This window comes from Ornithorhynchus anatinus, chromosome 6, assembly GCF_004115215.2.
Source record: "Ornithorhynchus anatinus isolate Pmale09 chromosome 6, mOrnAna1.pri.v4, whole genome shotgun sequence".
NCBI lineage: Eukaryota > Metazoa > Chordata > Mammalia > Monotremata > Ornithorhynchidae > Ornithorhynchus > Ornithorhynchus anatinus.
The window spans coordinates 26,157,499-26,229,009 of record NC_041733.1 but is presented as its reverse complement, the minus strand read 5'-3'; the positions used below and the strand labels follow the sequence as shown (position 1 = coordinate 26,229,009).

General features: G+C 44.3%; 2 protein-coding genes and 1 long non-coding RNA gene across 8 annotated transcripts; 1 reads left to right on the top strand and 2 right to left on the bottom strand.

Annotated features, from left to right (window-relative positions):
- Positions 1–27,812: 27,812 nt before the first annotated feature.
- On the bottom strand, positions 27,813–43,546 carry ZIC3 (Zic family member 3). Of its 6 annotated transcripts, XM_029067681.1 has the most exons (7): positions 42,419–43,546; positions 40,319–40,482; positions 35,015–39,538; positions 33,900–34,049; positions 30,627–30,701; positions 29,099–29,181; positions 27,813–28,983 (listed from the first exon to the last, which is right to left on the bottom strand). In XM_029067681.1, exons 1-3 carry the CDS (start codon positions 43,515–43,517, stop codon positions 39,356–39,358), a joined length of 1,446 nt encoding a protein of 481 aa, XP_028923514.1. In that variant the 5' UTR covers positions 43,518–43,546; the 3' UTR covers positions 27,813–28,983; positions 29,099–29,181; positions 30,627–30,701; positions 33,900–34,049; positions 35,015–39,355. The 6 variants fall into 6 exon arrangements, 5 of the variants coding, with proteins under 5 accessions (XP_028923514.1, XP_028923513.1, XP_028923515.1 ...); XM_029067680.1 differs by having other exon boundaries at positions 27,813–29,181; XM_029067682.1 differs by lacking the exon at positions 29,099–29,181.
- A 2,190-nt stretch (positions 43,547–45,736) lies between these two features.
- LOC114812805 lies at positions 45,737–46,903 on the bottom strand. Its single transcript, XR_003760432.2, has 2 exons — positions 46,679–46,903; positions 45,737–46,556 (listed from the first exon to the last, which is right to left on the bottom strand). It is a non-coding gene; the product is annotated as an uncharacterized LOC114812805 (long non-coding RNA).
- Positions 46,904–59,297: 12,394 nt separating this feature from the next.
- Positions 59,298–60,158, top strand: LOC120638470 (zinc finger protein ZIC 4-like). Its single transcript, XM_039912449.1, has 2 exons — positions 59,298–59,340; positions 59,824–60,158. The coding sequence occupies exons 1-2, from the start codon at positions 59,298–59,300 to the stop codon at positions 60,129–60,131; spliced, it is 351 nt and encodes a 116-aa protein (XP_039768383.1). The 3' UTR covers positions 60,132–60,158.
- The last annotated feature ends 11,353 nt before the right edge of the window (positions 60,159–71,511 follow it).

Below are 71,511 nucleotides of genomic sequence, written 5' to 3'. Positions count from 1 at the left end.
AAAATGTTTTGCTAAAAATGTGCAGGCTAGAACATGATGTGTTTGGCATTGGTCTTATTGTGACTGCCTAGCATTAGAACCCATGACCTTCTGACTTAAGGGCCCGTGCTCTATCCACTAGGCCATGCTACTTCCCTGAGCCAGAGAACTGACTGTATGGGTTTCTACATCTATTTGCATAGTGTCCTTTGATTTCAAAGAAGCCTGTTAAGTTCATATATGAGTGTATGTTTGACTCAAAAGGCCAATGTGGAATCCATGGTCTCAATCACACTGAGCACCCAAAAAGTTGCCCCTTGTTGAACTGTTTTATTTAGTGTCTGTAGCACTCGGTGCTGATTTCTCTTTCATCTCCTTGTCTCGTTTTTCCAAAGTTTTTGTTTTTGCATGTACACCTGGGGTGACTAAGGAGTCATACAATTCTGAAAATTGAGAATTAATAGTTTAGATTATTAAAGGCAGAGGACCAAATTTTATGGGAAGAGGAGGAAGAAAGCAGGAGAAAAGAGGGGAAGGCAGGGGAAGAGCAAGAATGAAAATCCATTAAGGGACCCAACTCTACAATTGCTTTAAGCACTGGGCAAAAGGGGAACTGCTCCAGGTTTCCCTTCCTGCCCTAATTTTATGGGTGTGACAGCAGCTAACAGGGATAGGACTGCCTTCAAGGAACTCTCTGCAACCATCTTGCTGCAATATCCGCTGCGTGTATATATGCATGATCCCTCACACATCCAAAATAATGGCACATTTTCAGAATAAATGTTTGAATGTTGACATGTGAAGAGTAATTTCTTTATTTGAAGAGGACAATAGCAACAGGACAAGATTAAAAAAAAAAAGACAATACGAGGGCAGCTGTCTCTTGATTTGGGAGGTTCTAACATATAACCACAAGCCTTGAAGTCACCTCATTGTGCCTCTTTCCCTTAAACTTTTTTTTACTTTGCATTGAAGAATAAAATGTCTGAAACGAGCTGCTCAGCAGTAAATAAAATGTTCTTTCTTTGCCTAGTTTTTGACCTACAACAATCAGTGGTATTTATTGATATACCATTGACATAAACAGAACTATTTCTAGGTTAGCAACACTCGGGGTCATTGGCCAGGGTCCCATGTCCCAAGAAGTCACAGCCTTGGGGCACAGGGCAAAGGGGGATGGAGTGGAACAGTTCTAACTGCTTCCACCCCCACCACACTTCCCATCACATTACACGGCACCTTTCCAGGCCGACACCTGCTAGGAGTTTCAGGGTTCCTGAGTCCTGTCATTTGTTCATTCATTTATTCAATTGTATTTACTAAGTCCTTACTGCATACAGAGCACAGTACTAAGCACTTGGGAAAGTACAATACAACAATAAAGAGTGACAATCCCTGCAGATAACAAGCTCACAGTCTAGAGGGGAGTTACACTGTCAGAAGGCAGAGGAACTCACTATAGAATGGGAGGGGAGAAGGGCAAATTTAAGGAAAAAACTTCTACTCTAGAAACCCCTCCCTCACCCCTAACCTCACAGACTGATGGGGCTCCAAACCTTCAGAAAGACAGCCCTGTAAAGAACCCTTTGTATTTATAACTCATTCTCTGCAGTTCATCCGCTGGCACATTAATGTCTCATCTACCTTTTTTGAAACTGACTTTTCCTATACCCTGCTTCTACAGCAGTGCAAAAACCAGGTCGGAGTTATTGCGGTCAGTAAACAAAGTTTGCTGTCAAACTAGTGAGATCCAGCTATACAGGGTTAGGAGTGGACAAGACTAAAGTTGACAACATACGTGATAATTTGATAATGCCGATTAATCAATGAATCATCGTATTTATTGAACACTTACTGTGCGCACAGCACTGTACTACGCGATTGGGAGAGTACAATATAACAGAGTTGGTAGACATGTCTCTGCCCGCAGTGAGTTTACAGTCTGGAGGCAGAGACAGACATTAATATAAATTATGGATATTTACATAAATGCTGTGGGGCTGAGAGAGGAGTGAATAAAGGGAGTAAATCCAAATGCAAGGTGATGCAGGAGGGAGTAGGAGAAGAGGAAATGAGGCCTTAGTCAGAGAAGCCCCCTTGGAGGAGATGTGCCTTCAATAAAGCTTTGAAGGTGAGGAGATTAATTGTCGGATACAGAGGGGGTCATCTGGGATAATGAAAAAAAGTCCATATTACACATAAGCCACCAACTAAACCCCAATTAATTGGCACTCTCTCCCTTTTTCCTTCCCAACTTGTCCTGCTCTCCTCTCCTCCTTTCTACTCTCCCTCTCTCCTGCTCTGGACCTTCGACTCACCCCTGATTCTCACCTAAGGTCCCAGGAGAGTCTTAAACTACCTTTATGTCAAATACAAAGAGTCATCAATCGGTATTTCACTTACTCAACTGGATAAACACAAGAGTGGCCAATTGAATGACACCTCCAGGTCGATTTAGCAATTGCAAATTCATAGAACATTCATAACACACAACCGGCTAGACCTTGTCCCCATTTTTTCCACAGGGTAGATTCACACCAAGAATGGAGAGGGCAAAGGAGAAGTTAAGAAGATTGTAGTAGGGTAGAACACAGGAAGGCAGTGTTTTACTGCAATTTTACTGAAAAACATCAATTTGCCCAGGAGGGAAAAGAAAAAGCTCAACCAAAACTCTACATGACCATTTTGTAAGGCAGAGAAAAGTAATTGAAAATTCACATGCAGCTGTGTGAACTCTCAACAGAATAAGTGATGAAATGTTTTCTTTTTGTAGACCACCAGAGAATAGCAGAGCATAGCATAGTTTCCTGATGTTTAAACTGAACAGACCCAGGACATTTCATTAAAAAAATGGTAAACAAGGACATTTTCACTGGTCCTTGTTATCTAGTGAGGTAAAAAGGAACCGAATGTGATACCTCTTACTGCTTACCCATTTATATACAATCAATCAATTAATCAATGGTATGTTTTGGCCACTTACTGTGTGCAGAGCAGTATACTAAGTGTTTGGGAGAGTACAATACACTCAAGTTAAGAGACATGATCTCTGCTTGCAAGGAGTTTAGAGTCTAAAAGGGGAGACAGATGTTAAAATTAATTACTGATAGGGAAAGTGGCAGAGTACAGGGATATGAACATAAGTGGTGTGGGGGTGGGGTGAGTGTCTGCTTTTGCATCTGTACCCAATTAAAAATCATAGTTTTCGGTAGGCTGTGGTGGTTAGAATTAATCAATTGTATTTATTGAGCATTTACTGTGTGCAGAGCGCTGTACTAAGTGCTTGGGAGAGTACAATATAATAGAGTTGGTAGACACCTTCCCTGCCTACAATGAGCTTACTGTCTAGAAGACGAGTTTACAGTCTAGAGGATTAAAAGATGTGTGTTGCAGCTCACAGCAGTTTCAGGTTCTGCACCCAGCTACATCACTAACAAGATTTTAGGGTTTGGGGTTGTTTTTCCCCAAAGAGAGCTATGAAATAAAACATTACCAGGAGGTCTTCCCCTATCAAGCCATCTCCCCCATCCCTCTTCCTTTCGCATCACTTACACACTTGAAACTGAATCCTTTAAGCACTTGATTTTCACCCCACCCTCAACCCCACAGCATTTATTTATAAATCCATAATTTATTTTAATGTCTGTCTCCCTCCTAGACTGTAAGCTCCTCGCAGGCAGAGAACACATCCACCAACTCTGTTTGTATCATACTCTCCCAAGCACTTAGTACAGTGTTCTGCATACAGTAAGCACTCAATAAATACCATTGATTGATTAATTGATCATTGTGCCACCAAAAGCAATTAGAGCAATCTTTGGATATGTAAATATGTTATAGCTAGAGTTTTCCTGAATGGCTCTGTCTTTAGAACTAATGTAGTTACAGACCTACTTAGAATGTGTTCAGCGTACCGGTGCAGAGATTTTAATCTGATTCCACATATTAACTGTGAATTTTCGGATGTGAATTTAGAGATCTAATTATTCCATATGTTGCATTATAGTGAAAAATTCCTTTCCTCAGAAGTAGGATTTCTACTGAATTTAGTGACCATAATAAATACAGTGAGTTTCTACATTAGTATGCATCATTTCTTACAAAATTTCTATTCTATCAATAGCCAAACATCAACATTCCAATTTAATACATTTTTTTGGTTGTTGGCCCATATCCCACTTTACAAACTGTTTAAATTGTGAGCTGGGATAACAGGGAGCTTTTGCTAATGATGTGTACAGCATGCATGGGAGTACAAGGAATGATCTTAGTCACCTTCTAAAATTTTGTGAAGACTTTAATTCTAACCCAGCCAAATATAAGAGAAAATGAGAGACTGATGGGGTGGGAGGAAAGGGAGAGGGGACAAAGGGACAGAAAAGTTAGAGACAAAGGGAAAGGGGAAGGGGAAGGGCTAGAGAAGAAAAAATAGACTCTTTGTGGGCGATTGCCATTATTTTCTCCTATTTTATTTTTGCTTGCCCTTATTCAATAGAAGCTTCAGTTTGGGGGACAGCTGCCCAGATTCTCATTCAGCAACAGCTTCTGTGCACTAAATGTCACTTCCAAAGACAGGAAACTTTCAGAGGTTTGGTACCAAAAATTGTAATTGATAACCAGAGAAAAATCCCATCAGTTCTGAAGCACACCAATTTTTACAACTCCATACCTTAACATATATGATCGTGTTTTATAGATTTGAGAGATTCCCTGGGATCAGAAAATTTCTATCAGGAAGAAATACAATAGCCTTTACTTAGCAATGGAATAATTTTACTCACTGCTTACATGTTACATTTTCATTATATATATTCAGAAAAAAATAAATACTAGCCAGTGGTGTTTATTTTCTTTTTAAGAATAAGATTAACCAAAATATCCAATCTATCTGTAATGAAAGATGGACACCTTGCAAGCTACATCACAAACTATAGTCAAATCTCCCAAAGGATGACTTGTTTGGGAAATGTGCAAGTCTTTATGAGATAAAAATTAATGGAGCTGGTGTGACCTATATATTCAGAATTATTAATTATACTGATTAAAAGGGCTCTTTTAGTTTCTAACTAAAAGCTCACTATATTTCAAAGAAAAAAATCTGTAATTACTGGAGGATGATGCTTCAGATGATAAAAAATAGAAGCCCAGTGTTTCCTAAAACCAAGTTTATTCTCTGTAGGGCACCTACTTAATGGTATAAAGTTGAAGTTGACTGATGTTATCTACCTGAAGACTAGAACTAATCAACCAAGACTAATGAAAATAATCTTCCAGCCAACACCCTAGTAGTTCATAATTAATCAAGATGTAAAATGAAAGGGAGTGTGAGGATAAAGGAAAGTAAAGTGAGAAGAGGTTGGGGAAGAAGAGAAAGGTAACATACTAATAGTGGAGTGGTCCTAAATGATCTGTCTTGTAAAGTCCAATCGATTGGCAGGGAATTAGAGTGGAAGCTTTAACTGTAAGAATTGTGAGGTAGAGGGGTATATGATCTTAGCAAGACAACTTCAAGTCAAGAATAAGCAGTTCTGGGGGCTCACGGATTATTCAAGTGTTGTAATTCCTGGAAGCAATGACGAAAACCTCTAAATGCTCATGGCTCAGTGGAAAGAGCACTGGCTTTGGAGTCAGAGTTCATGGGTTCGAATCCCGGCTCGGCCACTTGTCAGCTGTGTGACTTTGGGCAAGTCACTTAACTTCTCTGTGCCTCAGTTACCTCATCTGTAAAATGGGGATTAAGACTGTGAGCCCCACGTGGGACAACCTGATTCCCCTGTGTCTACCCCAGCGCTTAGAACAGTGCTCGGCACATAGTAAGCGCTTAACAAATACCAACATTATTAAATGCTCCCCTTAGATCCATTTTTTTTCAAACTCCCAAATTTTACTGTTATCAAAGCTCAAGATAAATAGAGAATGCCTTGAGAACTGCTAACAATGCAGTGTAGTTGAAGCTCACTAGGTTTCCTGGGGCTGAATTAAAATTCCTTTGAAAATATCTGGAGGGAATATAGAAATTCCCATTAAAATATAGGTGTCAACTTTATAATTCCCCTTAAGAGCATATTGCTACTTTTAAATGGACAAAATACTAACTCAAGAGATGCTGAAATTTATAGAGTAGTGCTCTTTATAGTACTTCCAAGTTATGATTTTATATTATTATTAACAATAATGCTAAATTGTTAGACCAGTATTTGCTTCTTCCAAAATTATATTTCCAAAAAGGCCAATATCTTTGGGTTCTTCTGACAATTATTTCCTAAATACAAATATGCATCTTTGGTTTTAAGGCATTTTTCAAGAGAAGCAGTGTTGCCCAATGGATAGAGCACAGGCCTGGAAGTCAGAAGGACCTGTGCTCTGATCCCAGCTCTGCCACTTGTCTGCTGTGTGACCTTGGGCAAGTCACTTAACTTCTCTGTGTCTCAGTTACCTCATTTGTAAAGTGGTGATTAAGACTGTGAGCCCTACATGGGACATGGACTGTGCCCAACCTGATTAGCTTGTGTCTACCCCAGTGCTTAGTACAGTGTCTGGCACATGGCAAGTGCTTAACAGATACCATTAAAGGAAAGTCTCTCAACCTCATTAATAAGTTAGACTTTTGAGGTTGTTTTTTGAGCACTTCGGTAACAAAATACTGTAGCATAAACATGGTCAACACCCCAAAAAATAATTCCAGGGCCTCTCTGCTGGATATTCTCAGGTGAGCAGAATTTGAATTCCAGATGGAAAGTAGGCTGCTTATTACCTGTTAATTCTAATTCAAATAAAGCAGAGCATAGACAGATAAGCATGTAAGGTCCTTGTGGGCAGGGAATGTGTTATTTCATTATTCTGTATTTTCCAAGAGCCTAGAACTGTGCTGTGCATCAAATGAGTGATTCATAACTGCTGCTGCAGCTATCACCACTATAGTAAGATGAGTATCTGAAAGTTTGAATAGGCCAAACCCTGCAAATGGGTCAAGTACTACATGTGCAGTAGCTTATAGGGAGCAGGGAAGGTTCCTTCATCTTCCTGTAGGGAAAGGACGAAGAAAGAGAGGAGTGGTTGCCCATATGAAGCAGGAATGGGGGTGTGGGAAAGGAAGCAAAGAAGCAGTGTCCAACATTAACCCCTCTGTGCAAAAAATACTGCTGCCCGGAAGCAGCATGGTGGATAGAGCACAGGCCTGGGAGTCAGAAGGTCATGGTTTCTAATCCCAGCTCTGTCTCTTGTCCATTGTGTGACCTTGGGCAAGGCACTTCGATTCTCTGTGCCTCAGTTACCTCATCTGTAAAATGGGGATTGAGACTGTGAACCCCTCGTAGGACAGGGGCTGTGTCCGACCCTAGCTGCTTGTACCACCCCAGCATTTATTAAAGTACCTGGCACATAGTAAGCACTTAGCCATTACCACAATAATAATTATTATTATTTGGTGTTCAAATAGTGCCTTAGGCACACTCTCAGGACTATGCCATAAGTGCCAAAATCATCATCATCACCTCAATAATCATGAGAAGAAGCAAGGCCTAGTGGATAGATAGGGCAGGGGCCTGGGAGTCAGAAGCACTTCAGTAGATATTTAGTGTTTATTAATTAATTGTTCGTTCCAAGTTCCATGGAGAGGACAATAGAGTTAGAAAACTTGATCCCTGCCCTCATAGGGCTTACACTCTTGCTGGGGGGGCAGAAATTCAATGGTATTAAATGCTTACTGAGTTCAGAGAACTTAGGAGAGTACAATAGAGTTGGCAGAGATGTTCCCTGCCCACAAGGGGCTTACAATCTAGATCGACACAAAATGGATACATATCTAGATATAACTAGAGATATATGTATATATTATATATAAATAGAGAAACAGCGTGGCTTAGTGGGAAGAGCATGGGCTTGGGAGTCAGAGGTCATGGTTCTAATCCCGGCTCCGCCATTTGTCTGCTGTTTGACTTTGGGCAAGTCACCTAACTTCTCTGTGACTCAGTTACCTCATCTGTAAAATGGGGATTAAGACTGTGAGCCCCATGTGGGTCAACTTGTTAACCTTGTATCTACCCCAGTGCTTAGAACAGTGCTTGACCCATAGTAAGCACTTAACAAATACCATCATTATTAGAGAGGGAAAGTATGTGTAGATTATATCAAATCTATACATTCAGAAGTGCTACAGATAGTTGAGAGCATAAATGTGAAAGGGGGACCAAAATACTGGTTAGGGTTTGGGAAGATATGATCTGTGAAGAAAATAAATTAATCAGGGAAGGACCCCTGGAGGAGATCCCATTTCTGAAGTGATTTGAAGATTGGTAGAGCTGTGACCTGGCAATTATGAAGAGGGAGGGATTTCCAGGTGAGAGGAAGGATGAACAAGGGGTTGGAGGTGGAAGAGAGGAACCCTGGTTTTCTTATTAAAATTGTTTGAACTAGAAAAGATATTGAGTTTTCAATCAATCGATGGCATTTACTGAGTGCCTACTATGGGCAGGGCACTGTGCTAAGCACTTGGGAGAGTACAATACAACAGAATTGGTTGACCAGTTGTTGCTCATAAAGAGCTTACAGTCAAAACTTTTATTGTACAAAACATATACTGAGTTCTTCTAAAAGTCATATAAATAGAAGAGTTTACTAACCATTTCTCATGTTCTAAGGATTTTAAGTATACCATGTCATAATAACTCTATAAGAGTCAAGTTGTAGGTGTAATGTATACCATTTGCTATTGGTATTTTCATGTGTGTTCTATTTCTATATCCTAATATATAAAAATATATAAAAATACAATTTGTGATGGGTCCTGATGAGGAATTCCTAGGTGTGAGCTCTCCCTGCATCCTCACAAGCTGAACTTGTTGAACTAGTGGCTTTGTTTCTTAATGTTTTTCCCTTTAAGCTATCAGTCATGCATGAGCATATCCATATGTCCTATTTAAAGGATACAGCTAGTCAAATGATCAAATTCAAAGATTTTAATCAATGTACAGTCCTGATAAAGTCTAATCATTTAGCTTAAATCAGGTATCCACAAAAGGAACAGTGATATAGGCTATTAGAATGAAGGTGTGAATATGATCCTTTTTTACTCCATGTAGAATGCCACATTTGAGGAATTTTTTTCAAGCTATGCTTCTGTTTACTCTCCAAAAATACCTCTTTAATAGAAACAGCCTGTGTTTTGGAGAGTACTGTCCACCCAGGAAACCTGACACTAAGAAGATCCCAAATTAGATTAAACTTATGAAAGTGTGAGTGCAATTCTTAATAATGCAAACCACGCAACTCAATAACATTCAAGAAGTTCTTGCTGCCTAGGAATACTCTACCCTTGAGAGTTTACAAACTTTTCAGGACTAGTTGGTTTCAATTAGCAAGCAGTCAAAACCTAACTTGAGACCTAAAAACAATCTTTTAAGACCTTTGTTCTGCCTATCACCAGTGCAACATAAATAAAAATCTGATGAAAACTACATTTGTGGCTTTACTACATAAAACACGACACTCTTCTTTCATCTTGAGTTACAAGAAATAAACTCCAAAGAAAGCAAACTTGATTTTTTGCTGGCCAAAGTTTTGCCTCTGCAGCTTTTCCCCTGAGTTTAGCTTTGCTCTTTGTGCATTTGTTTAATGATTATTGGTGGTAGTTTACCAGAAACACAACAGATTTCTTACAAAAACTGAGACAATGTTAGAGAACTCTGATTATTATTATATTTGGCTTGGGGGGGGGAATCAATCAATGGCATTTGAATGCTTACTGTGTAGACAGCATACAACAGAGTTGGTAGACAAGATCACTGCTCATCATCAATGGTCATCTTCAATGGTATTTACTGAGTGCTCACTATATGCAGAGCACTGTACTAAGTGATTGGGAGAGTATAGTACAGCAGAGTTGGTAGACTAGATCACTGCTCATCATCAGTGGCAATCATCAATGGTATTTATTGTTTATTATGTGCAAAGCACTGTACTAAGCACTTGGGAGAGTACAACAGAGTTAGTAGACATGTTTCCAACCCACAGTGAGCTTACCAGTTACAGGGAGAAACAGACATTAATATAAACAATAATATATTAATAGTAATATAATATAAACAGACATTAATATAAGCAAATATAAACAGACATTACTATAATATCAGAAAATACCACTGATTGATTGTATAATAACACTGTGTTCAGAAATGAATTAAGACTATGCAAAGTTAATATACATATTACAGTATGACAGCCTCATTTGCAATGCTTAGTGAGTCAGTCAGCAGTCAATAAGAATTAGAGAATGCCAAGAATACACTTGGAATTATTCTGGAGGTAGAGTTGCTTCTGAAAGTAAGAGTTTAAATATGACCTTCAAATGGCAATAAAATTGAAATTAAAGCTTCAATTAGGACCAGCCTACACCCACCCAGAAGTAAATGTAGGAATCACTTGAAGGTGACCACCATTATCACTAGCTTTTTCTGACAATGGCAAGTGAAAGGACAACGAGTCATCCCTTCTGATGATCTATTGAAAGACCTGAAGGGCTTGTGATCCTTACTTTATGGTTGTCAATCTTTCCAACCCTGGGAGAATTCCCATTTTCTCTGCTTCATTCAACTACTTTGGAAGAAAGATGATAACTTACTAACATAATTGTAAGAAAAGGGAAAAGGAAGAAAGGATATCTTAATTAGACTAAAATGGAGATTTATAAATATTTATTTTATCAGAATAGTAAGTTATGAAGCAATATATGGAAGTGAAAATAACTTTTCTATAACCCTTATTACAACTCATTCAGTTGTGGTTTAATGTGTTTAACTCCTTACTGAATATAACTTTCTACCTATCGGTCATCCATAAAAATAGCATGCAATAAAAGACAATGTCCCTGCTCTCCAGGCGCTTATAATCTAATAGGAAGACAAGGAGATACAGACAATATCCAGACAATAAGAACAATTTTTTTTAAGAATGCTAAAAGTACCTATGCTTTATTTCTCTACTTATAATGTATTATATGTCATGTGTCAAACACTAACTCTCCAAGGAATTTAATTGAGAAATGCCTATCTTTGAAACTTTACATATAAAAGAACTAAAATATACATTTTGGCAACTGGCAGTGATAAGTTGAGTACCACTGGGAACTGGTTATTTCCAATCAACCATGCACCCATGGATGGCTTGTGAACCATGGTTAATTTAATATCCCTACATGCTTATTAGAACTATTCATGCACTTGCTATAATCAACTTGTTTACACATCTACAAGTAATGACTTTCTGGTTATTATTTTAATTAAGAAGCCCTTCATTCAGTATGATTCTGTTGACTAATGTTATTGCTTCCAGTGGGGCAAACCGGTACTTATCACAGTTACGGAAATAGCAAGTCATCCTCTTGCCCCAGGTGCCTAAAAACAACCACAGGGGGATCCTTAGGTGGGCTGTGGCAGTTCCCCAGTGCCACAGTAGCCAGCAGCCAGGCTTGGAGAAAATCCAGAATTTACATTTACAATTCTAGAAACTGCATTAAGGGCTTTAGCAGAAGCCCAATTTGCTGGTCTGTAAAGAGAGGCCTTGCAGTCTGGTAAATCTGCAAAACAAAGCGCAGCTATCTCCTTACCAGGTATTTTTATATTATTTTAAAGCATCAACTCACAGTCCTTTCAACATCCTTCACAATGAAGGCAGCTACAAAGTACAAAACGAGTTAAATACTACTTGCAAGAAAAGATTGTCTAACTTTGGAAGGTGAAGTGGTTCACTACCTTCTAGGGTAGATTAGATCAAAAGAGTAGGTCTTGTAATACACCCACATGTGAATCAGAAAAATTCTTCGCTCAGGGATCTCAAAATTTGAATCCAAGCAAGAGTTGATTGGAAGTAATCATATCCAGTTTTATGAGTTTCTTTTGTTCCCATCCTCAAAGTCAAAGTTTAGCTCCTTATTGGCAGATCTCAGAAGGGGAATAATAAAAGTGACAGGGAAAATGGTTGAAGAGGCACCCAAAAATTCCTAATATTTTCCAGCCCAGGCAATGTGATTAAAAATACAATTGTAACAAAGGAAAAGCTAGGAAAAGGAAAGTATAGATATTGCTTATTAGTGTTTGTTTCTTAGTTTGTGCTGCTCATTATAGCATTTGAATGGTTCCAGAGAGACTTTGAATTTAACCCTCATCAGAGAGAACAATAACAATAATGATTGTATTTTTTTAAGTGCTTACTATGTGCCAGGCACTGTATTAAGCACTAGGGTGGATACAAACAAATAGGTCACAGTCTCCGTTCCACATGGGGCTCACCTTCTCAATCCCCATTTTACAGATGAGTGAACCTAGGCCCAGAAAAGTGAAGTGACTTCCCCAAGGTCATTTAGCAGACAAGTGGAGGAGCTGAGATTAGAACCCATGACTTTCTGACTCCCAGGACTGTGCTCTATCCATTATGCCACACTGCATCTCTAAACTAAACAATTAAATGTTATAACAATTAAACAATTAAACTATCAATTGTTACTGAAAATTTTGCCTTAAGAGTTTCTTAGAATGATATAAAATCAACTAAGCTGTTACACTGGAAAATAACAGTTTGAGAAATGGGCTCAAAACAGAAAATTGTCTGAAAATTAATTCTATATTCCAGGAGGAATACAGAAAACCCCAGTGTTTATGGAAAGGAGAAAGCAGATCTTAACAAGCTGTATAATTCAGTACATAAAAAACTCCAAAATCAGATAAAAAGTAAATCAGCATTTTCAATGCAAAAAAATGCATTAAGCTAGGAAAAATGCTAACTGGAACTGGAGCCTATTACATTTTGGCAGTAATTACACCACCAGATGTCTCAAGAAACACTTGACTTACCTGTGAGAAGATATAAATTCGCCGAATGTTGCCGGCCATTCCATGAAAATTAACTGGTATTCACAGGGCCAAAAACTCTAAAAATACATTTCACAGCACCTATTGAGTGCAAGTACACTAAGCTAAGCACTTGGGAAAGGACAACAGAATGCAAAACACGTTTCCTGCCCACAAGGACCGTACAACTCTAACTGGGGAGCAGACAAGATTTACAATGTTTTTAGAATAAATGGAATGGAGAGAGAGGAGAGAGAGAGAGTTTTCTGAGGATGGATGTAAATGAATATCTAAGTGCTGAGGGTGTCTGCGGTTAAAATTTGTGTGTCTGCCTTCCTGGATAGACTGTGAGCTCCTTGAGGGTAAGGATTGTCTTTCCAACTCTTTTGTACTTTGTAAAATGCTTAGTAAAGTGGCTGCACTCAATAGGTACTCAGTAAATGCTCCAGGTGGTTTGAACTGGGTGTTGGGATTAGTCTGGATAAGGTTTTGTTTTTGCTTTTATGGTGTTTGTAAAGCACGTTGCTGTGTGCCAGACACAGCTTAACTGTCTGCAGAGCTGGGATAGAAAAGAAGATAATGAGGCTGGACACAGTCCCTGTCCACATGGGGCTCACAGTCTTAATCCCCATTTTAAAGTAAGCACTCGATAAAACACAACTGATTGATTATTCCCCATTTTAACAGAATGAGGTAACTGAGGTCCAGATAAATTAAATGACTTGCTTAAGGTCACAGCAGAGAAGTGGCAGAGCCAGGATTAGAACAAAGTCCTTTTGACTCCCATGCTCTATCCACTTGTCCACGCTGCTTTCTCACAAGCCTTGTTAGAGAAGGTGGAATTTTCAGAGGACTTTGAAGGTAGGGAGTTCTGAGGTCTGGTGTGTTTTGTGGGAAAGGGAGTTCCCAGCCAGGTGGGACATTGTGAGCCAGGGATCAGAGAAAAGGAAAGTTGAGAGTGGAGTATACTTAGGAGGTAGCCTTGGGAGAAGCATAGTACACAGCTGGGGATGAAAGGGTGAGGAAGGCCAATATGTACTACTAATAATAGTAATAATAATGATGATGACGATGGCATTTGTGTTAAGCACTTACTACGTGCCAAGCAGTGGACTAATTGTGGGGGAAAGTCAGATGATCCGGCTGGACAGAGTCCCTGACCCACACAGGGCTCAGAGTCTATATGGAGGGGAGAATGGATATTGAATCCCCATTTTACAGATGAGGAAACTGAGGTACCAAAGAAGTTAAGGGACTTGCCCAAGGTCATACAACAGGCCAGTGGCAGAGCTGGATTGAGACTCAGGTTCTCTGACTCCCAGGACCATACTCTTTGCACTAGACCATGCTGCTTCTATGTAAGGCAAAAAGAAACTGATGGAGTGCTTTGAAGCCAAAGTAAGGAGCTTTTCTTTGTTGCAGAAGGAAGGGAGTAAACACTCGGGGCTTTGAGGAGAGAGGAGACAGGTGCTGGGCTAGCCTCTTGCCTGGAACAATTTTGTCTTTTTACCACATCAAACTTTCTCCGACATAAATTTGTAAAGTTACTACTCAGAAAAAGTGTTTATGGATTTAGTTTGCACTGTCTTGAGCACCTAGTCAGTTTTGCAATGAAAATTACATAAGTTTAAAGCAAAATATGATGAAGACAAGGTTTGCTAATTACTCTAAATTCATAGATCAATCATTATTTATTGAGCAATCACTGTGTGAAGGGGACTGTACAAAGCACTTGACCGAGTAAAATACAATGGCATTGGTAGACAAGTTCCCTGCCCATAAGGAGGTTCTTTTATTTTTAAAAAAGGTATTTTCCAGGCACTGTACTAAGCACTGGGGTAGACACAAGCTAGTCAGGATGGACACAGTTCACATCCCACATGGACCCCACAGTCTTAATCCCCATTTTACAGTTGAGGTAGAGGCCCAGAGAAGGGGAGTGACTTGCCCAAAGTTACAGAGCAGACAAGTGGTAGAGCTGGGATTAGGACCTAATCCCCCTAACCATCCACTAGGCCACAGGCTCTATCCACTAAGTCACGCTGCTTCTATAGTTTACAGTCTAGAAGGAAACAGACATTTATATAAATTATAGATAGGTACATAAATTGTGTGGGAATGAGGGTGGCGGTTGAATATCAAGTGCTCAAAGGGTGCAGACAGTTGATAGTTTGCAGGAGCAATTTATTATTGTTTGCTCAGTATTACAAATCAAACTGTATATATGTTTTCTTAGTACATATAACCTTCCTATAATAATTCAGAATAGTTCAGAGTGGTTTTGATATTCACATTTTGTAAAAAATCGACAAATTCTAACAGCACTCGGCAGGTAAATGAAGATTATTCACCCCATTTTACAGCATAGGAAATTGAAATGGGAAGTTGAAACTAGCTCCGAACATTTACAGGTTAAAAGCAGTTTCTCTTAATTTGTAACAATCATGCTGTTACATATGAGAGCACAGAAGTTCATTTGGAGAGTCTCTTGCCAGAGTATTGTTAATTCTATGACTCTGCTCATCAATTTACACAGCTCTTTCCGGGGTCTAAATCACTATGATAGTAAGTTAAATATTTAGGGGGAGCACATAACTCTTCTAATCACTTAATAAATTGCATTAACAGACTACTGCAGTGAACGGGTGATACCCTAATGACCTGAGTCTCCCTAAGTGACTATTTACTACCAGAGAGGGACTTATCACTAGACTCTAGGGTGAATAGTGTCCTATGTGACATATTAATTGAGTTTTAATTAAAACATATTTTCCTTGAACATAATTATACTGGGGAACTGACATTTTGGAGTGGCAATTAACCTCCATTTTTGAAGTTAACCAAATAAAGTACAAGTAAAATATAAAAGTTTATTAAAAATGCGGTCTATTGCTTGCCCTTTACAATTGATATGCATCCGTCTTTTCATATGGTAATAGATTTTTTTGTCATGCTTTTTTTCTTGAAGCTGGAGGCCTAACAGCTGTGTTGATAATAGTGAGAACAGGAATGGCTCTTCAAACTATCTCCTCCCAACCACTTATTTCATTTTTAGCCTAGGGCTTGGCTCTCTTGATATTGATAATTGACATTTATTGAGCACCACCTTTTTGGATTTTTCCCCCAACTTTCCCTATGAAAAAAGATTCCAAACCAATCTCATAAAAACCTTACACAATGACTAAGAAGCTGGAAAAATGTTCACAAAATCTGCTTGGGTCTGTCTTGGCTTAATAGTATATTTGGCCAGCTAACATATAATGATGCCTGCTTCTAGAACTTGTTGTTACAATTCCGTGAGGCTGGGGCTTAAAAATTGGCTGAACATTTAGCAAAATTTGATAGCCACTGTTTTGGGCCCCTCTTTCCCCAATGCCAGCCCTTCTGGACACCTGTCTCTTTTCAGCCTTTCCAGTACTCTCTTGGTTCTTTGATGGCTCCTTCTTAATCTTTGCCTTCAACCTTCCCCTCAGTCAGTCAACAGTATTTTAGAGCTCCTGCTATTAGTAATAATAATTTTGGCAATTTTTAATTGCTTATTAATTGCTAGACCACAGTCCCCTTTCCCACACAGGGCTCAGTCTTAATCCCCATTTTACAGATGAAGTGTAACTGAGATACAGAGAAGCTAAGTGACTTTCTTACTTACTCTGCAGGCAACGCGACGTAGATGGAATTAGAACTCCGGTCCTTCTGATCCCGGGACCATGCTCTATCCTGAGCCATGCTACTGTGTGCTAGGGTACTGTACTGAGTATTTGGAAGACTAACTTGGGAGAATGCAATAGAATTAGAAGACACAGTCCCTTCCACCAAGCGAGTTTACAATATAGTGGAGTAGGTAGCATAATAATTTCATACAGGATAAAGATGAAACCCGGAAAGATGAATATATGAATATTTATAATGTTCGGTATTTGTTAAGCGCTTTACTATGTGCAGAGCACTGTTCTAAAAGCGCTGGGGGTAGACACAGGGGGATCAGGTTGTCCCACGTGGGGCTCACAGTCTTCATCCTCATTTTACAGATGAGGTAACTGAGGCACAGAGAAGTTAAGTGACTTGCCCACAGTCACACAGCTGACAGGTGGCAGAGCTGGGATTCAAAACTCATGAAGCTCTGACTCCAAAGCCCAGGCTCTTCCACTGAGCCACGCATTTCTAGTGCTTAACTACAAACATATTTAAGTTGAAATGGTATAGGAATACCATGGGTGGTCGTATTGCATAAGGACACAAAAGGAGGGAGCAGTTTAGAAAAATTAATCAGGGAAAGCTTCCTGAGGAAGTGGGCTTTCAGAAGGGGTTGGACTTGAGGAGAATGGCAGTTGAGAAACCACTGTGCTCCAGTGGAAAGAACATGGGCCTGGGAGTTAGAGAAGCTGGATTCTAATGCCTAAGTTCTACAACCTTGGGGCAAGCCACTTAACTCCTCTGAGTTCCAATTTCTTCAATTGGTATTTATTGAGTGCTTACTGTATGCAAATACTGTACTAAGCAATTTGGAAGAGTGCAATATAACAGAGTTAGTAAACACATTCTCTGTCCACGATGGAGCTTTATAGTTTGTAAAATGAGGATTCAATACCCGTACTCTCCTCAATCAGTTCCCACATGGGGATCAAAGTTTATCTTGCATCTACCCCAGCACTTAATACAGTGCTTGGGCTCACAATAAATGTTTAATAATTACTGTTATTGTTATGCATTATTTATTATTTATCCAGCAGAGTTGAAAGAGGAGGCGAAGTTCCAGTAGGAGGAAGAGTTATGAACAAGGGTTGGAGATGGGAGAGTTGAAAACCAGATACAATAAGACGGTAAGCTTGAGAGACATGAAGAATGCAAGCTGGAGTGAAGCGAAAGAAAAGAGTGAATACGGGAGAGGGAAAGTGCTGATGGAGGGATTCAAAGTATTCTACTAAAGCCACAGTGGATTGTGAAACCATTGGAGGTTTTGAGGAGTTTGGAAACACGTACAGAATGATGTTTTTTAAAAAATGATCTTGCTCGCAGAGTGAAATATGGACTGAAGAGGAGGCTAGAGGTAAGGAGTACAAGTGAGAAAGCTAATGGAATGGCCTATTAAAAATAAAAACTACCTGGACCGGCAAGGTGGTTGTTTAAATGGAGAGAAAGAAGAGATTTTGTTGGTGTCACGCTACTCTTCTCACTTTACACTCATCTTTTGGCGTCATCTACCCACATGCTTCAGGTAATACTGCTTCAGAAATCATTTCTAAGTTTACCTCAACAGCCTTACCCGACTGCATTATTGCAACAGCCTCCTTACTGGTCTCCTTGCCTCAAGCCTCTCTTTCCTTAGTCTATTCCCATCTTTAAAGGTCCTTAAATTAATCAATCAGTAGTATTTACTGAGTGACTACTGGTGTGCAGAGCACTATACTGTCATCAGAAAAAGTCAATAGAATTATGAATACAATTCTGCCCTCAAGAAAATTACAAGAAATCACTTTAAAAGCCATCTCCTTCAAGAAATTTTCTTTAAGCCCACTTTTCTGATGTGTCATCCCATCAGCCACCTTGGCACTCAGGTATGTTATGTGCTATCTCTCATTTTATCACCTTTTATTGGTTTACTCATCATCCATTATATGTAATAATTATGGTATTTGTTAAACATGCCAAGTACTGTTCTAAGCACTAGGATAGATACAAGTTTATCAGGTTGGATACTGTTCCTGCCCAACATGGAGGTCACACTCTAAATCCCCATTATACAGATGAGGTAACTGAAGCCCAGAGAAGTTAAGTAACTTGCCCAAGGTCACACTGCAGACATGAGGCAGAGCCAGAATTAGAGCCCAGGCCCTTATGACTCCCAGGCCTGTGCTCTATCCACTAAGTCACACTGTCCACGTTGTGTATTCCACTAGGCTTAAAGCTCCTTAAGGGTATGGACTCTGGCCTTTTATTTATTTTTGAATATTCTCAAGCAACTAGTACAGTTCTCTGCACAGAGTAAGTACTCAATAAATGTCCCTGTTGACGACGATTATAGAGTTTGGGTTTTTTTAAATTGGTGTTTGCTAAGCACCTTACAAGGTGCCAAGCACTGGGTTATAATCGCTGGGGTAGATATGAGAAAATGAGGTTGTCCCATGTGGGGCTCATAAATCTTAATACCATTTTAAAGATGAGGTAACTGAGGCACAGAGAAGTTAAGTGGCTTCGCTCGAATGTCACACAGCTGAGGAGTGGCCAGGGCCAGGATTAGAACCCATGACCTCTGACTCCCAAACCCGTTCTCTTCTCCACTTAAGCACGCTTGAGTGAGAGAAGGCAAGATGAGGAAAACTTGGATCTCTCATGTGTATGGTTGTACTGCCAAGTATGGGCAACAAGGAGACTACAAAAAAATTACTCAAAGAATGCACTTTGCCGTTGTATAAATACGACCAGTGGGTCCATGGGGAAGAACTACTCATTTTCAAGGAACAGTGAATTAATTATAAAAGAATTAACTCTACAGATCTAAGCATTCAGTTCCTGCAGTAAGCATTATGGCAGGGCAAAAAATTAGCAGCTCTGTTAAATTCATCCCCTAGCGTTTCTTTAAATGCTGCTTTGCTGTAGTCCAGGCTTCCTTCTCAGTAGCAGATTATCTAGCTTTGAGCAAAGCCATTTTTCAGATAATTTATAATTATGAACATGTTGACATACATCCAGAAGTGTCTATAACATAGATAATTACATGTTTGAGAGTATTACTGAAGCTAGTTATTAGTGGTGCAAATCATTTGTTGGATGACAAGGGTAATTTTTCTGGACAAAAGAATGGAGTTTAAAAACTTTTATTCTGTATCTTTCATTGAATTGCCTATGAGACTTCAGAAATTCATTTTTGCTCTCCTATGTCATAACCAATTAATGACTTTTAAAGATCCATATAAATTGTGGATATCTGATGAAGTTTAATAGATTCTGCTATTAGCATAGGCTCTGGCAGAGGAGTACCATACACTTTTTTAAATGTAGTGTCCATGCACAGTTTTCAACACTCATATTTTATTAGGTGGCAAAAAAAATTGCTTTAAAAGAGAAAGAAAAGCTTCAATCCCCAGAAACCTTTCTGGAAATTTCTCTCTTGTAATTCATTTTGCGTTTTCCATCTACTAGTAGATGTTCTCATTCTATAGAACGTATTTAAGTGGAAACTTTCCATTTTTATGTCATCTGTGATAATTCTACAACATCAGCATTGATGATGCCTAAAAATACCCACTCTCCTTAAGGTATGTAGTTCAACCAAAGACTAGTTTAATAGAGGAAGGCCAGAGTCACTATGCTGTTTTCATAGACCTTGGTTTCTATCAGTAAAACTGGATGCCTTAAGTACATCAAGTCCTGAGATTACTCCATGATAATATAATCTATTGTGTCCAAGTCTATCAACTCTGTTGTACTCTCCCAAGCGTTTAATACATGGGGTCTGCACAGAGAAAGCACTCAATAAATACTATTGACTGATTGGAGTATCCTTTGATTTCATCCCCATTTTCAATAATATCTCAGAAAACAGGGCCAGTTTCTGCATACAGCTGACACAGCAATACAGCAGGGGGATGGTGTTTGATTAGGTACAGTATAGTAGTATGGTTACGGACTGCTGTCTCTTGTTCAACACCACTCGCTCCCTCCTACCTTGCCTCTCCCACCCCAGCTGGAAAAGCCTGCTCTCCATTACTTTCCATCACTGCCCAACCACCAAACCACCACTCTCTGTTAGACTGTAAGCCCGTCAAACGGCAGGGACTGTCTCTATCTGTTGCCGACTTGTTCATTCCAAGCGCTTAGTACAGTGCTCTGCACATAGTAAGCGCTCAATAAATAAATACTATTGAATACTAAAATGATTTTTTTTACTCTACACCTGTCAGTTATTTTACGTTTGTGCTTTGTGGTTCCTGGGTTCATTATATTATAGAATTTATAGAATTGTGTGAATTCACTATTTATTTTTACAATTCCAGGGATTTTTTTGATTTATGAGGAATTAAGTTGTCCTAACAGCATACTCCTGCTCCCTGTCCCCCTTTTTCCTCAATGGTAAGGACACTTCCTTAGGTAAAAAATAGTCCCATCAGTACCAGAAAGAGCAGAGTTTGCCCTAGAAGGGTCCCCGAGCATTAAATTTCCCTAAACTCACCACCACTTTAAATGGGTCCCATACCCCTTCCTTGATTGACCATACCTACTTCCAGAAGAGAATTAATTCCAGTACTGGTGATGTCCAATATCCTACACATATACCAAACTGGCACACGTTCCTGCACACAAACTGTTTCTTCTTACCTCGTGACACGCTGCATCCAAACAGGCTATTCCCTAGCAGCATTCCAGTGAAAACATCCATTAAAGCAGAACTGAGTATTTTTAATATATCGTGACCACAGTCAAACAAAAGTTTACAGAACCTACAGGCTTGTAGCATAACAAATATGAAATTATTAGAAGTAAAGACCTAGATTTTGTACTTTTTCTCTCATTTTGCAGGCCAACTTCAAAAAAACTGAGAAGCTATATTCAACTCCTCAGTCCCCAATTTAGAATAATGATGATGGTATTTGTTAAGTGTTTATTATGTGCCAGGCATTGTACTAAGCACTGGTAATCAGACCACCAGTACAGTTCTGCTAAAACAAACGTTTACACTACTCACTGTGCTCAGACAACCGTGAAAAATTAGGAATCATTCTTCCAAGAATGCCTGTCTGGCAACAACAACATGTTGTTGTCTGTAACGCAACAGCGGACATGGTGGTATGGAACATTTATGCATCAAACAGCTTGGCTCAGTGGAAAGAGCCCGGGCTTGGGAGTCAGGGGTCATGCGTTTGAATCCCAGCTATGTCATTTGGCAGCTGTGTGACTGTGGGTAAGTCACTTAACTGCTCTGTGCCTCAATTATCTCGTGTAAAATGGGGATTAACTGTGAGCCTCACGTGGGACAACCTGATTACCCTGTATCTATCCCAGCACTTAGAACAGTGCTCTGCACATAGTAAGCACTTGACAAATACCAACATTAATATTATTATTATTACAAAGAATTCAGTGAAAATTTTCTTGAAACCAAGGATCTTCAGGTACACATCACCTAGGTTACGGCAAAACTATCACCTAATGGTAGCTCAGGTGAAACTACCCCAGTGACGAGACAAACCCTGATACAAATTATCTAGATCATTCAAGCCAATCAATCAAAGGTATTTATTGAGCTCTTACTGTGTAGGGCGTGTACTAAGGACTCAGGAGAGTAATCCAGAGAAAAATGCTTTGGCCTCAACTGTGAAAGCATTATTGGTCTAACTCAATCAGCCAACAGTATTTACTGAGCACCAACTCTGTGAGGAACACTGTACTAAGCACTAAGGAGAGTAAAAGGAACTTAAAATCTAGCAAGGTAAACACACAAAATAAATGACTGATAAAGGAATCAAAGAATGGGAAGATGAATATGCATATGAATATCTGCTCAATTACCCATTTCACTTTTCTGGACTCTGGATTAGGCTTCAGAAGAGTGTTGACACCAGTTTAATCTTTAAAAAATCTGCCTAAGTACATGAGGTTTTAAACTGTGCTTAACTGCCAATAAGTTTAGATATCCAGAGGTCGAAACAAATGTTTTTAGCCAGCGCATAATTTATTAGCAGTTTACTGCCTAAAAATCATTTCCAGATTCTGAGATCAGTTTAGGAATAAAATAATTTATTAGCCCCGTTTCAGCTCCTACTCTTGGTTAACTCAAGTTAATCCACTCAATCAACATCTGTATCCTACTAGACTATAAACTCCTTAGGGCAGGGATCATGCTATCTATTGTACTCTTTCAGTCACTTAGTACACTGCTCTGTACACAGCAGGACATCAATAAATACGAATGATTGATGAGAATGTCCCTTTTAGGGCCAAATCTGCCAGGAACAACTGTAACCTAATTACCACTCTATTATTAGCAGAAGTTATTTTGTTGTGTTGTACTCTCCCAAGCGCTCAGTACAGTGCTCTGAACACAGTAAGCGCTCAATAAATACGACTGATTGATCCACTGTGAAGGCAAGCTTGATGTTTCTGGAACCAGGTACCTTTACTTCCTAAGAGCCCAGCCAAAATGATAGTCAGCTGACCTGCCTGACAGATATGGTTTCTGGCTTTTTGGTCCCATCTGTCTTTCCTGGGTTCAGTTCCTAGCATCCCAAGGCTGGAAGTGGAGGGGGAGCCAAGCTGATTTCAATCAGGCTGACTCCCAGGAAGCTAAGGGAACAAACATTAGGCCACATCTTACGCTGAAAAACTCTTTTCACCTCTTCAACCTAATGCTTATCGGTTTACCCATGCTGCGTTATAACAAACTCTGTAGAGGCCTGGCTAATGAGAGTGAAATTGATAAGGCCACTAAGAAGCCTAGATTCCACAAAAATGTATCAACCTGATGTTCAATTTGCCCCATTCAGATGTATTTAAATTGAAATGTAGAGGGACTAGAAGAGAGTCGGTACATTTTTTGTGAACAAGACAGAAGGCCCGGGAAACACAACCTCACCTGAAACCCAAAAAGGAGCGAAAGCAACTAGTTCCCTCTGATTCTGGCCCCTGAGTTCTGACTCAAATTCTGGCCACAGCACTCATTCAGTTCTCCAGGGATGTTGCAAGAATCCAACTTCACATAAGACCTCACTTGCCCTGCAACTTCCCCTTCTGGCTTCCCAGTGCTGAAATATCCCTGGGCCACATGCAAGAATGTGGATGTCCAGAGGCCTCCCCAGGCTCCCAGTGCCCTTGTATTTTTTCTTTCCACAGATTTCCAGCTGACAGGTGAGCTCTGCTGCCTATTTCCCTGATTGTTGGATCACAACCAACCCTGTACGATTGGCTATGCTTCTCCAACCAACTACCTTCTGATCCTTTCCATATACCCCACCCTGGGATTGGCTTTCTTCCACGTGGTGATTTCAGGAGGCTGCAGAAGTGGACGTTTGTTCTGCTGACTCTGGTAGTGGTTTTTCAACTTTAAACGAAGAATTGTTCCACTTTGGCTGAATAACAGCCTTTTTCCCCCCTTCAGAAAGCACCTCAAAGCCAACTCCTCCAGACTACTTTCTGGGGCCTTTTGGACTCCTCTCTTCTTCAGGATCTTTCTTCAAGCATTTTAATAAATTCATTCACGCTTCTTGAAAATTGACACAAGACTTAACTCCCAAATCTTAGCCATTTGGAGAGACTGTAACTTTTTCTTCATCTGTTTTGGCATTTTGCAATGCTGTATTGGGAGTGCCATAGTTCAAAGACATCTTCGGCTGAACAATTCCTCTGAATGAGAGAAATCATTGCCCCCATCTGTAATTTACTTTAATGTCACCTCCTCCTGTAGAATCTAAATTCCTCGTAGGTAGGGATAGTGTTGATCAACTCAACTGGGTTAAACTTAAGACAGTGCTTAGTGCTTAAGACAGTGCTCTGCACACGGTAAGTTCTCAATAAATATCACTGACTGATTGAATACTCATTGGCATATATAATAACAAATAATAAATATAGACCGATTTTACATATAATTATATATGCTATGGAAATTTGTTCTTTTGTAAACGTACGATGCTGGACATTGTTCCTTAAGCTAGAAGAAAGATGGTTTGGAGCACTTATTTCTTGTTATTAAAAGCTCTCTACACCATGGAAATTTGGCATTTACCTAGTTAATTATATAAAGGAACTCAGTCATGAGATAATTCAAATTGAAATGCTGATCTAAAGCTTCGGACTATCCGGCTTGGCTGACATATTAATGTATATTAACCGGAGATTTGCCAGATATCCCCATCACTCAATGTCAAATAAGACCTACAGTAAATCAAATTACTTCAGATAATATTCAAATTAAAAATAATAGACATTTAGAGAGCTCAAAAATCAGAGGGATACCCTTATAATACCATGTGAAAAACAAAATAGGCGAAAATGTCTTACTGAAAACCTGTCGCACGCCTGACAAAAAGTAAGAAATGGTACATTGAGAATTCACTTTGAAACCAATATAGAAATATAAATGTCCATACCTGATCCTTTTATGTGGAGGCTTCCCTCCGTGGACTCCATTCCCTGTGACGAACAAATACAGTCCTACGTCATGACAATTTACTCCAGCAGAACAGAGCAATAGTCTGGAGTGACGTAGCCTAGTGATGACAGTAGGAAGAGGGAGACGTAGGCATGTGCCCTCGTGAAGATTTTACCACTTGGCACAGTTGCTGCTCCACAACTCAAACCGTTCTTCCACTCTACTGGAAGAGGTACAGAAAGGGCCCCCTACACAGTTTCCAAGGGCTCTCGACAGGAGAGAAGGTGCAATATTGTCACTTCTTTCACGTTTCAATCCATTGGATTTCTTTCCTTTTCATTCGAGGAACAACGTGGCCTCGTGAGAAGCAGCTAGGTTTACTGGAAAGAGCACAGGCCTGGGAGTCAGAGGACCTGGGTTTTAATCCCAGCTCTGTCATTTATCTGTTGCGTGATCTTGGGGCAAGTCACCTAACTTCTCTGTGGCTCAGTTAACTCATGGGGGATTAAGATTGTGAGCTCCACGTGGGACATAGGCTGTGTCCAACCTGATTATCTTGTATCTATCCCTGAGCTTAGAACAGTGCCTGGAACATAGTAAGCACTTCAGAAATACCACTTTGGAGGTTACTATGTGAACTCTGTAAACTAAATACAGAACTGGCATATGACCAGGTGATGTGATGATGAGGGGTGACAAAAGGGGCTGAATATGAGCTAGAAGAGGCAGATCTCTATGCTGTGACAAGGAAATATACTTTCCTGACTTTTAACCAAATTAACAGAGGACCTGGTTCTGAGGCTTTGATTATGGGAGGTGGAAGGGGTAGGAAGGAGATATGAAATATTTAAATCAACTATATTAGTCACTAAGAGAAAGTTTCTGGGACCTGCTTACTCTTATGATACACATCAAAGAGGTATAGACTTTGAATAAACACTGGTGGAATGTAAAAAATTAATAAAGGGCAAGCAGTTTCCTTAAATATAACCAAAGCTCCAAATTCTCCCACTTTGGGTAGTTTAAAAAAAAAAAAAAGACATTTCATAAGTGTTGGTTAAATGGTTGCATGACTCTGGGAATAAGCTGAATGAAGAAATCTGATGTATTAAATGTTGAACTCTAATGTATCTAAATAAAGTAATCTGAGTCTATAGAAACTTAGTCATTAAATTAAGTGAATTCAAAGCATGGCCTAGCTGAAGGAGCCTGGGCTTAGGAATCAGAGGTCCACCACTTGTCTGCTGTGTGACCTTGAGGAAGTCACTCAACTTTACTGTGCCTCAGTTACCTCATCTGTAAAATGGGGATTAAAATCTACTCTCTCCAATTTACACTGTGAGCCCCATGGGGGACAGGAACTGTGCCTAATCTGATTATCTTGTATCTACCCAGGCACTTAATACAATGCTTGGCGCATAGTAAGCACTTAATACCAACATAATAATAATAACTAATATCTTATTAAGTGAAGAATAATGATGATGGTATTTACGCTAAGTGCTAGAAAGACATAAAATCATCAGATTGGACACAGTCTCTGTCCCACGTATCCAAAAGGAAGGGAGACCGGGTATTATGACCCCATTTTACAGATGAGTAAACCAAGGCACAAATAAGTTCAGAGATTTGCCCAAGTTCACTCAGCTGGCAAGTGGCAGAGCGGGGACTAGAACACAGGTCCTTTCATTCCCAGCCACGCTCTTTCCATTAAGCCACACTGACTCCAGAGATTTTTCCAACAGAGCACTTTACCTGAATAGACACTGCAGTGGCAGGCATATAGGCGTCAGGCTTGGCCCCGGCATGGGAGCTCAGTCTGGGTCACAGGTCAGGCCCAGAACACGAGGCAGCAAAAAGGCTGATCAGGCTCATTCCAGAGCCGCACCGGGGGCATCATCATGCATTCACGCGCTACCAAGCCTACATGCCCTTGTTGGGGCTGTTGAAGGTAGCAGCAGAGGAGCTCTGCAAGCGCAAGTCAGAAGTCAAGCTGAACCCAACCAAAAGAAAAACAAGGGTAAGCCATCATTCGCTGATTAGGCTCCACCAAAGCCAAGCCATGGGAAATCAGTCCACTCTAAGTCATGTAGGCTCCATGTCAAGAGCGCCCAAGGAACTTAATGTCATGAAACATCATCATGTCCTCTCTTCAGGGAGTCATCTAGAAAATGATCAGGCACGCCCTTAGCAAATGACAATGCTAAAGCCTTCAATTGAAAGAAAACCCATAAATTCACATATACCTCTCAAAATAAAACTCAAGTGGCCTTGAAAAACAGGAATGGGACAAATGGGCTATTAGGAGCCTTCGTCTAAAGAGTATAGCCTCTGGTCAAGGCAAAGACGCAAGATTCTACTTTGATGCTGTCCTCAAAGGGAATAAATCTATGTCATCAGAAAGAATAAGGGGCATAAAACATCGCACCTGTGAGGTCAATGCTACTTTGAATTTAAAGACCAATGTTCCAAGTGAAATGATGATGACAAGAGCTCTCCCAATTCCATTATATCCGAATACAGTAGGTATTCACACAAGCAACCTTACCTTTTAGGTGCGGAAGCAATTCACTGAATGGTTTCCCTCAGCTATAGGACTTGTTAAACCATGAGATTTCTGAGTAACATAAAAGGCAGAGCTTCAGACATCACACAGGTTTTGGCACAGAGTACTGGAGCTAACTACACTATCGACTACGTAGCTATCTTAGATCTAGACCAATATGCTGGTGTGTAAGTATAAACATATGAACAGACATGTGGGTACATCCATGTCTAAAACTTGAGGCCCATTAAAGCGAAATCGTGGACATACTTAGGTTACGCTATCAGAACACCTCCCTCCAGGGCAGATAACACATTGCCTCCATTTAAAGAAACAGTATAAATTAAAACCAAATACACAATTACCTTTCAAAAAAAGATTTAATTTTCCAATACTAATTTGTAATGCATGTGAAAATGCATAATACCTTTAAAGGAAACAGCATTAAAAAAACAATATTAGGACAATGTATGGCATTAATTATGTAATGTGAACAGTTCTGCATTTTAAACAATTCAATTAGAAAAAAAATTAAAATAATTCTGACTTCACCTAAAAATGTTACCATGATTTCTTCCGCTTTAGAAATAGAAAAGTGATTATTATATTTGGCCCTGATTTTCAAGTACTATATTTCAACTATTCACTTATCCCAAATGATTACACTGTTAATAGCAGCATTTGGACTTCAATTCAGTACTCAAATAGCAGTATTATGTAATTAGTCAATATGCAATTACATGGAATCTAATGGAGCCAGATGCATGCAATCCAGGCGCATGCAAACTGAAGATTGAGATCCTTCTATTTTATGCACATAAGAAAATTATGCAGTTAAGCAAAATGCTCTAAATAGTCCATCGTATTAACATTTTTATTTTTATGTTTAAAATGTTCTACACCACTGGGATTTTTCATGTCATGCTCCAAATAGCTCTCCCCAACTACAAATACAAAATCCTCCTAGCACTGTAGAATTTCTACAAAGTTTAAGTAACTTTAGGTTTTTCCCAGAATTTTGGCACATACCAGAAAAATAAAGATTTCCTAAACTCTCCCCCCGACCTATTTCTGTAGTTGCCCCTCTCTTTTGCCATAGCACTGTCTCTTAATAGGAAGCACGTTTTGGTAATAAACCCTGGCCAGAATGGGATTTCTGGTCCTCAATAGTATGCAACGGAAGCTTCATTTCACATCTCTTGAGAGACTGGGCAGGCACCAAAATCACTGCTGACTCAAACGATCAAGGAATGTATCCCTGCTGCACCAGATGCTGTACTAGAAGGAAAGACAAAAGCTGAAGTACATAATGAATGTGAAAGATTTCTTTATCCAACATGTCATTTGTTTGAAGGACGGAGTTGTTGGCATCAGACGGGGAACATCAGCTTGTTAGCAAAGGAAGCGTGATGACTGCTCTGAACTGGCAACTGATGAGTCAATTGAAATCACTGATGTTACTCAAATGTGCATCTTCATTTAATATGCCAATGGTCAGAAGTTACAGCCCCAGCAGAGAGAGGTAAAGTTCACTGAATGCAGGAGAGAAACACGTGCAGGTCAGTTTCCTTACAAAAAATGACACCCCATCCAGGATGGGTGGAGAAAAATCATTCTCAAAAAAGACTTCATCAAGTAAATTCAGACCAGGCATCATCTTCAGTAACTTATCCATCAAATAATTCAGTGCACTGAATTAAGATCAAGTTATGGAGATGCATCTATACAACCTTAAAAAAAACAACATTGAAAATTGACATCAGTTTCTTATATTGTTTACTCTGAAGCATTCTGAAGAGGTAGTTGTCAACTGCAATTATTTTCTTATCCATCATGAAACTGTTGATGACTTGAAAATTAAAGGAGGGAGAAATTCAAGGAAATGAAGGTTTTAAACTTCGTTTTCTTAAATTCGTCTGGTGGGAAAATGACAGTGTAAGAATTTTCAGGAAGACCTCAATATATTTAATTAGTTTTTAATTAGCTGCAAACTAAATTCAGGAACATTAACTTTATTGGCATTAATATTGGTTTAAGATTACATGTTGAAAGAATGTTTGAAAACATTTTTCCTTAGTTTTGTTTTACAAAACACCTAAACACATTCCTGGATGAAATAATTGAGAAAAGATGAAACAAGCTAGATTCCGAAAAGCTGTTACCATGAACTTTGACCCAAAGAAACTGGTTATTGTAGTGGATATTTTCAGTCCAAGGTAAAATATCTGTTTTTATGATTTCTCTCAATTCATTCCAAGAGAAATAGTATCGACAGTGAGAGTTCAGGACTTTTTCTAAGGAACAGATTTTATAAATATTTGTAAAGATTTGTAAAGGCTTTCTTGTGTCTTAGAATAACATTCATTCCTTAGGCAGAATAAACAATGGAGATATTTTGCACATGGTGCAAAATTTATTCTCAAAATAAACTACTATTATCAAGTCATTCTTTAAGGGGGCATCTACTGGCTCAGTCCAATTTCTGCCCCGTGGAATTTTCACTGTGGAAGGAAGTTGTGAGAACATGTCCCTGCGCTTGAATTTCCGCTATGGTGGTATTTGTAGTGTACATAATAGTTCAAACTTGTGATTTTTATTTTGAAGCAGGTGTCTACATGGTCATACTCTTACTAGTAAAAGGATAAGTTAGACGATTAACAATCACAAGATTTTCAGCAGATGGCACTGAACCAGGAAGTTTCAGTTATGAGAAATTTATGTTGAGAACAGTATTTGCTACAACAATGCTGGGAATAAAAATAGCAAATACTATATAAGAAAGGCAGTTCCAAAAATCCCAGTCCCTTTTGTCAGAACAAATCCAAGGGACTGTACCTTGCTAAACTCTCACTAAAAGCAGGCTGAGTATGGGTTAAATCTGCACTAAATTATCTCATCTGGAACTACGCTAAATCATTATCGATCCATACTGCAGAAATAATATTTTATCTAATCCTATTAGGGAGATTTCAAAACACTGTGAAGGACTCCCATAATATCTTTCATTCAGCTTCAACATAAATGAAAGAATAATGGTGTTTAACTTATGACAGAATCTTGCTTGGAATCATTTTTTATAACTTCAATAGCATCATACAGTAAAATAGAATGCTACTTAAGTTAATTTAGAATGGCAACTTGAATAATGTAAAACTCCATAAAATTTCATCCATACTTGCACTGTCCAGGCTATATTTTTCATGCTGTAAAATACTGTTCTTGGGTCTTAGGATACTCCATCAAAAGGTTCCTGGTGTGTTAAAAAAAAAAGTCTATTTTAACTAAATTTTAAAATACGAATACAGCAGTAATGTTTGCAGACTTCATATTGTAAAATAACTATTGACAAAAGCAGCTTTGAAACTAGTCATTTGGTAACATTTTCATTTGGGATGCTTAAATATTCATTAATACTATGATCATAAAAATTCAGGCTTAATCTAATGATCACATTTATGAAATACTATTCTTACATATATTTTTGAGCATATTTATGAGACCGTATTAATTGATCCAGTAGTTCTAACTAAAAATTTTGGGGAAAAGTTGAAACGGAGGAAAATTATAAAAAGTAAAGCACTATTTTCAGCTGAACTGAAGTTTCAACTGAGTGGCACTAAACTTTGTAGGTAACACTATTAACTAATATTTTTAAATAGTACTTGACTGGCATTCTGAAGGAATCTACTTATTGGTCTAAACCAGTAAAAACTTTTGGAAATACATCACAGGACAAATCAGAAAAGATTGAAGTTGCCCATATGAAGTTGCCTATTATGGGCAGGGAACATTTCTGCTACTTTCTCTTGTATTGTACTCTCCCCCGTACTTAGAACAGTGTTCTGCACATTATAAACGCTCAATGAATACCACTGTTTGACACTGCAAAGTTAAGTCTTTAATAAGCCTGAACATTATTCCAATGAGCAAAATAAGTGTTTAACCTACATTTGAACTGCAAGATGAGCCCTTTAGTTAGTAGACCACTCACACTTTAAAGAAAAATAAATAGATGTCCCAAAAACCCCCAACAAATAACCACAAAATCTGGTTAAAGATTTAAGTTTTCAATCTTATACATGCACGGGCCTGCAAGTCAGAAGGACTTGGGTTCTAATCCCGGCTCCATTACTTGTCTGCTATGTGACCTAGGGCAAGTCATTTCACTTCTCTGTGCCTCAATTACCTCATCTGTAAAATGGGGATTAAGGCTGTGAGCCCCCTGTGGGACAGGGACTGTGTCCAACCCAATTATCTTATACCGACCCCATTTCTTACCACACTGCTTGACACATAGTAAGTGCTTAACAAATACCATTAGTATTACATGAAAGAATGCTGTAAATTACCCTCATATTAGATTATACACATTAAAAAGCAGGAAGGGCAAATATATTTCTCAACAGCATTTTGCAGTACTTTGTACAGTCTAAAAACTTTTAGATAAAAGACTCCAAATTTTCCAAATCAAGAACCTAAACTTCAGACCCCTCCCCATTCGATGTTGTATCTAAAAGTTCACTTCATTACCATGGGTTCGAATCCCGACTCTGCCACTTGTCAGCTGTGTGACTGTGGGCAAGTCACTTAACTTCTCTGGGCCTCAGTTACCTCATCTGTAAAATGGGGATTAAGACTGTGAGCCTCACGAGGGACAACCTGCTTGCCCTGTATCGACCCCAGCACTTAGAACAGTGCTCTGCACATAGTAAGTGCTTAATAAATACCAACATGATTATTATTACTCTTGGACTCTGCTCTTTTCCCTTCCATGTCATTCACCTCTTCCTTCCTCTTTCCCACTATTGCTTCTCCTATTACTCTTTACCAATCCCATTCCATCTTGGAATCTCTAATCCAGATAAACTTTATCTTTTAAAAAATTATCTTGTGCAATTAACAAAACACTGAGAGCACAGGTCTGAGAGTCAAGGGACCTGGGTCTTAATACTTGGCTCTCTCACTTAACTGCGGTGCTACCTTGGGCAAGTCACTTTACTTCTCTGTCCCTCAGTTTCCTCATCTGCCAAATGAGGTTTTAATACCTGCCTCTGTTGCTAAGAGTACAAATGAGCACGATGAAATTCATTGCATAGGGCAAGGATTGTCTCTATCTGTTGCCGAATTGTATATTTCAAGCGCTTAGTACAGTGCTCTGCACATAGTAAGCGCTCAATAAATTCTATTGAATGAATTGCAGCAAAAGTGTATATATCTCATTGGATCCGCTAATAACATTTAAACTAAGGCCTTCAGCTTATAGTTAACTAAGATCTTGAAGTCTTTGAGCTTCACCAGTAGCAATCATTTTAAAAGGAAAACGAACCTCAGGGGGAAGAATACTATATTTAATAATCTACAGTCGAGCTGCCCTTGGGTTCAAAGATTGCACAGTCAAATAACCTAGATTTTCAAAGCTGTCCTGAATACCACCCATTACTTTTTTTCCCAAAGTGTGAATATTCCTGTCTCCCTGTCTCTATGAATCCAGAGATTGGGTTCCATGAGAAAAGCAATGTGCGGGCTTTTCTTTGGCATTCATTCTGTCTCCTCCCGTTGAAATCAGCGGGAGTTTTGTCTTAGCAAGTGACCTCGAACTGTCCCAAGTACCTTGGGTACAGCTTTTGGTAATGTATTTTTAACTTCATTTCAAAATGGTTTGTGACTACTTAGAATCTGATCAAACGCCAATTGCTTCTTATGAAATCAAGGAATAGTTTAGGTTTGGAACTTAAAAGCATTAAACAGGTGGTCAACATTATTTTTAAAATAATCACTTGAATCCTATTTCTACCCCACGTATACTACCAAAAATTCAACCCCGGGGAAAATTTAGGCCTCAGGCAGTTTGACAAAAATACAGTAACAGAAAATTAAAATTCCACATCCATGTTGCCTCCTGAGGTTTGGGTATGATCCTTTACTACGGACTCTAAGGGCCCATTAGAAAGGATGGGGAGGTTAGAATGGGAGGAGACAAGAAGAGGATCAAAAAGAACACTACTATCAAAATATTTTTAAGTCACTAACATGCTCCAGTCGTCTTTCTTACGGGAGTCATAAACACATGGAAACAAAACAGAGCACACATTCTACTCCTTTTAAAAGAGGATGATAAAATTTCACTCATGCACACCGGTGTAATTTTTTCAGCAGTCTGAATGTCAAAAGCATGTGATCGGTCCTTCAACAAACCCTTGGTTTTCTGTGGACTGCAACACTGTAGACAATTTCGATTTTTTTTTTCCCCCACTGCAAACAAAAACTAATTGGTCTTGCAGTTCCACAGACTCTGGTTGATCATCAAAAAGGGACAGGCAAAGGAGTCCAAGTTGAACTTCAAAAGTGAGGCCCGTTATTTTTGATTTGAGGTCGGAAGCGATTAAGGTTTTGTAAAGGTAACACTTTTCAATTTTAAAAAAAAAGTTACCCCAAAAAGTGAACTTACAGTCTTTCTGCTGAGGAAACAAGGAAGCTTTTAGATCCAACCATTAACATGAGCTCTTCTTTCACGCTGCGGTTCTAAGGCATTTTAAGCTCAGCCTGAATGAAAGTTGTCGCGATCATGGCTTCCCTCCCTTTCTTGGAAGACCACCAGCTGTTAAAGGCACAAAAAAGCTAAGACAATGCCATTTTCATGGGCTTACACCTAAATTGGTTAGATAAAACGGCCAATGCAAATGAAATACCGGGAGGGAAAGGGGTTCCTGTGGGCGTCGCGGGAGAGGGTGTTTTGTGCGGTCCTTGGGGGGGCGGATTTTCTGGGTTCGGGCATTGTACTATTTGGGGGAGAAGTCTTCCCTCGAAAATCAGGATTCCCAGATGAAGCAAAATCGCCCCTTTAGAATTAACTAAGATCTTTGAGCTCCCACCGGGATCAACCACTTTACAAGGAGGCTTCCCCTTGAGAAGGGCTCGTCTTCAACCGATGCCCCTTCCACCCTGCATCGACCCCGGCGCTCAGTACAGTGCCTGGAACGGAATAAGCGCTTAAGAACTATTTAAAAAAAAAAAAAAAGATACGGCTGAGAAGGTCCCTGCGGAATCAACGGTGGCCCTGAGGGGAGGCCTCGGCCAGCGGGGCCCCACCATCGGGCAGGGAGAGGCCTCGGTCGAGCCTCCAGTCTCTAAGGGGGAAGACGTCTCCGTCCGCCTCAACGGCGGCTCCGGGAAAGACGGCTGGGAGGTGGAAGGAGACGTGAGGCGGGAGTCGGGAGGGAAGAGGAGACGTTAGGCCGGACTCCGCAGGGGTTCCCTCAGCCGCCGCCATGTTGCTGCTCCAGAGCCGCCCCCCCCCCCGCCACTTCAACGGCGGTTGGTGCGCGCGCGCGCGCTCGCGCCGGAGGAAGGGCCTCGCGCGGGAGAAAGGGCTAGTGCGCCTGCGCCCGCGGGCGGGGCGGCGGGATGGCGGGGGGGGGGGGGCGGTTGAGGGAGGACCGGCGGGGCGGCGGAGGGGAAGGAAGGCGCGGCCCAGCCCTCGGGTGTCCGCCCCGGGCCGTCCCCGGGGCCCTCGGGGCGGCCCTCACACGTGCGCGCTAAAATCACAGATCCAAGTCGTCTCACCAGAACTCTCTTTTGGACAGGGTCGGGGGGCCGCTGGCCCGGAACGCGGCGGCCGTCCGTCCGTCCGTCCGGCGGTGAGACTCTGGACCTCGACGCCCCGGACCGGCCCGGAGGCGGGGACGAAGCCTCGGCTGCTGACAGACTTTGGTTTTCAATATCATTTGGGGGAGGGGGGCAAACCGGTGATTGTTTCCCGTCCCGCTTGGGCCGCATTAGGGTTTCCTCGCGGCCGCCTCCTGTCCAGTCCCTGAGGGGAGGCCTGAGGGGAGCCCGAGGGCCGCAGGACTCGCCTCAAAAAATGGCCCTCAGACACGAGCGGCCTTTTCTCAGAAAAGGGCTGCGGCTCGGTCGAATTTCGGCCGGCCTCCCCCCCTTCCTTCCTTCCCTGCCTCTGCCCGGGCTCTCAACCCCTGAGGGAGAAGAGGCACCTGAAGTATAAAGGACGAGGGGCACCCGAATGCCACCATCGACTTGCCTGGCTGCTTTTGGGGGGCGCTTCCTCGACGAATATTTGAGAAGGGGTCTTTTAAAAATCGGAAGAGAAAAAAGGGGATGGGGAAGGGAGGGGGCAAATTTCTTGGCTCAGAAAGCCCTCTGGATCAACAAAAATCAAGGTTTTCTAAAACGATTCCACCCTTCCTCCTTCGTTCTCCCTCACGAGGACAACAAAATCCGTGGGAAAAATGGGTTTCCGTTTGTTATCCTGAACCCCAACGTTTAATCTTCTGCCTTGGAATTAGGATTCAATCGAGCCGGGAATTTTTTCTGACATATAAAAGCTCTCTCTCTCCAGTCCCCGTCGCCAACATCGTCCCCTCTCCCGCTCCTGTTTCCGAGGTAACAGGTTCGATAATCAATTTAGAGAAACTATTTTTTTTAGTGTCACCAGGTTGCGTGAAATAAATTTTTACTCCTCATACTGTAGGAGCACACCACCAGTCAAGATCTTCATTTGATGGTGTTTCTAAATTATTTCAATTTGCAGGTTTGACGTTTAAATCTATTGGAAGTTAAACGGCAAATTGTGTATGCATATACACACACATCTACATATACATATATATATGCAGAGTACTAATTCCTTAAAGCACAAGCCTTATCACTGGATTTCTGTCATGTATTAAAGGCAAATTCCGGATTTTCACTTGTCAAGCCAAACATATTTTGGAAACTCAAAATCGATCATTTTTTATGCGACAAAATCTGTAGCAATTACTTTTCCTAAACATAATTTTAAAATATTTCGCTTTTCTTCCTCTGGACTGAGTGTAAAAACGATGGTAGTTTAAGCTTTCAAATTCACTGAGCTGAAGCTAAAGTACATCAAGCTGAAAGAAAGATTTTAGTTGCTGGAAAGATATAAATTTTGTGTAGATCGAATATATCCCCCCCTTCCTTCCATAATTGCATTGGTAGACCTACAGAGCCACGAAAAAACGAAGTTGGAATTTTTTTCAATAAAATACCCACATCAGGAATAAAGGGTGCATTTCTGGAAGAAAATTCCAAACTGTGCTTCACGCGAGTACAATTTAAAGTTGAACTCATTGATAGGCAGGCTCTTCTTTGGGGAAACGTTGTTCGGAGCTTTTTTAGATGAGTGGTGGTAGAGCTTGAGTTATGCAAAGAAAGAAAAATCCTGAAACAGGAATCCAGTCAACAGAGACCTTGGTCCAACAATCCCCAATGTCAAGTTCAAGATGTGGTTGTCTGGAGAGGGAAAGGGAGAGGAAACAGGGAAGGGAGGAGGGAGGAGGGGGAGGAAGGGAGAGGGTTCCCGCTCTTCAAAGGTGCAGCACTCTCAGCCAGTGCTCAGACTTTTTACAGTTCTCCTCACATGCCCTCTCATTTGAGCCAGAATCGGAACACCCCAATTTACAGAAACGATCGGTTTCCTCGCCCCAGTTGGGGCCGAAAGCCAGTTCTTGGACTCTAAAGCAGAACCACTCCGTGGGCACCTACCTAAATGCTGCCTCTCACGCAACCACCTAGGAGTGGTTTGTTTTCTTTTTTCAATAATTCATACTCCATTGCCAAACTCCGCAGGTAGCATTTTAAAATATTATTGGTTCATTTTTAAACAGTTCAGAAAAACGAATAAAATTCCGATTAAATCACCAGATCCCCAGAGAATTAAATTCACTTTTAAGAAAAGTTAGACCGGAGAGGCCATTAAAAAGCAATGGAAATGCATTATAAAAGCAACCAGGGTGAACTAAGACCTTCGTTTCTGCAAAGCAAAAAAGGCACGGGAATCATGAAAAAAAAATAACGCCCCCCACCACCTCCACCCCGCCAAAAAACAAAAACAAAAAACTTTATGTTCCTGAAGACCCTCAACCTTTGCCATCCTATTCATTTGTGAAAAAAGTAGTCATTAAATCCTCGATTCTTTTACAGTTTTATATCTTCTTTTTCCCATTCGGATTTGTAAACACGGGGTCCACAAAGAAGTGGGCTTTGAAGCCACAAAGTATGGCCTAAATTCATCAGCAAGGGACCCTTAATAGCCCACCCCACAAAATGAAAGGACCTAAGTGTTCCCTATCGGTAGAATTGTATAACTGTTCAAAAACAGGGAAGTCATTTTGCCAGAAGGAGAAAATTTGTTCATATTTTACCACAAAGCAAACAACCATGTTTCTTCCGTTATTGATTTTAATGGAAATAATGATTTCAACATCTTGGCCTACAAATAATCGTATTTTAAAAATACATTTTTGCAAATGATTTTCTTTCCATAGTGTCTCTACAGTTCTGCTGCAGTCATTATAATGGCTGTATAAATGTTATGGATAATCTTGATAGCTGTGTACTGAACTATATACAGCAAAATAAACTGACCTTTCCCTTCTATAATTCCAATAAACTATCATTTAAGAAGCACTTACTTTAATCTGAAGTGAACACATCGAACTGATCCTTTTACTCACCATCAAGTTGTTCCAGACTCATGCTATCTCTTGCAAATACATATAGATACACACATAGGTATGCGTATGTGTGTATCTCTATATATGAAAACATACACACATGCATAATGCCGCACTGTTCGATCCTCAGTAAAATAGTAAGGAACAAACAGACATAAAACTCATTACGTTTACCTTCTTCTGTTTACATATGCAGCGCGGGACGATTAAATCCAGCTTCTCAGTCTTTGAAGTGCAAGATTGAGATGTCACGGTCACTAACTGAATTGATTGTAATATCTGATTTGCATGCCAAAAATCCAACGACAAACATATTAAATTTGTTGTTAAATGTTAAAATAGCCATCTGAACTAGGGGAGAGAAAAAAAAGAGAGAGAGAGCCCTTCCCAGATAGAAACTGACACCATGTAAGTCATCTGAACTGCAATAGAAAAATAACTTTACAATAAAAAAATCTGAATGAGTTATAAATACCATCAAATAAATTTAAATTTACTCACTCCTAGGCTGTATAGAAAGAGGATGTTACAAAACAAGAAAAAGAGTCAGTGGTTCAAAAACTGTAAATTGGGTTGTTCTTTCAAAACAATAAACTTTTAATGCTAAAGCAGTTATAACCAAAAGCTGTACAGAGTTTGTTAGAAAATTTTTTTTCCATAAATATTGTTCAGTTCCCGGCACTTGTATCAATAATTAAATTACAAACGATAAATATGGCATCATGGATATGTATTTACAAAAAAAAAGTTATTACAAAAGGCAACTGTATACTAAACGGTCACAATCTGTGTAGAGTAACACCACATCCTCATCCTGGAAAAATACTGAACAACAGTTTCGACCCCATTAGACAAGAATACATTCACAAGTGTAATGCTTTGAGAAAAAGTTCAAGACATAACAGGACTTTGGCACGGTTTAAGACTGTGAGAGTTTAACAATCACCACTAAGGCGAAGGAGAATTCCCATCATTTTAATATCACCGAAAAGCCTTCTTTAACTTTCGTCTCGCGAAACAGGACAACAGTGTTAAAATGAAGGGGCGCAGGGGGATGGAGGGGAGGGAGGAGGGAAGAGAAGGGGGAGGGGGAGCAGAGAAAATAAAAGAAATTCCTTCGAATGCCAAAACATGTTTTCTAATCCTGAGAAAAGGGCCTGGTTGCTTCAGAGGCTGGATCTTGCCCAAATGGTAAAAAAAAAAAAAAACCACACCAAAAAAAAAAAAAAAACACAAAAAAACGCCTTCCTGGTAATTGCAATTAACAAGATGTAGCCCTATACGTTGCTTGCGTAAAAACTCCATTTCCGTTTGACTGTTTTCAGTTTTCTGTCTTTTAAAAAAAATCATTTGGTCCGTTCTATAATTAAGTTTTTGTTTTTGTTTTTTGCTTTGTGTGTTTTTATCCTCAGACGTACCATTCGTTAAAATTGGGTGGAAGTCCGGGGTTGTGGCTGGTGCTAGTCTGAACTGCGGAAGGAGGGGTTTTAGTGGAATCTTTACTGTTTGCAGAAGCTATTGCGGGTGGAGTGGAAGATTCATAGCCTGAACTGGCAGCAGGGGAAGAATCTGACCCTTGAGATTCATGAACCTAAAATTAACATGTATATATTATAATAAATATAATACCACACTGACAAAGTTCACGTAAAAATAGCAGAATTCTAGAATTTAAAGAACAGTATAGCTGAGGTACTCTTTAGATAAATATTAATTATCACAGTGATTTAAAAAAAAAGATTTAGCATACACGAGATATGAGATATGGATCATGATAAAACAATCTATTTTCTCTTTCTGACCCTTTATTTTCGGAAAATATTTTCTCTACTTTGGAAAGAAAGTTGTTCTTTCCGATGTCACGAAATATTAATTCTATGCATTAACATCATTACTACATTCCTGCTTTGAGTCTCCGGAACACAGATTAAACGTCAACGTATAACCAGTTATCTCGAGGAGGAATATGAATCATCTGTACAGGAAACACCACTCTACCTTTCACCGCATCGAAAAGTGAATACGCAAAGCAGTTTAAATTACCCTGCTAGAGCAACTGCATTAATTATACATTGAACTGTGGAAGGGGGAGGGGGGGAGAAGCTAAAAATCCAAGGTTCAGTCAATAACTAGTTTGTGGTTCTGCGGTGCGGTCAATTGCCTCTCTCCTCCTCTTCCCATTTCCTCCCTCACCTCCCCGACTCCCCTCTAAAAAATATTGGTTGAGAACGTCAAAGGAGCAGGAGGCCTGACGTCCCGGGGGGAAGGCGAGGAGAACTTCAGCATCATCCGATACATCAAGTTTTAATTTTGAGAAAGTCTACGAGAGTATTATTTATAAACAGTAAACTGCTAATAAAGAGTTAATTACCTTCATGTGTTTCCTAAGAGAGCTGGGGTGCGTGTAAGACTTGTCACACACTTTACAGATATATGGCTTGTCTGATGTATGCACATGCATATGCTTCTTTCTGTCACTACTATTTGCAAAGCGTCTATCACAGCCTTCAAACTCACATTTAAAAGGTTTCTCACCTGCAAAATTCAGAAATGGTTAAAGGAGCCTTCAGAGTCGTGGACCGTTCAGGGATCGGAAAACTGGAAGGGGAACTATAGCTCTCCAGCCTTCTCTAGAGAATTATTCCAAGGCTGAATGAGAGTTACGGTTTTTCTTGGGGGGGGGGGGGAGAAGGGAGGGGGTAAAAAGGAGGGTTAGGGCGGATTTTGCGAGTTAGAGGTCGGATTGGGGTGTCTATTTTCTCTGGTCCATCACCTGGCCATTCTTTTGTTCTCTCGGTGAGGGGAGAAATTCCATTTCATCAAAAGTTTCCAAATAGTTATCGTATTACTCCCACCCTCCTTTCCCACCCTGCGCCCCACCCCCCTCCCCGCTATCCTTCCTGACATCCTCGGAAACATCTTGGAGAGGTAATATTCAGAAAAGCGTCGGACAATGGGATTTGTTACGTTACAGTTAAATTCAATCCCTTCTTTGTTGCTTTTAATTTGCCTCTTTCATATGCAGCGCGGTTCTGCCGCTAAGAGAAGTGTTAAAGGCAGACTACTCGCCCTTAATGTTAGAAAGAGGAAAACTCTATAAATTCAGGAACTCCAGACAGTTTTACAAGACGTGCTGAACGAGACAGGAAAACGCGTTACCCTCCTGCCTCTTCGGGTTTAACATTACCAGTGGAAGACTGAATTGAACCTGGAACTCCAAATAAAAATAGTTTGACAAAAGTATCAGTGATTTAATTAGGAGATGTGCCAATCAAGACTAAAAAAGAGCGGAAGTCGCCGAAAATTAGATGGAATTAGCATTTGTATGGACGCCTTAATAGAACCTAGGCGGAGAGCTAAAGAGCTTGTAAGCAATACACACTCGACAGATGCCGATTTGCTTCCTATCAGCCTAAAAAACGGAGGGGGTGGGGGGTACGGGGGAGGAGAATGGGGGACGGGGACGAAAACCCAGCCCGTGGGAACCGACAAAAGGCTCCCGGGCCGGGAGGAGAGGGGAGCCCCCGCGGGTGAACGGGAGCAGACCCCCGGGGGCCCCGGGAAAGTTCCGACGGGACAGAGACGGCCCGGGGAAGGGTCTAGAGAAGGAGAGGGGACAAGTGGGACGGTAAGGACGGGTAAACGAAATTGGCCATCAGGTGGGAGAAGTGGGCCGGCAAGGACGGGGGAGAGGTTGACCTCCCTCCCTCTGGTCCCCGTCCCCACCCCGTCCCACGCTGCCCGTCCCTCATCAACCCCCGAGGGGCCCTCCGCACACCTCCCGCCCTCGGCCTGGGCCTTTCACCCAGGCCCCTCACAGCCACCCCAGGCACAGAAACACACACAGCCAGCCAGGCTCCGCCACACATCCGAGAGGGAGGGTCGGGCCAAGCCAGGCCAACGTAATTACGTCGGGTGTGATTTCTCTTCGGAAACCCCAGGCCAACCTAAGTGGGGAGTGATTTTCCTTCCTCTTCCTCCTTCCTAAGTGGGGAGTGATTTTCCTTCCTCCTCCTCCCTAAGTGGGGAGTGATATTCCTTCCTCTTCCTCCTTCCTAAGTGGGGAGTGATTTTCCTTCCTCTTCCTCCTCCTCCTTCCTAAGCGGGGAGTGATTTTCCTTCCTCTTCCTCCTCCTCCCTCCTAAGTGGGGAGTGATTTTCCTTCCTCTTCCTCCTCCTCCTTCCTAAGTGGGGAGTGATTTTCCTTCCTCTTCCTCCTCCTCCCTCCTAAGTGGGGAGTGATTTTCCTTCCTCTTCCTCCTCCTCCTTCCTAAGCGGGGAGTGATTTTCCTTCCTCTTCCTCCTCCTCCTCCTCCCTCCTAAGTGGGGAGTGATTTTCCTTCCTCTTCCTCCTCCTCCTCCTCCTCCCTCCTAAGTGGGGAGTGATTTTCCTTCCTCTTCCTCCTCCTCCTCCTCCTCCTCCTCCTCGTCTTCTGAGGTCCGGCCCCCCGCTTGTCCCCCGCGGCCTTACCTGTGTGCGTCCTTTTGTGGATCTTGAGGTTCTCGGAGCGGGCGAAGATCTTGCCGCAGCCCGGGAAGGGGCAGGGGAAGGGCTTCTCGCCCGTGTGCACGCGGATGTGGTTGACGAGTTTGTATTTGGCTTTGAACGACTTCCCCTCGCGGGGACACTCCTCCCAGTAGCAGATGTGGTTGTTCTGCTCGGGCCCCCCGACGTGCTCCATGGTGACGTGGGTGACCAGCTCGTGCATGGTGCCGAAGGTCCGGTCGCAGCTCTTCTTGGGCCGGCCCAGCTGGCCGTCGTCGAGCCACTTGCAGGACAGCTCTTGCTTGATGGGCTGCCGCATGTAGCGGAAGAAGGCGCCGGGCCCGTGGTGGGCCGCCACGTTCATGCCCACGTTCATGTTCACGGGGCTGTAGTTGTGGAACTGGGCGCCGGCCACGGCGTAGGGGTCGGTCCGAGGACTGGCCACGGCCCGGTAGGGGTCCGGCCGGCCGAACAGCTCCCCGCGCAGCCCCAGGTGCACCTGGCTGTTGTCCACATGGCCCGGGGGCGACGTGTGGCTGGGGCTCTGCTCGTGGAGGCCCGGGAACAGCAGGTAGCCCGGCGGCTCGGCCAGGCCCGGGGGCCCGTGGAGGCTCCCGGCCGAGCCGGCGAAGAGCCCGTGCTGGCCGGCGCCCCCCGAGCCCGCCTCCCCCAGCCCCGAGCCCCGCTGGCGGAAGAGAAAGTCCCGGGTGGAGTTGAAGGCGGCCGCCGCCGCCGCCGCGCCCCCGTAGGCGGGCACCTGGCCGGCGTGGTGGTGGTGGTGGTGGTGATGGTGGTGGTGGTGGCCCCCCAGCGCGTTGGCGTAGCCCGAGCCCGGCTGCGGGGTGAAGGCGGAGCTCTGGCCCGAGGACAGGTCGTGGGCCGCCGCCGCCGCCGCCGCCGCCGCGGGGCTCAGCTTGAAGGCGGCGGCCGCGGCGGCCGCGGCGGCGGCGTGCGGGGACTCCCCGAAGGGGTTCAGCCCCATCCCCGACGCCTCCCGGTTGCTCAGCTCGTGGGGGCGCGGCGCCCCGAAGCCCCCGACTCCCAGCGCGGGGAACTGCGCTCCTCCGTCCAGCAGCATCGCCATGGGTGGAGACCCCCGCCCGCCCCGGGGCCCCGGGCCGGGACCACGACGGGAGAGCCCACCGGGGACCCCCGACTCTCGGGGGCTGACACTCGCCCGCACCGGGGGGGTGGGGGGGGGGGGCGAGGGGACGACGAGGAGGAGCGGGAGGATGGGGGGAGGGAGAAGAAGAGGAGGAGGACGACGGAGGGCGGGAGGAGGAGAGGGATCACGATCCCTGCCACCCGAGCCGCTTTAAGGAACAACACAGACGCTGGCCCGCCCGCTCACACACACACACACACACACGCGCGCGCGCGTGAGCCCCCCCCTCCCCGCCACTACCAAACACCCCCGCCCCCCCCCAAAAATACAATTTTTAAAAATCCTCGAAAAAAGCGCGCAATCGACGCCCGGGGACTGGAGTTGGAGAATCCTGCCCCGGGCTCCCCAGAACGTCCTCGGCGGCCAGCCGGAGACAGCGCGGTGCCCTCTGCGGCTCTCCCAGTCCCCTCCCCACCAGCCCCAGCGAGCCGGGCTCCCGGGCCAGGAAAGGAAGGAAAGAAGGAAGGAAGGGAGGAAGGAAGGAAAGAAGGAAGGAAGGAAGGAAAGAAGGGACGGCGGAGGCGCTCCCACTTCACCGCCCTCCGCTCCGACGGAGTAACGTCCTTGGACTGATGAAGTCGATCACTCACTCCTCGCACATAAACCAAGTCGGGAGGCAAGGCGCGCGGCGCCAATGGGGAGCCGGCTGCCACGGGGGTCACCTGACCCGGCCCGGGCCCGCCCATTGGTCGCCCCGCTCTTGATTGGCAGGCTCGAGTAGGGACGGCGGCCGCTTCGTTGAAAGGCCGGTTGCTGATTGGGCCGCCCGCCTTTAGCGACTCGCAGGTAAGGTTAGACTGGCGGGAGGGAGGAAAGGAGGGGGCCTCCGGCACCCAAATATTTGGTCGACGAGGGTCCAGTTGGGGGCTCTCCCAGAGCCTTGGAATCAGGACACATCAAACCTGCAGGTTCACCCTCCTCCTCCCCCCACCTCCTTTCCCCACCCTCTCGCACTGGCCATCGAGCTCTCCCACACTTTCCACCCGCCCTGGGAAAGAAGCTTGCTGCTCTTTCGGAAACAATGCGATACCCCTAACGACCTCTTCTCTTCGCGGAGTTTGGCTCCCCGTTTGGCTCCTTCTCCCTCCCTTCAAAGCACATTCATAAGTAAAATCAATGGAAAAAGAAAAGGGGACCCATCACCGGTTCAAGGGGTGACGTCCGAAAACGCGATCGAGAGATCTGCGGGGATCCCCACGTTCGCCGTTATTCCGTCGTTCCGTGTCATAAAATGACACCGACGTTGGGCATGGTCCATCTCGAGGTCATTTTAAAAGAGTAAGCCGAATCAAACGTAAAGGGGCATAAATCAGAAGTTGTTCACCCCTGAAGAAAAGGCGAGCGTCTGCTTACTTTTGCTTGGGAAAACGGGGAGGGAGGGAAAGAGATGGGGGGGGGGCGGGCTGGGAGATAGAGTTGATCTAAAGTCGACTTTGGGAGATCGTTACATTTTTCTTATTTTTTTCCCCCGCTCTTTCAAGGAGTTTTCTCGATTGTCTTCGAGAAGATGTGTCGTCCTTCTCCAACCGCCTTCCCCGAAAAAAAAAAAAAAAAAGCATTTAGCCTGGCTTTAAAAAAATACCATGTTAAATAACGCCAATTTCTAAAGACTTCTAAAACCACAAATGTAGCGAGAGAAAGAGGGAGAAGGGGTTTGTGTGGGCGCCTTACCCTGCTAAGATCTCGTCCCTTAAACAGTATAAATTGTCCTTTCAAACCACTACATTTTCATAAGTACAGAGCAGAACTCCCATCTGTATGTTTAATTTTTAGAATATATTTTAAGGGGTGGGTTTTTTTTTTCTTCTCCTTGCAATTCTAACGTCTTTCTTGGAATAATGATCAGATTCAGACAGCGCTATAAATCCACTCATTTTCTGTCCTGGAAAGCATTTGCAAAGAACGATGGGGAGCAAGAGTGGAAATAAAAGGCCGAAAGAAAGATGGCTGTAATTGTAATATCCTGAGATTTGCTGAGCCCCAAAGTCTGTCCATTGAGCCGGGCTCACAGGATTGCCGCCGTCTCTCTGCAGGAAACATAAAATCTGATCAAGTTCAGAGACGCATTGAGAGACCGCTTCAAGCAGCGCTTTATAACTGCAGCCCTTTCACATCCTGCCCCCCAATCAGCCCCGGGAAAGACTTCACATTCTTTATTTTAGAGTTTGCAGGGGAAAAAAAAAACCCCACCGATATAAAATCTCCCCCAGTCGTAACACCATCTTCCATCAAACCAATCAAAATTCACCCTCCACATCTATCAAGAACAGTCACAAAGTTGGAAGGTGAGTCCACTGCTGCCTTAAATTATTGCATCTAAAACTCTCGCTGCACAAAATATACTCTTCGATTGCTGGGTCTAGATGGAGAAGAGATAGGTTTCATTTCCGAGGGGATTTTTCAGAGAAGAACAAATATGCCTAAATCATGCAAATGAATTCCCGGGAGTCAGGTTTACAACAAGGGAGGGTTCTCCACCCCCCCCCCTTTTCCTTTCTTTTCTTTTATCTTCTCTTCTTTTCTTTTATTTCTTTTTCTCTTTTCCCCTCGTGGTCGTTGTTAGGTGTTTGTGTAAGTTTGTATTTCCTAGAGATTGGCCAGAGAGAGCGGTCCGAGCGATCTTTTTGAGGGGGAAATGAGCGAATGTTCCGGCCAGTGCAATAACCTGCTCTCGGATGTGTTTCTGATGGTCCATTTCCAATGTCCCTGGAATCCTAGAATCCCCGACAATGGGGAGCTTGCAAGGGGGGATATGGGGGAGGGAAAGGAAAAACCCTTGCTCATTCAAGGGTGTCAGCCAAGTTTTCCCAACTTCTCCCTTTCGAGGCGTTATTGGCCCATTGCGGTGGCGAATCTTGCGAAGTTGCTTTGCTCCTGGTGTACCTGGCCAGTTGAGTCCGCGTTTCTGGATGGTTACAATCAGATAATTAATTATATCCAGCACGTGTTCTGTTGTCTCTGGAACAAAAAGCCATAATTCAATTAGATCCTCAACTGAGAATTCGGGGGCAGGGGAGGGGGCAGGGGGGACGGGGGTGGGGGGGTGGGGGAAGAGAGAGAATAGCTATGAAATTGTCGACCTGGGCAAACTAGGGCAAATGACCTCTGCTTTCCAGAAGGCCTCAAGTGTGTTTCTGTTCACCGTCTTTCCATTCGTAAAGGACGTTCAATAGCGTTTCGGGAGCAGAATCAGACCGAGGGGATGGGAGGCTTGTGGATCGAAGGCTGGGGATAGAATCTTAATGCCTTTTTGATCCAGTTCCTCCGGAAAACTGGACAGCTAAATCCATCTATACGTGTGAAGGTCGCTGACTGCAAAACAAACAAACAAATAAATAAATAGCCACCGTGTTTTACAAAGAAAGTGAAGGTCAGGGTCTAACCTTTCCCCCGGCAGCTAGAGTTTTATAGGGAAACCTTTCAGCACGTTCTGGGAAACAACCTCGCTTGGCATTCCTACGAAGACAGGCAAGGAAGTTTGTGTGTGTGTGTGTGTGTGTGTGTGTGAGTGTGTGTGTGCGTGTCTGTCTGTCTGTCTCGGGGGGTGGGGGGGTTGCAGAAAGTTTTTTCATGAAAAAATAGGGGGTAATGCGCCGAGAGCCCCTCCGTTTGGGGGAGTGGAAGGAAAGAGCCTCACAGTTGGGAAGATTTAGCAATGATGACTTTTACGGTGTAGCGTAAGGCAACATTAGCAGCACTGGCATACTGGGGTTTACATGTGTATTCGGCTGCATAAATTAACCAATAAATCTCTTTTATATGTTTCCCAGTTGTACCCGGTCTGATCTAAATATATACACGGCTTTTCATATAGGAACTAGATCAGAATACTTTACCTCACACTAAGTTCAAATTCCGGAGAGTATATATAGGTTTTAATAACCAAGTCTGAGCGGTCAGACGAAATAAAAGGAATGGATAAATACCCGAAAAGCGGGCCGCGAGAGCTAAGCGAATTTTTAGCATTCACCTTTGAGAAGCAATAGAGAAAATTACATCTCTTCCCCCCCACCCCCCCCGCCGCCCCCCATCCCTCCTTCGTTTCTTAAGCGGCACAATTCGGAAACCGTTATTTCACCGAGCTGGCTCAGGCAGCATGAAAACGGTCTCTTTCGCTCGCTTCTTGCTTTTACTCGGTCGTCATAAAACACAAAACATTCCAAAAGCACTTGATTCCTGGTCAGGATTATTTTCCAACGGATGGTTTTTGAATCAAAAATAAAGATAAAGTACATCGTAGAGGTAAACCTTTTCTTCACGTTCTTAACACACACGGTCGAATTTTTGTTCTGTTTTGTATTTGGAAGGGGCTTGCAATCTAACACTCTCAACATTTTAAAGACCCTTTAAACCCAGCAAGCGGATTTCCGTCCTGCCAATGCTTCCTGATTTATTTCAATGCATGAATCTTTAAATCTAGAAGTGAATTATTCCGGGACACTGAATTTTTTACTCACGCCTCTGTCCTCCGGAACACAAAGTGGTTCCTCATTTCAAGACGTTCATAAATCTACCATTAATCAAATATCTTTCTTGTAATTGACACCATGCTTATGGTCGCAGCCCGACCGCGTCCCAGATCTTTTTGAAACAAAAACTGCAAGCCATAACACGAGGAGGGCTGGGGGAGGGGAAGGGGAAAAGGTTTTAAAACTCCTCCCCGTTTTTAAGGCAAAACATTGCTCTTATTGGCTTTTCGAGTAAAGCTTTAAGTATTGATTTCTAATTTCCTCTGAAAGTGTTGAAAGGCTAATAGTTGTGTTGTGCTTAAAGTTTTTTATAGGCCATTTAAAGAGTTTTTAACTGCAGTCAAAACATCTGACAAATATTTTATAAGCCCTAAATACCTTTTAAAAATCAGCAGTATATGAATCCAGTACATTTTGAACAAGTGGCTCTTACTAATCGACCTAAAAAATGTTCATTTTTTTCCTTCTGTGATCGTATTGCGGTTCCAATGTAATTAAATGCAAACCAGAAACGAATGAGACATTTTCATTGTACCTGTCAATCACTGAAGGGTAGTCACATATACACTTGAACTTCAGAGATACAGACTAAAGTAAACATGTCTGACCTTCGAAAAAAACAAGCACCAAGTTTAGAGTAAGTTTAAGGTAGCAAAATACGCCTATAAGATGGGGGAAGAAAATCTTTTAAAACTGCAGCTAAAAAGAATCGAGCGGTAAACACAGTGATCTGTCGAAAGAGTTCACACCCGTTTGTGTAGTACTGGAATGAATTTAATGATGATTAAAAAGAGAGGTATAAAGCATATTGACAGATACCAGTTCTCCAGAGCCATAAAACGTTGACCTATGATGAGAATATTTAGTGTTCAAAAGGGTCCTTCAATAAAGAGGATTCGAGGGAAGGAAATCATGTTGTATGACCAGGAGACTGTAAATAAAAAAGGAGCCTTGGAGAAAATACTTTGAACTTTAACCTTTGCATTGGTCTACCAGCACTGTGCCTTCCCCTGGTCTGTCATACCAAGGTGTTTGGCGAAATGTCAAAAGTGAAAAACAAAGCTTTGTCTTTGGTGAAACTGTCAGAGGGTTTCTAACTAGTCTGCTTCTCAGTGATGAGCAAATGCGACAGAAGTCACTCACTTGAGGGGGGACAGTATTTATATAGTTACCATAAAAATCTCCCTTCCCAAGAGACTATAAAATGTAGATGGAATTAATTTGGTAATGCAAAGGGGTTTTTTGTTGTTGGTTTTTCCCCCCTGCCTGAGAAGACTCCTTTCTGCATATACTGGAGGCAGGTGATCTTCCTTCATTTTTCTATATTCCTTACCTGTGTTGTGAGGGGAGGGCAGTAGGTGGCTTTTTTTTTTTATTTGATTATTTGTTTGCTTGAACTTGAAAGTTGAACTATGAGCCTAGGAGTGGCACGACGCGGAATTAATTAAACACACTAGGTCTCGGATGACAATAATTTCTGAAGGTCTATAAGTTACTTCTCCCAGTATGGAAAATTTTCCCACTTTCCCCTTCGGGTTACTGTGTTTCTGCCATTGGTTTGAAAACTGTCAATTTCAACTGCCTGAGTTGTCCCACAGTGACTGATTCCAGCTAAGAGACATTTCCGCCCCTTCTTAGAGGTGTGACCATGTTACCCTACCACCCGCTTTCCCTCACCCTCATTTTTTTCCTCGCTGGGCAGAAACCACATTGGGTGGATTAGATCCACTCTCTCCAACAAGCCGGTGGAATTCACCTCTCCTCAATGATGTTGTCCCCAGCCTCTAACTTCCCCGGATTTCATTTAGTTAACAAACACGGAGACTTCACCCCTGCAGGCTCTCGACTTCCCGGATTCATCCATCTGAACCACGAAACAGATTTGATTGCCTCCTTCTCCTGCCTCCTATTTTTACTGCCAAGTTTTTAGTTCAATTAGTTGGGCCCACCTCAAGTTAATACATTAAAGCCATTTACCTTTAAACCAACAAAGACACTTGGGTCTTAGCCCTCCTCACGCCCCCCACCCCCCACCCCATTCCGAAAGATTTTGCCTCAGGGAAATGCAGGAGCTTTTTGAGGAGACTCCAACCTCTCAGACTACATCCTTTCAACATCCCCTAAATTAGTGATTATTTGTAGTTTCGTTTTCTCCTTTTTAAGATTTATTTTGCAAGTGACCACTGGGAAAGTGTCCCCTCCTCCCACCAACGCATATACACACGTACACACACGCACACACACACCCCCCAACACACACACTTTTCAGGTTCAAATCTTTGTTGTTGTTTTCCTGGCTTTTGAGAAGGAGAAGCAGCAGAAGATAAAAAAAAAAAAGTTGCGAATATCTCAATCAGTGACGAGGTGACCTCTGACCCGGAGGGTGGTTTTATTGTCTTTCTTCTTTTGCGGGGGACACACAGTTTATTGACCCTTTCTGCGTGACTGCGCCCTGAGGGGCAACCGCAGCCACCAAACTCCTGGAAGGCATGTGAGCAGAGTGAGTTACCAGCCCCCATCTACCTACAGGGTCCGCTGGAAACACAGCTCTTGCCTGTCCCCTCCTTGAGGGATAACCCCCAGATTTGTTTCCTCAATATAGCCCTTTTGCTTTTAAGAACAGAAACGATCTCTCTCTCTCTCTCTCTCTCTCTCGTTCTTCCCCGCCCCCTCCATTTCTTTTGCAAAAAAGTTCGTTTTTCCTGGCCTGGGAACCCTCGACCCTCCTCTCCCCCAAACGAAGAAAATTACTCTAAGCCTAAGATAGACAGATAGCCTACACCGGGGAAGCACTTGTGGTCCAGATGGCCTTCTGCGCCATGCTCTGTGGGTTGAGTGATTTGGCTTTTCCACTGACCACAGGCCTTGTTGGAGCTTGGCGGGCCCGAGCAGCCCAGTTTATTCGATTTCTTCCTTGCCGGCCGTCCCCCCTCTGTGCACCACCCCCCTCCTCCACTCCCCCCATCCCGTTCGAGACGAACCCCGAGGACTGATCGCTTAATTAATCCCACGAGAGGGTCAGGCCTCTCGGAAATGCGGGGCCGAAGCCGTCTGGGTCAGGCGTCGCTGTTTCGAGAAACGCTCTGGTCTCACTACCATGGGGCCGGCGGGGCCATAACCGAGTCTGGAGTCGCAGCCTGCCCCTCCTCCATCCGCAGGGGCCCCGGGATTGGGGCTCAGTTTTGCTGGAACCCAGAAACCAGGGAAAGACGGGGGAGGGGGGTGGATGTGTATGGTCCTGGACGGGAAATAGTGGGGAGGGGGGCGGGAGGAGGAGAGGGGTGAGGGAAGGAGAGGGAAGAAAAGAAGAAAAAGAGAAGAGGTGAGATAGGAGAGGAAGTAGGGAAGAAAGAGGAGAGGAGGAAAGAGAAAAGGAGGAGAGGATGCTAGGAGAGAACATGTGGAGGGGGTGATGGGGGAAGGAAAGGGAGGAGAGAGGATGAAAGAAGGAAAACTGGAGTGGAGGGGGTGAGGAGAGAAGGGAAAGGAGAAGAGAGGATGAGAGGAGGAAACAGGAGTGGAGAGGAGGAAACAGGGGTGGAATGGGAGAGAGAAGAGGAGGAGGGGAGAAAGCCCTGGTCGCTGAGGAAAGTAGATTGGCGTCCCTCAAATGCCCAAACCCTCTCTCTCTCAAGGGTGAGGAGCAGCGGCCCTGCAGTGTTCCTTAACGAGGGCTAGATTTCACCAGTTGGGTAAAAGGGAAACTCGGTGTGGACGTCCTGCACACTACCCAGGGCCGCTTTTCGGTTCTGGAGCTCGCCCTGGGCCCCGGAACAGCGGGCGGGGCCCGAGGCCGCGGCCGATCCTCTTCCCGCCCGGCTCGGCGGGCTCCTCGGGAGCCGCTCCGCCCTCCTCCTGGCGAGGCTCGGGGAGGCGCGGGGCCGCGGGGCCCGCCAGCAGGGGGCGCTCGCGAGCAGCCTTGCTCGCTGCCCGCGCAGCTCCGAGGGCCGCTCCGCACCGGGGACCGCCCCGCATCGGCGGCCGCCCCGCACCGGGGACCTTGGGCTCTCGTCGGTTTTCCTGCTCCCCCACACCGTGTGCTCAGAGACTGGCAGTTCCGCGCCCTCCCCCCCGCCCCCGGGATGCCCCGCGAGGGAAGCCAGCCGTGGGCACGGCCCTCCGGCCAGGCCCCCGGGAGGTGTGTGCCCCTGCCCGCTCTGTTTCCCCACCGGGGAGCTGCGACCGCTCAATAAAACCACTGATCATGACGATTGACCTTTTTCTGGCCCTCCTCCTCCTCCCCCTTCTCCTCCTTCTCTTCGTCCTCCTCCTTCTCCTCCTCGTCCTTTTCTTCCTCCTCCCTCTCCTTTTCTTCCTCCTCCTCCTCGCCGTTCTGTTCCTCGTCCTTCTCCTCCTTCTCTTCCTCCTCCTCTCGTTCTCCTCTTCCTCCTTCTCCTCCTCTTCCTCCTCCTCTCGTTCTCCTCTTCCTCCTTCTCCTCTTCTTCCTCCTCCTCTTCCTCCTCATCTCTTCCTTCTTCTCCTCCTCCTCCTCTTCCCCCTCCTCCTCCCACTACCCAGACCTGATTCTCTGCCGGTGATTTCCCAAAAGTTCAAGCCTATCTCGAGTGTCTTCCCTAACCCCAAATAGACCAAGCAGCCTTTCCACGGACGCCAACAGGTTGGCGCTTCCCTTCGGTGGCCCCGGCCGCCGCCTCTCCCCTGCCCGGCCCCGCCTCGCTGCCCACCGAGGACCAAGTCATCTCCCTCTCGCCCCCCCACCTCCCAAGGGAGGGAGATTGGAGTCTTCTCCAATCGAGGAGCAAAAACAGTGTCCGGACCCTGGGCCAATAATAATAATAATGGTGGTATTTGTTAAGCGCTTACTATGTGCAAAGCACTGTTCTAAGCTCTGGGGGGGATACAAGGTGATCAGGTTATCTCACGTGGGGCTCACATTCTTCATCTCCATTTTACAGAGGAAGTAACTGAGGCACAGAGAAGTTAAGTGACTCGCCCCAAATCACACAGCTGATAAGTGGTGGAGCCTGGATTAGAACCCACGACCTCTGACTCCCAAGTCCTTGCTTTTTCCACTGAGCCACGCTGCTTCTCTAAGAGCCCTCCTCCTCCCGACCCCGGAGTCCCGGAGCATCCCGCCCTCCGCATCCCTCGCCTGGGGGGGGGGGGGGGGGGGGGGAGGACCGTGTCCGCAGCCCCCCGACTCAGGGCGGGGGAAGGACCGGCCTGGCAGGGAGTCCGGCCCGGGGGAGTCCGGGACCTGGGGCCTGACTCCGCCGCTTGGACATCCCCTCCCCACTGGGAGCGTGGTCCCGACTCTTGGCTCCTGGAGCCACTGGTTTGGGGAGGGGACAGTGGCCCGGGCTCTCCTCCCACCCCCCACCGCCCTTCCCCCTCCAGCTGTTTCCAATAAGGACGAGCTGGAGCCCCAGTAGCGCGCTCCGCTTCTGGCCGGGGCCCGGTCGGGGGCCGTGGGGTCAAGATCCCCCGTCGGCTGGGAGGTCGCTGCTTTTTTCCCCCACCTCGGAGCCGGGGCTCAGATTCTGGAGATCAGAGTGTGCCCGCATCCGGGGCCCCGCACGCCGTGGCTGCCAGCGAAGGGGACCTCACCTCCCTTCTCTCTTTCTACTGCCCACCCCGTGCAACTCAGCTCCTCTGCCGCTCACCTCCTCACTGTCCTCCGTTCACGCCTATCCCGCCGTCGACCCCTGGCCCACGTCCTCCCGCTGTCCTGGAATGCCCTCCCTCCTCACCTCCGCCCAACTAACTCTCTTCCCCTCTTCAAAGGCCTGTGAGAGCTCACCTCCTCCAGGAGGCCTTCCCAGAATGAGCCCCCCCTTTACCCTCTGCTCCCCCTTCCCCTCCCCTCAGCCCCGTGCTCATTTGTATAGATTATTTATTACCCTATTTATTTTGTTAATGAGGTGTAGATCTCCTTGATTCTGTTTATCTTGATGATGTTGTCCTGTTTTTCTTTTGTTCTCTTTTGCTTTGCTGTCTGTCTCCCCCTTTTAGACTGCGAGCCCGTCATTGGGCAGGGATGGCCTCTCTCTGTTGCCGATCTGTCCATTCCAAGCGCTTAGTACAGTGCTGTGCACATAGTAAGAGCTCAATAAATCCTATTGAATTTATTGAATCCCCACTGGCGGCCGCGGCCCCGGGCCCACCCCGCTGTCCAGAGGGGAGGCGCCTAGTGACCGACGAGTTCATTCCTGCCCTGCCCGGTTTCGTGGAGGTCCCGCAGGGCGGGGATTCCCCGTTATTTACCGCAGGTTGGCTCCCGACATCAATTGACGTGGGCGGTCCGCAAGCCGGGAGGAGCCGGGCCGAGGGCCGTCGCGGAGGCCCGTGCGGAACGTTGGGCGAAACGTGACGCTCTAGGGCTTGCGGGCGCGGCTCCCTCGCCCGGGCCCCGCTCCCACCCCTCCGAGAAACAGGTGGAGATCTCTGGGGGAATCACCCCTCGATCCCTGCCAAATAACTTAGCGCCCTTGCAGGAAATTGCTTGAGTTTTCGGTGTCACCGCGGAATACTTTAAAACAACGTGTTGAATAGCCCAAGTTTTTATTTTTTCCAAGGTAACTCCACAACTGTATCTTTTTTAAATGTATTCCTCTTTCTCTACGCCTTATTCACTCCGAACGCGCTGTTGACAAGTTTCTAAGTGTCCCGTTTATAGTAGGGTCTGTCCCTCCCACCCGACCCCAGCCTCCCAGCTCCCTCTTAAAAAAAAGAAAAATTGAAGGAGGAATCAGCTTAAACGTTGGTTCAATTCTCCTATTTTGGGACATCCCTCGGTCTTCATCTGTATCCATTTTCTGAATTAGGAGTCTTCGCTCATTTTACATTTTACTACCTCCGCTCCGAGAGAAACACGTATCTAAACATCAGTACTAGCTCCAAATCTCATTTTATTGGCTACATGTGGGCATTAGAGCTTCGAATGTAGGAAATCGGAATCGGGACGTCGGGAGTAAAACGTTAAAATCAATTGGAAGGAAACCGGTTCCCAAAGCGTGGGGCTGGCTTCGATGCAGGTTTGCCCATGTTACTTCGTGTATGTTTATCGCTCTTATTATGTAGGCCAGTGAAAAGCAATCTCAAGGAGAAAAAAAAAGAGCCCCCGGGGGGCTAGTAAAACCTTGAAAATATTGTTGTATCTATGTATCTGTTTATATGGTATTTCGTGAATTCCTGGGATTGCACGTTATTTGGATTATTTTGATTACCAAACGATGTAGCTTGTTTCGAAGAAGTAAATTCAAATGGATGATGTGTGTAAACACGTGTGTGCATATATAATTTACAATGAACTTTGTGACCTCGGAGACCGTATCTTGCGGGAGTTTGTGTCCCTAAACCCGCTGACGGAGAACCATGACAGAAAAGAAAAGGAAGTCACAGGCTGTATTTTCTACTCAAAAAGCCCCGGCCAGGTGGAGAGTGTTCCAGTTCCTGTTGTCTCTTTCTTGGATAGGGCGTTCGCGTGCCCTTTTCACACGCGTTTCCTGTTTCGTTTCTTTAATAGAGAATGGGTCGGGAGGAAATATCATGTCTTACGGTTGCAGAGGGGTCAGAACGCAACATTTGTGATCCGGGCAGAGGCTCGGTCTCGCCCCCAGGGTTGAGGTCCCTCCGTGCTCCAAGAGATTCCCCATTTGTCCTGGATCCGTTAGGACTGGCCCAGGACTGGGTGGACTGGCCCAGGTCTGGCTGGCGGGGAGCTTACTGTGAATTGGTTTCTGGGAGCCCCAAAACCTTCTCTCCCATCGGGAGCCCATCGTCCGCGTTTCCCGTTGGGCATCCTTTGGGTCGCCCTAAGCATTTCCCCCGACCGACGCCCGCGGTTTCCTTTCGAATCAGCAGAGCGCCCCAACGAGCTGGGACCACGAGACTGGGGAAGAGGCGGCGGCAGAGATCTCGGGGAACGATGTCGGGGATGCACGAAAGGAGACACCAGATGGATCTGAGGCCAAGGACCAACCCCACCGTTCGGTTTGCTGGCCGATGGTGTCCGCGGCCTTCAGCGCTGCTTTTTTGCAGAGGCGCCTGAGACTCCGAGTTGCTTTCGACGCCCCGATCTCTCCTGCCCACGGCGGACGGGGATCGGAGCTCAGAGGGGGCTCCTGTGGGGAATTTCCTGGACCAAAGGCCGGCTGAAGGGCTAGGGGAGTTGGGGTGGGGGGAGGGAAGTAAGACCGCGGCTGAAGGGGCAGAACCGCAGAAAGAAAAAAAAGTCTGGGGTAGCGGGGAGGCGTTGCCAGAGGGCGACAGGGAGAAAAGCAAGAAAATCCTAATCCAACCACAAAAGAGAGAGGGCTAGCGAAGTCCAGATTTTTCTGAGGGTGCCATTACCGCTACGTTTCCAAAGGAGATTTCCTGCACCTCTGTATCCGCCATTTATTTTCTCGGAGATAACTCTCAAGCGGGTGATCTGAAAACTATTTCCACGGGCGGGCACGGGCTTCGGTCCCCTTGGGTCAGGGCCGATGTCTGACCCTCCACCCGCGCCCCACCCCCCCCCCACCAAGGTCCAGGTCTCTTGGAGGGGCTCAGAGGGCCAGGACAGACGCGGTCCCCTATTTTGCCCGCCCCCCCTGTACATTTGCCTTTAGAGAAAGCAGAAGCCACGGAGTCGTTTGCAGCCGTCCAGGCCACGACATTTCCTTTAAGTTCCCCAAAGGAAAGGAAGCCCAAAGGAAGCGAAGCAGGGGGCGGAGAGGGATGGGGGTGGGGAGGGGTGGCCGGGGGAGTTGTGTCCCGCCGGAGTGGGAGTGGGGTTGTTTAATTAAAGAGGAATCCGGGGGTATAGATACCAGATAAAAGTAATGCGCAGAATAAAACTAGAATAAACTAATTAAAACATTGTGTTTGCCACACATCTTATTTCTCCCTCTCCCCTTTTTTGATCTTAGTTGTGTTTTAAAGAAATGTCATCGCACCATAAAGCGAGCCGTGAAACGCTATTTCCTTATAGTGCGCGGCGCTTTTCAAAGGGAAGTGTGATATATTTGAGAAAAGAGATCCCGCTGTGAAAGCTTGCGTGTCTTCCCTTTACCAAACGAAGCCCTTGTCAATCAGGCCAAGCTCTGTCCAATCGGCAAGGCCCTTTTTGGAAAGCAGCTCATCCTGCTGTGCTTTTATATATCACACCGCAGCGTGTTTTGATGCATTTTTACCATCACTTTCAGGGCTATGAATGATGAGGGTACCGTACAGTATAGAGCTCCCCAAACGCCAGAGTGGCTAACGACTTGCCGGGGTATTGTGCGCCCGGTCTTTTTCATGTGTTGGCTGCATTTGTTATGGACACTAACGTCTTCTAGGCAAATATCAGGAACAGACTAATTAAGGCTGCAGGTTCTCATCCACCTACCTAGCACGCCCCATGACAGGCTTGTCGAGGTTCAATAGTTGCTCGCTCGCTCTCTGTCTCTCTCTCGTCTACCCTGGGGATACCAATACCCATCCCGGTATGGCGCTCACACCTTTGGTCCTGGAAAATTTTGGCTCGCTGCCCCCCCCCCCCCGCCCCACTGGCGATTCCTTAAAATTTGGCTCCCCTCACCGGGTCTGAAGCGGTTCCCTCCCTCGAATGGGTTGAGGCCTGTCCCTGGCCATGGCTCCGGTCATAAAGCGAGCGGCAGGGATCTCATCCATGAACAAGATCTGGGTCCGGGGATCCATCATGCTCGAAGTGAGCGGGGAGAGTAGAACCCCGAAAAACACCTTTCGTGGCTGCAGGGTCAGGCCCCAGCCAGACCCGTCCACCCACGGAGTCCGCCAAAGATGGGCTTTCGCTCGGCTCCCGGGCCAGCCCCGAGCCCGGGACCCCTGCTCCGGCCTCTTCATTCATCCAATCGTATTTATTGAGCGCTTACTCTGCGCAGGGCGCTGTACTAAGCGCTCACTCTTCAGCGCCCTGCGTGAGCTACTGAATCATGTCACCGCGAAGCACATCGGGGGACCCGCGCAGACCGACCACGTCAGCCACTGGCAGGGCTGCGTTGGGGAGGAAAGACCCTTTAAGGCAAAATATAAACGTGTAAACCCTATAAACTCGTATATGAACTCGGGCACATCCGAGTCCACACCGGGGAAAAGCCCTTCTTCTGCTCCTTCCCCGCCTGTGAGAAGGTCTTTGCAAGATCTGAAAACCTGAAGATTCATAAACGAACTCACGCAGGTTGGTTAGTCTCTAGTAGTCGTCGGGCGTCTACAGTGGGGATGACAGTCCGAGAGGGGGTTAATTTTCTTTCCTAGGAGAGAAAGGAAAGAACGAGAGCGAGAGCTTTAGTGTATGTTCTTCTACCTTTTCTTTTTATTGAGGACTGCTCTTAACTGTTGCAAGTTTTCGTGTCGCCCCTCGTTTTAACTGGGAGATACTAATTTGTTAAATCGAGGCAGCGGGGCGAATGAGAACAGCGTCAGCTGATTTTGTATTTCTAGAATTTACCCAACTGCATGGCTCGTCCAAAGCTGAAGAACTAAAATGCGCGCGCACACACACACACACACACACGTCCTCACACAATGTGACACAATTTCACAAGGATACTTCATACACACCCTCGTCCTCATTTAGACTCAGAGAGAAGCGCACACCAAAGACACTGTCCAGCCCGGACACGGGCAACCCCACTCCTAAGCAGTTCGAGACTTTTATGTGTTTTGGGATTTCCCCCACCTCGCCCCCCGGCCCTGTATTTAAAGGAAATCAGTCACCCCTCCCTCAGCCCTTGTTCCTCTTCCCGACCAGCAATGGACGCAGCTTGGCCCACAGGAGAATTGTCCTGGGCGACGATGCCTGCGAACGGGAAATAAAAGAGAAACGAACAAAACCGAGAGCGACCTAGGAAAGAGAAGGCGCTGACGGACAGCGACCCCGACTAGGGAGGTTTATGCGGTGCTCGGTGCTTCAGCGCCGGCTTTTATCGGACCGCGCCTGTTGATCTTAATTTGTCTAATTTCGAATTATCCGACCTCCGCCAGATTTCTTTCCGAAGGGTCTGTCTCCAAGCCGTTTGATTCAGCGGAAAGGCTCTTCAGGTTGGAGCCGTTCCCGGGATCATCGGGGCGAGTTGATACGAGGTTTGGCCAGCCCCATAGGAGCCGATTTGGATGGGGCCTGGGGATTTGGGGGGCGAGGGGGAGGGGTTGGGGATAAGAGGAGGGAAGGGATAAGGAAAGGAGAAGGAGACGGGGGAATAGCGGGGAAGGAATTACACCCTGTTAGTCTGAGACCCGGGGCTCAGGTTTGGGGCAAAGCGAGATGTTAAATCTCTCTTTTTCGGTAACATGCAACAAGAGGCATGGTGGGAAATTCTCTCTCTCTCCCTCCAACCTAGAGCAAAGAATCGGGTACCTCGTATGTTCCAGGGATAAAAATATTTTGAAAAGTCCTAACCATCCCCCACCCACGTCCACCCGAGAGGGAAAAGAACAGCGGCTCACAGCTTCCAGTTAGATCTGTGCGTTCCCGTGCCTACGTTTATTTTCAAGCTTTTCTTTTTTTAAAACAACAACAACAACACAAAGTGTTGATGTGGGCCTGGGTTTGTGCGCCCAATTTCCGGCACACGCAGTGGCTGTAGGTCTACCTCACTGTCCGTCAGAGAGACGGCAGATCACGTAGAATCTATTGAAATACTGGGTAGTTAAAAGGTGTAATTGGAAAAAAAAAATCCGTTACCGGTAGGGAAAAAAAAATCCTTAAAATAATAGGTTCTTTTGATCTGGGAAATTACTTGTTGCCTCCTGCTAACACGTTATTATCCTTCTTGTATATTCGATCGTAGCTCCCGCGACCGTTGTGCGAGCATTTGGGTTTCTATTTCCAGGCGAAAAACCGTTCAAGTGTGAATTCGACGGTTGTAATAGGCGGTTTGCCAACAGCAGTGACAGGAAGCAGCACACTCACGTGCACTCCCGCGACAAACCTTACATCTGCAAAGTCGAGGGCTGCGAGAAGTGTTCCACTCACCCCGGCTCTCTGCACAACCACGTGAAGATGCACGGGGCCGGTCCTGCCCACGGCCGGCCCCCTGCCCACACCCCCTGCCAAGCCCGAGAGGTGCCCCCCGCCGGCCTCGGTCCTGAGCAGTGAAGTCACGGGCGCCCCTTCCCCTTTGAAATCCCCGGGACGGCCCGGGATAATAATAGTAATGATAATTAATAATAATTCTGGTATTTGTTAGGCGCTTAACTATGTGCCAGGCACTCTACTAACTGCTGGGGTGGACATGAGCAGATCGGCTGAGTCCCACGTGGGGCTCCCAGTCTCAGTCGTGGGGCTCCCAGTTTCCATCCCCATTTTACAGATGAGGTAAACGAGGCACAGACAAGCCATGTGACATAATAATAATTACGGTATTAAGCGCTTAATAAGTGCTGGGGTCCCAAGCGCTTAACTATGTGCCAGTCTCAATCCCATTTTACAAAGGAGGTAACTGAGGCACAGAGAAGTGAAGTAACATCATCATAATAATTATTACGGTATTACGCGCTTAACCATGTGCCAGACAGGTTACTAAGTGCTGGATTGGATACAAGCAGAAAGGGTTGGACACAGTCCTCGTCCCACGTGGGGCTCCCAGTCTCAATCCCCATTTTACAGAGGAGGTAACAGGCACAGAGAAGTGAAGTGACATAGTAATAATTATAATAATAATTATGGTCTTAAGCGCTTAACTATGTGCCAGGCACTGTATTCACAGCTGGAGTGGATACAAGCAGAAACGGTTGGACACAGTCCCTGTCTCACGTGGGGCTCAATCCCCATTTTCCAGATGAGGTAACTGAGGCCCAGAGAAGTGAAGTTTAAGTGAAGTTGAGTTTAAGTGCTGAAGTGGTCCCATGGTGTAACGGTTAGCACTTTGGACTCTGAATCCAGCGCTCCGAGTTCACATTTCGGTGGGACCTTGGTCTTTAAACCCGGCTCCACCGCTTGTCAGCTGTGTGACTTTGGGCAAGTCATTTAACTTCTCTGTGCCTCAGTTACCTCATCTGTAAAATGGGGATCAAGACTGTGAGCCCCACGTGGGACAACCTGATCACCTTGTATCCCCCCAGCGCTTAGAACAGTGCTTTGCACATAGTAAGCGCTTAACAAATACCATCATTATTATTATTATTATGTGGGACAATCTGATCACCTTGTATCCCCCCAGCGCTTACAACAGTGCTTTGCACATAGTAAGCGCTTAACAAATATTATTATTATGTGGGACAATCTGATCACCTTGTATCCACTGTGCTTTGCAAATAGTAAGCGCTTAATAATAATAATGTTAATAATATTAAATGTTAATTAATTATTAACATTAATAATGTTAATTAATTATTAAATATTGTTAAATATTTAATGTTAATTAAATGTTAAAGTCACACAGCTGACAAGTGGCCGAGCCGGGATTCGAACCCATGACCTCTGACTCCAAAGCCCAGACTCTTTCCACTGAGCCATGCTGCTTCTCTTAACAACTACCGTCATTATTATTATTACTCTGTGGGACAATCTGATCACCTTGTATTCCCCCCAGCGCTTAGAACAGTGCTTTGCACCTAGTAAACGCTTAAGAAATGCCAACATTATTATTATTATGACTCGAAGTGACCTGACCAAGGTCACGCAGCAGACAAGTGGCAGAGACGGGATGAGAACCCACGACCGCATGACTCCCAGCCCCGTGCTCTATCCGTTATTCCACGCTGCTTCTGGTACCTGATACCTAGGAAAGCAGCGTGGCTCTGTGGAAAGACCCCGGGTTTGGGAGTCAGAGGTCAGGGGTTCGAATCCCGGCACTGCCACTTAGCTATGTGGCTGTGGGCAAGTCACTTCACTTCTTTGGGCCTCAGCGACCTCATCCGTAAAATGGGGATGAAGACTGTGAGCCTCACGTGGGACAACCTGATCTCCCCCAGCGCTTAACAAATGCCAACATTATTATTATTATTATTATTATTACCTGGGGGAGGGGTTTTCCGTCCTTAGAGCCCCTCTGCTCTGCCAGGGCTTGCGGGGCGCAGGGATGGGGGAGAGATGCGGAGTGGGCCCTCCGGAGGGAGGAAGGACAGGCCCGGAGGCCGGCTCGGAAGAGGACCGGGCCTCCGGCCCAGGTTTCGGGGAAGAGGTGGCTCCAGGCGCCGCCGGGTTTGGCTGCGGGAGATTCCCGCTGCCCGTCCCCACCTCCGCCCGCACCGTCGGGATCCGCGCTATAGACGGCAGAGCTCGCCCCGGGCCCAGCCTGCGGAGGGGCGGGCAGGCCGACGAGGAGGGTCTCCGGGAAGAACAGTCACACGGAGGGGGGAGAAAAGCGAAAGTTATACATCCAAGAATGGAACCACCTTGCATTTTCATTCCGTCTTCATCGACTTGAGAAGCTGTGGACATTGATTAGCCCACCCACCTGGGCTCCGCTAATTCTCGCTCGGGCGAGGCGGAGAGACGAGAAACGAAATCCAGACGGTGGCTGTCTGGTGAAGACGCAGCTCCCTAACACATTTAGGGGGAAAGCCCCCCGTTGGGCCTGGTCCTCCTCCCGAATCCCCCATCTAGGCCTCCTGCTCCTTCCCCAGGGCCCGGCCACATAGTAAGCGCTCAACAAACACCGTCATCGTCATTATTATTTTTGTTCTTCTCCGTGCCCGCACCGCCTCCTCTCCCCCAGTTTCCACTGCCTCGGCGGGAACACCGACAAAAACCTTTGCTCTGGGCTGGGAGGAATCGTGCTCACTCCCCTCTGGCTCCTGTCCCCCTTGTCCTCCTCTTCCTCCTCCTCCCCCGGGGGTCCTTAGGGGAGGCAAAGTGGCTCAGTGGAAAGAGCCCGGGCTTAGGAGTCGGGGGTGGTGGGTTCTAATCCTGTCTCCGCCACTTGTCAGCCGTGTGACTTTGGGCAAGTCACTTAACTTCTCTGTGCCTCACTTCCCCCATCTGTAAAATGGGGATTAAGACTGTGAGCCCCACCTGGGACAACCTGATAACCTTGTATCTCCCCCAGCGCTTAGAGCAGTGCTTGGTACATAGTAAGCGCTTAACAAACACCATCCAGCGCTTAGAACAGTGCTTTGCACATAGTAAGCGCTTAACAGATGTCATCATTCTTCTTCTTCGGGGTCCTTCCTGTCCTCAGCAGCGAAGGGATCTCGTTTGGAGAAGATCTGCCGCCTACCTGGGGTGATAGGGTTCACGACTGAGGGAGGGGACTGCACCCCCAGCAACTCCCAGGTCCCCTACAGTCTTCGGGCTTAGAACAGTGCTTGGTACATAGTAAGCGCTTAGCAAATACCACCATCATCATCATCATCATCATCATTATTATCCCCACACCTTCTGCAACCACTGCCGTACCCGCAAAACCCGGAGCCCCTCACCCTCTGCATCTCCTGCAGCCCCTACAGCTCCTACTTCTCTGCAGCTCCTGCAACGCCCCCCTTCCCCAGCCCCGCAGCTCCTGCAGCTCCTGCAGCTCCTGCAGCTTGGACTCTGCGGGTGTCAAAAGACCCCAGGGCGCGACGCTGCCCGGTTGCCTTCAACCTAGAAAAGAGCCAACTTCAAAGCCTCGAGGTAGCCGTCAAAGCAGGGAACGCGGGGAATCAGGCTGCCAGAAGAAATCTGTGGCTCGGCCTCACATTTAACCAGCCAATAATGGTGCGCAGGCAGCCGGACACCAAAAGAGGGCAAGTGAATTGCTCCATCGAGACGCTCCCCTGGTATACAAAACTCCTCTGGGGGCGATGCCAACTGGAGCCCGCTGATTTTCCGGCCGCCTTTGGGCAGAGCCCCACCTCCATTCGCCACCCCCGCAACCTCTACGCGCGACCGGACAATCCCGCAATCCTGCAGGAGGGATGAGGGCCACGGCTTCCCCTTTGGAGGAGACGTAGACCCTGGTGGGGTCGGGGGCGGTGGGCAACGCTGCGGGGAACCTAACCAACTTTTCGGTGGAACCCTAGGTCAAGGGACAACGATGCTAGAAATTAGCGGAATTTCTGTTGCCGCGTGCGGGGAGGAGGAGGAGGAGATCCGGGCGGACTCCTTTCGGTTTGGTTCCCCAGTCTGCAGCACCCGCAACGGCAGGCTGTGGTCTCAGCCCTTTCCACCGTAAGGACCGTTAGCTCAGTCCTTTTTCCTTTTCGGTTACTTATTCCTTGGAGACTTCACCACCTCTCTCCCGACTTTCCAAGCACTCATCGACCGGAACCATTTTTCTCCTTGGGCCCGGTTACTATTACTTTTTAAAAATAAACCGGCCACTTTAAGAGGTGCATTCTAATCTGAGGTTGTTCTTACCACGTACTTCCCCAAGTGACTCGTTAGGTTACTACTTTAAGGCGAGAAACTAACGACCCTGGGGGAATTAGGCAAACACGAATATCCTCGAGTGTATGGACCTGTGCTGGATACTAAATCCCACAAAACACGGCTTTTTCCTATTGGCAAGGCTAAAAAATCAGGTGTCTGGCAGGGCTCGAGCAATGATAGAATTTTACATTTTAAATCTGTAATGACTTTGAAAGTGTGGCAGCGTTGATGTGATTATTACGACTGACATCATTACCGAGGCCTGTGCAGTGAATTGCCGAACCTGGAGGTGCTTGGGTTATAAACTGCCCCGGGGTTAAGTCCTGCAAATCCTGGCACAAATTAAGCATGGTCTAGGAGTTTGTAAACTATCACAGAGAGCACCGACACTCACATGGAGGGTAATATTCTCTCATTCTCAGAGCATATAAGGTCAAGTTTCATGGATTTGTGTAGGGCAAGGAGTCAAATAAGAATTAGTGATGATTTATGTTTTTTCCAACCTTTGCCCTGTGCAATTCTGCACAGTTGAATTTTCATGCTCTTCAAACTATGGCAGATTAAAGCTCATTCAAATCCATGGAGGTAGGTTTTCAAACTCAGGACTGTAAAGCTTTTATTTTCATAAAAAGGACTCGATCATTTCCTTCATTATGCCAACTGAGGCTGCTTGTCCCAGACTTTCCTCCTCCACCTTATCAAAACATTTTGCCTCCTTCCTCCTTCCATCTCTGACCACCATTTTCAACTCTTCACTTTCCAAAGGCTTCTTCCGCACTGGTTGCAAACATGCTTGTGAATCCCCTATCTTAAAAAACCTCTCCCTTGATCCCGTGACTCCCTCCAGTTTACTGACCCACCTCCCTCCTACTATTCTTCTCCACATTCCTTGAGTGAGTTGTCTACAGCTATTGCCTCATTTCCTCTCCTCCAACTCTCTCCTTGACCCCCTCCAACCTTGCTCCAATCAGAAGCAAGTTTCACTCCATGGAAACTGCTCTCTCAAACGTCACCAATAACCTGATCAAATCCAACAGGGTCTACTCCATCCTAATCCTCCTTGACCTTCCAGCTGCCTTAGACACTGTGGGCCCACCCCTTCTCCCGGAAACACTAACTACTCTTGGCTTCACTAATACGCTCTTGGTTCTTCTCTCTCTCTTGCAGCTCCTTCTCGGACTCGTTCATGGGCTTCTCCTCTTCTTACCATTGCTTAGCTCTGGGGATCCCTTGGGGCTCAGTTCTGGGTCCCCTTCATTCGCTCCATGGCTTCAATGACCAATTCTAAACAGATGATTCCCAAATCTATCTCGCCAGCCCTGAATTCTCTCCTTCTTTGTAGTGTCACATTTCCTCCTGCCTTCAGGACATCTCTACTTGGATATGCCACAGATACCTCAAACTTAACATGTCCAAAACGGAACTCCTCACCTTCCTCCAGAAACCCTGACTTTCCCATTACTGTAGATACCACCATTATTCTTGCTGTCTCACAAGTCTGTAATCTTGCCTTTATCTTTGATTCAACTCATCCAACCCACACATTCAATCTGTGACCAAATCCTGTCGGTTCTACCTTCACAACATCACCAAAATCCATGCTTTCCTTTCTATCCAAACCTCTACTATGAACTCATCATATCCTGCTTCGACTACTGCATCAGCCTCCTCATTGCCTCCCATCTCTCTCCACTCCAGTCCTTACTTCACTCTGCTGCCTGGATCATTTTTCTAAAATAATCATTCAGTTTACATCTTCCTCTCCTCTAGAACCTCTAGTGGTTGCCCATCCACCTCTGCATCCAACAGAAACTCCTTATCATCAGCTTTAAAACACTCCTACCTACCCCTCCTACCTTACCTTGCTGATTTCCTACTACAACCATCCCACTTGCTTTGCTCCCTTAATGCTAATCTACTCACTGTACCTCAGTATTGTCTATCTGGCTGCCAAATCCTCGCCCATATCCTCCTTCCGGACTGAAATTCCATTCCCCTTCACATACAGCAGGCCACCATTCTTCTCACCTTCAAAGCCTTATTAAAATCACATTTCCTCTAAGAGGCCTTCCTTAACTTAGTTCTGATTTCCCTTACTCCATCTCCCTTCTATGCTGCTATACACTTGGATCTGAACACTTTAAGCACTTGATGTTTGGCTCACAGCACTTATGTACACATCTGTAATTTATTTTACGTCTGTCTCCCCCTCTAGACTGTACACTCCTCAGGAGCAGGAAAGGTGTCTACAACTCTGATGTATTGCACTCTCCCAAGCATTTAATACAGTACATAAATACCATCGACTGACTGACTGATTGAGTGATCCTTTCTTATACACCAGATGCCCACCCAGAGAGAGTACAATAGAGTAAGTTGGCATGATCCCTGACCTCAAGGAGTTTACAATCCAGTGGAGAAACATACATTAAACTACAATAGGGGTAACCACTGTGTTGTACAAAATTTCAAATGGAGTGTTAGCTCCCAAGGCATTTCTGACCTGTCTGGATATTTCAGAGGAGAATCTCCTCCTAAACAAGTCCAAACATGGAGAAAAATGGCCTTGGAAGTTCTTCAGATCAGGCACCTACATGATGCAGGAGAGGAGTCAGATTCTAATTGTGAAAACAGGTCGCTGTGACCTAGTGAGGCTGCTCTGGCCTGCTCTTTAGGGATTCATTCAGTACAAAGCAGGTGCAAGTGAGGTGTTGCCAAATACTTTTTTCCTGCTAGACATCATGTTTCTACCAAAAGTGGTAGTAGAAAATTTCCATAAATGATGTGCATTTGTGTGGAGAATTGAATATCTGGTATGTCCATCCTCCAAGAGGCACTAGTTGGTGGGGATTTGCACTGCAGATAAACACAAACAACTGTCCTTTTGTTCAAAGATGATCCTACTGATAGTGAGATTTCTTTATCAGGTGTATGAGTGTGATGCTAAGAGCCAGGATGGCAGACAATCCCTTCCACATTTGGTATGTATATAAAGATTGCCCCTTGCAGAATTGTTGCATTAGCTACTCAACTTTTCATGTGCTGTTTTTCTTACTCCCTTTTTATATCATGATCAAGTCATTAGTGCTCTGTGCTCAATAAATACCTGAAACCTCTGATCTAAAACAGTCACCTCTTTTCTGACTGCTCTGTGTCAGGCTGATCTGTCTTCTGCTTGTTGTCATCAGCAATAGTGTGCATGTTTTAGAGTAAGTGGCTTTGACCTATTCAAATGTTGTATTGTTCTCACCCAAGCACTTAGAACAGTGTAGGTAGACTGCAAGCTTGGTGTGGGCAGGGAACATGCCTACCAAGTTTGTTGAATTGTACTTTCCCAAGAACTTAGTACAGTGAGCTGCACACAGTAAGCGCTGAATGAATGAATGAATGATGTTCTGCATACAGAAAGTGTTCTATAAATACCACTGACTGATTGATTTAAGCTTTTCTCCAAACTCAAAGCAAAGTCATTACCAGACTCAGCTAAAATGACAGTCTCTCAACCATTCACTGCCTTGGATTTAGTTCATTCACAGCTAATTTCACCTACCCCTCCCTGGCAATTTAGACATTTCATGGAAGTTTCTTTGAAACCCTAAATCAAGGGTTACAACCTTCAACAACTAGGATGAGAGATATCTGCTGAAAATAAAAATGGGAGCACTCACAGAAAATCCTTGGGCTGTTCTCCAACTCCTACGGGTTCCTTCATAAATTTAATTGACACTTTAAAACTACTTGCCATATTTGAATCTGGAACCCAAACTATAAATTGACATGTATAATTTGTAATTAGAAAGTTAAAGAACTCAATTTGCGAAAATAGCACTCAGTATTTTTTCAACTGTTTTTACAGAAAATGTTAGGAACCCTTCGTACTGTAAACAAAGCTTCTATAAAATGACTGTTGAAGTTATTGCACGACACTACCAAGTGGCAATGTCATTAAAAAAAAAATTCAGGTGTAGGATTTAAGCAAGAAACATCCACAAACAGTAACAGGAGCTGTAATATTAGTGCTTGATTATACTGCAAAAGCTACCTGGATTTGATGGGATGAATATGAAAATACAGATTGCAACTTCATCTAAGTAGAATATGCATTTGAACTGTTTTTTTCAGTAGTGACGGTGGTTGTGCTGAGCCATCTACATTCTCTCATCAGGCCCCTCTGTACCTAGGGGATGATTTAGATATCATTTTCCAAGGGAAACCTGGAAAGATATTTTAAGAAAAGCCTCAGTATTGTCTAAGTAATGAGAAGTTTATGTAAATATTTAAAACAGAGTTATATTTAAGAGATCATTTTGAAACTTATCCTTTCTAGACTTATATCTGAAGGTAATAGTGACCACATTGGTGCTGGAGCTGCAGTTTTTCAGTTAGGACAGTGAGTTCCAACCAAAGTCCCTATGCATTTTGGGGTCCTGATCTAACTTGCCTGGTGAACCCAGTTGAAATATTTGGTTCAATATAGTCAAGGGCAAATAATACTCTACTTCAGAACTTCAGAAATTTTGTAGTAACCTCTTTGCTTTCCAGGACTTTTTTTGTTTTAGAAACCTCAGAGTTAATTTTCTGCTACTCTCTTTTTGACTTTTTTTTAAAAAATTTTACAACAGGTTACATAGAGTTCAAAATGTCTTTGAGCTGCTATTAATCTTTTGCACACATAACAACTGAGTGCATAATAACAAAGGGAGTAAACAGCTTTCCCTACATTTACACTTCATAAACAAGAATCTGTTATAGATTAAACCATTCATTCTTTATGGCTGCAGTATGCCAAATATTATTCAAAACATAAATCAGTACTGTTGAACTCTTATAAGCCACATTCAGAGAAGTAGGAAGAAATACTTTGGCTAAGATAACTTCATACATAGGCCAGTATCTTGGCGGGAAACACACGTACACATAGGGCTTTAAACTGTTTTTTTATGCTACTAACCCCCCCCCCCAAAAAAAACAAACTCATTTGAGGTTGCCTGCAGACAGACAGTAGGGCCTGCCTTTCAGGACCCCATTTTGTGACTTATAACAGAGTCTCCATCAGGAAAGATCGATAGTTGGCATGGCAACAAGCTTATTTCTCCAGAAATGAGCTCCTTTTATTAAATTTTGCCAGCTATTGATCAATTCCTGATCCACATATCAAAACATGACAAGCAGTTAATGAATCACAGATTTGGTTCAGTTAAACAAAATATTCAGGAGTCAGTTTAGGACTGATTCTTTTTTATGAATTTGCTACAAGGATTATAACCAGAACAGTGACTGCTACAGCATGAATCCATTTTTATGAATTATAACATAAGGGAGGGAAATGGAACAAATAAAAATGCATTTTCATTGTGAGTTCAAAATTGTAACCTGAGGTTTCTCTTCAGCTATTATAGATAAAGCTATTTTTCATACTGTTCATGCTTTTAATTTGCCAAGTGTCATGCACAAAAGCACTACCGCTCACCAAATTTTAGAATGAGCCTAATCCTCTTTCCTCCCTGGATATTAATGTTAGCATGTTGTTAATGCTATTCTGCTGTACTCTGTGTAAGGAAGGAGCAGCTTAGAAATAGGGAAGTATCCCATTTCAGCGACAATTGATTAATCGTCTATACCAGTGAGAAAGTTGGAAAGACTCAGAAAGGTTCATTTAAACCATTAACTTCACATTCTTTTCTCTTCAACTTCCTTTCTATTTCTGGGCCTTTCACCCCCATCTCTTCAGCTGATTTCCTCCAGCCTAGTCAGTAGACTGATTTCTCCTGTAAGTAATGCTTTTAGTTGGTAGTCCCCAGGGGTCCATCCCCTTTTTTCCATTAACCAATGTTCATGTCACGTCGAAGAGTGCAAATAGCTTAACACTTGCTGGTAGTGCCATACTATGGATTGACACAACACAAAAGGCCTTAACAACACCAAAGGAGCCAGAAGCCATAAAGTATACAGTAATACCTCAAAAATGGTCTTTACACTTATTTACATGAGAGATAATAACAGCTGTAACCTAGTTTTTTTTCTACAGCCTATTAAATAATGCTCATTTTTTAAAAAGTCTAAACTTGCATTTTAGTGACACACTATTATTGGTAGAGAAGCAAGTCTTAAATCACAGACAGCGAACTTTTTACACGCTATAGACGTTTCTGGAAAAAGAATTTATTTATACCACACAGGGTATGGTTGCTAGTCACGACAGCTGTTAGAACAGACTGCTCTGGTGGATACACGTGTTTCCATGAGATATAGTCATATAAAAATTTATAGTTATCATAAAAATAATGCTCTTTTGATTCAGGCCCACCCACAGAAAGGCAAGACTTGAGAATTCTGGTATGGTGCTCAAACCTGAATTGTCCTTTTTATTTTTATTTTTGCAGAGGTATTAAAACTACATTAGTAACAAATGTGTTTGTGATGCAGAATATTGTCTAAATGATGGCCTAATGAATTGAGAGAGACTAGATGCAGTTTGAAAACAGGGTTGCCTTTCAATGTTGGTTTAAAGGTAGGGAATTCTCTTTTAAATGGCAAAAAATGAAAGGCAACCAAAGCGATCTTATACAATAGTTAAAAAAAGTGAAAATGTTGAAAATCCCTCATTTAGAGAACAAAACCACCCAACAATAGTTTTGTGGGTTTTTTTAAATCACCATAAAATCAAGTTGCAGCATACTGGATAACAGTCATCATGGCTTCGCAAAGAACAGGTCCTGTCAGATATATTTAGCCTCCTTATGTAACAACAACAAGGATGTGACAGATATGTCCTATCTTAACATTAGCAAGGCTTTACGATAAGCTGGGAAAATATGACAGCTATAAACTGTTAGAGGGATATTCAAGTGACTGGAGGTTCATACCCAGAAAGAGGTTATCAACAAATGATGCTCTGCAGGGTTGCTTCTGAGCCAAATGTGGTTTAATATTTCCTTCCAAGGCCTGGAATAGAGAACATATTCATTAAGTGTTCAGCTGGTACCCAGCTAGTGGTTACTGGGGAGAGTGGTCCACATCTTGGGAGAGAGGATTAAAAATCTACTGAAACACATGGGATGAATAGAATAAGCTTCTGTAAGGATGGAAGGGCAAAGATTATATAATAAAATAATAATAGCATTCATTAAGCACTTTCTGTACTAGAGCTGGGTTAGATACAAGATAATCAGGTTGGACATGG

Excerpts from the sequence above, each read along its gene's own strand:
- LOC120638470 (XM_039912449.1), top strand. The coding sequence starts at position 59,298 with ATGTTAAATCTCTCTTTTTCGGTAACATGCAACAAGAGGCATG. Across the intron at positions 59,341-59,823 it reads AACATGCAACAAGAGGCATG|CTCCCGCGACCGTTGTGCGA; the intron begins GTGGGAAATTCT and ends ATTCGATCGTAG.
- ZIC3 (XM_029067680.1), bottom strand. The coding sequence starts at position 43,517 with ATGGCGATGCTGCTGGACGGAGGAGCGCAGTTCCCCGCGCTGGGAGTC. Across the intron at positions 40,483-42,418 it reads CCACAAAAGGACGCACACAG|GTGAGAAACCTTTTAAATGT; the intron begins GTAAGGCCGCGG and ends TGAATTTTGCAG. Across the intron at positions 39,539-40,318 it reads CTCTTAGGAAACACATGAAG|GTTCATGAATCTCAAGGGTC; the intron begins GTAATTAACTCT and ends TGTTAATTTTAG.